Here is a 70,543-nt window from a genome sequence, read left to right on the forward strand (position 1 = left end):
ATATTTACAAGCAATTCCTGGAATGTTTCTGTTTGGTTTTCAAATAATAACCTTGAAAAAAATCAAATTTTGGGCTAACAAAATAAAAATTAAATTTATTAAAAATAATAAGAATCTGAAAAATATAAACATCACATTTAGTAAGCAGTTTTAGAATAAGAATAACAATTAATTAAATAGTATTAATACTAGATACAGTGAGCTCCAAATAAAAGGTTACTACACTCATAAATTCAATTAACTATAAAAATTAAGTCAATATGGCATAATTACAGAGCATAATTAGACTATGTGATCTCTTGAGTAAGGCAGGAGGAGCCTTTTTAGCAGATTGACAGCCTGGTCTAGGTGTAAATTTGATAGTTTCAAGATATTGTTGGCCCAGGTTAAATAACTTTTGCGCTAATTTCTAACAAATAAGTTTGGTAATGGGTCTAATGACTTTTCCAGAGTCTGTAACTAATTCTACCAAACAAACAAAGTTAGCATTGCCAACAATCAAAGAAATTACTCTTCCTAATTTTCAAAGCACATAAGAGTGATTGCCATGAATTTGTACAATATCTCCTATCTTATCAGTATTACTAGAAGTTACATTGCAAGACTGAGATCGTTGACAAAGTGAAGCCAGATAGTCCGAATGCCAGAATTTACAAAAACTTTGTTGATTGCAAGTTAAATAAATAAACAAATAAAAATAAGAGTTGATTGCAAGTTAAACATTTTGCAAGAATAGTCTTTTCATCAAAGGATGGGTCACAAATACTTTTAATGTCAATTGGGTCTGGAAATTGTTTGCTTCAACAACCATTAATCAATGATGATGGTGTTATTGGTTGAAAATTGCTGATATCTTCTAAAAGATAGTCAATGATCTGTAGTCTATTTTCACTTAATTTGAGCAATTATGGTTTCAAAATCTGTGCCCATTACATGAGCAATTATGGTTTCCGTGCTCGTCCCGCTCTTATTGTATGAGTGCACTGTCGCTGCTACCGGCCTGCTTATATTGGAGCATGCAGCCATCCCGCTCCTATTTTATTAGGCCACTGTGCTCCTCAATTACATCAAATGTACCGTAAAAGAGGGTTACTTTGACTCCCGGCGTAAGTTTGACCACTTTTAGTTTTTTTAACAATAACCCCCTAAACTCAAAAATTATTTGACATAGAAAAATAATGTTATTGGCATTAAAGGCCTAATACTGAGGCTACGTAACACAATAGAAAGATTAAAAAAGTTTGCAAATCTAATAGGTTAAAAAATGAAAAATGTGACCCACGAAAAAGAGCTATTATTTATTTAAAACCTGTCGTAGAACCCCCTCGAAAAATTTTTTTTAAATAACTCCAGGTTTTGGTGCATTGTAGTAGAACTCTTCTAGTTACATATGCAAATGACTAATTTGAGGGAAGTGTCATAGTTTGCAAATGGAGGTGCCACCCCCCAATAGGAAAACTCTGACCACCTAATGTCAGCCCTGACTGGGTAATATTGACCAGCTTAGAAATTAAGTTGAGGTACCATATATAACATATTTTATGTTTGATACACCTAAAAATGTTTTTTCTTCATGTTTCAGACTCTACAGAGTCTTATATATGGCAATTTTAACTTAATTTCCAAGCCAGTCAATATTACCCTGTCATGGCTGACATTAGGAGGTCACAGTTCCCCCATTGGGGGGCAGCACCCCCCATTTGCAAACTATGACACTTCCCTCATATTTTTCATTTGCATATGTAACTAGAAGAGTTCTACCAATGCACCAAAACCTGGAGTTATTTGGAGTTATTTTACCAAAAAATATAATTGATTTTACCACCCAGTCTAAGATACCCCTAGAGCTGGGGTAACAAAGACCATCACTTTTTTTGAAATTACATCAAAACTAAGAGAGGCAGGAGCCAGCAATTTATGGTGAGTGAACCTAGAGTATAGACCTGTATTTTGCATGTTTCAATTCAAGTTTAATTTAGCTAGTAAAAAAATGGCATTTAAAAAAAAAACAAATAGTCAAAGTAACCCCCTTTTACGGTACATTGAATGCCACCATGGTGGCAAGTGTCCCAAACAATGCAAGGATGTAGTTCAAAACATTAATCTAGAAGTAGGTTCCACAAAAAAAAATTCAACATGGCTATAATTAAATTACAAAGATCATTACTTGTAATTTAATAAACATAAAATCTCCCAATTAAAAAGTTATATCTCCTTACCAGTGTGGAATTCTAGAGGGATGTTAAATTAACCAGTACATACCATAAAATGGGGTAACTTAGACCACTTTTTTTTAAATGATGCCATTTTTTTACTAGCTAAATTAAACTTGAATTGAAACATGCAAAATGCAGGTCTATACTCTAGCTTCACTCACCATAAATTACTGGCTCCTGCCTCTCAGTATTTATGTAATTTAAAAAAAAGTGATGGTCTTTGTTACCCCAGCTCTTGGGGTATCTTAGACTGGGTGGTAAAATCAATTATATTTTTTGGTAAATAACTCCAAATAACTCCAGGTTTTGGTGCATTAGTAGAACTCTTCTAGTTACATATGCAAATGACAAACTTGAGGAAAGTGTCATAGTTTGCAAATGGGGGCACCGCCCCATAATGGTGGAAATTTGACTACCAAATGGCAGCCCTGACAGGGTAATATTGACTGGCTTGGAAATTAAGTTAAAATTACCATATATAAGACTCTGTAGAGTCTGAAACATAAAGAAAAAACATTAATAGGTTGTCAAACATAAATTATGGTATATACTATGGTAATTTTATATTAACTTCCAAGCCGGTCTAAGTTACCCCGTCAGGGCTGACATTAGGTTGTCTAAGTTCCCCCCTTTGGAGGCGGTGCCCCCCATTTGCAAACTATGACACTTTCCTACAATTTGTCATTTGCATATGTAACTAGAAGAGTTCTACTACAATGCATCAAAACCTGGAGTTATTTAACCAAAAAATAAAAAAAATTGGAGGGGGTACTCTGACAGGCTTTAAATAATAGCTTTTTTTCGTGGGTCACATTTTTAATTTTTTAACCTATTAGATATGCAAACTTTACAGCCCTGACTGGGTAATATTGACCAGCTTAGAAATTAAGTTGAGGTACCATATATAACATATTTTATGTTTGATACACCTAAAAATGTTTTTTCTTCATGTTTCAGACTCTACAGAGTCTTATATATGGCAATTTTAACTTAATTTCCAAGCCAGTCAATATTACCCTGTCATGGCTGACATTAGGAGGTCACAGTTCCCCCATTGGGGGGCAGCACCCCCCATTTGCAAACTATGACACTTCCCTCATATTTTTCATTTGCATATGTAACTAGAAGAGTTCTACCAATGCACCAAAACCTGGAGTTATTTGGAGTTATTTTACCAAAAAATATAATTGATTTTACCACCCAGTCTAAGATACCCCTAGAGCTGGGGTAACAAAGACCATCACTTTTTTTGAAATTACATCAAAACTAAGAGAGGCAGGAGCCAGCAATTTATGGTGAGTGAACCTAGAGTATAGACCTGTATTTTGCATGTTTCAATTCAAGTTTAATTTAGCTAGTAAAAAAATGGCATTTAAAAAAAAAACAAATAGTCAAAGTAACCCCCTTTTACGGTACATTGAATGCCACCATGGTGGCAAGTGTCCCAAACAATGCAAGGATGTAGTTCAAAACATTAATCTAGAAGTAGGTTCCACAAAAAAAAATTCAACATGGCTATAATTAAATTACAAAGATCATTACTTGTAATTTAATAAACATAAAATCTCCCAATTAAAAAGTTATATCTCCTTACCAGTGTGGAATTCTAGAGGGATGTTAAATTAACCAGTACATACCATAAAATGGGGTAACTTAGACCACTTTTTTTTAAATGATGCCATTTTTTTACTAGCTAAATTAAACTTGAATTGAAACATGCAAAATGCAGGTCTATACTCTAGCTTCACTCACCATAAATTACTGGCTCCTGCCTCTCAGTATTTATGTAATTTAAAAAAAAGTGATGGTCTTTGTTACCCCAGCTCTTGGGGTATCTTAGACTGGGTGGTAAAATCAATTATATTTTTTGGTAAATAACTCCAAATAACTCCAGGTTTTGGTGCATTAGTAGAACTCTTCTAGTTACATATGCAAATGACAAACTTGAGGAAAGTGTCATAGTTTGCAAATGGGGGCACCGCCCCATAATGGTGGAAATTTGACTACCAAATGGCAGCCCTGACAGGGTAATATTGACTGGCTTGGAAATTAAGTTAAAATTACCATATATAAGACTCTGTAGAGTCTGAAACATAAAGAAAAAACATTAATAGGTTGTCAAACATAAATTATGGTATATACTATGGTAATTTTATATTAACTTCCAAGCCGGTCTAAGTTACCCCGTCAGGGCTGACATTAGGTTGTCTAAGTTCCCCCCTTTGGAGGCGGTGCCCCCCATTTGCAAACTATGACACTTTCCTACAATTTGTCATTTGCATATGTAACTAGAAGAGTTCTACTACAATGCATCAAAACCTGGAGTTATTTAACCAAAAAATAAAAAAATTGGAGGGGGTACTCTGACAGGCTTTAAATAATAGCTTTTTTTCGTGGGTCACATTTTTAATTTTTTAACCTATTAGATATGCAAACTTTTTAATCCTTTCTATTGTGATATGTATTAGGCCTTTAATGCCCATTGACAAAATTTTTCTATATCAAATAGTTTTTGAGTTTTGGGGGTTTTTATTAAAAAAACGAAAAGTGGTTTAAGTTACCCTGGGAGTCTAAGTTACCAAATTTTACGGTATAGCATATTGGAAGGCGTGACCTGGAAGCTTGGAAAGGCCAGGAACTTTCTACTTTCAGTCCATAATATACATATCCTACCATCAAGGGTAATAAGGGATGGGCGGGGTAATAAGGGACAGTCCTCTGACATTTTGTAGAAATGTAGCAGCTAAACTAATTAAAATATTGCAAAAAAAATATTGGCATAAAGTTCAACATTTTTACTATCTATGCAGCATGAAGCAAGTTAAGAAATCATGCATTTACTACCTCTAAAAAATCCTCGAAAAAAAGTATGTGTAATAAGTGAGATTTTGGAAAAGTACCTCTGCTAAGGTCTGTAGCAAAAAAAAAAAATATTCACTGTATTAAAAAATTTTACTTACATAAAAGTTGCTCACAGGTGTTGGCTTAAAAATGTGATTGACAAAATTAGCTTATCTCATTACAGAAAAACATGGGGTCCATTTCTGCGCGATGGGGTAATAAGGGACACCCCCCGGGGTAATAAGGGACACCTATAAAAACGCATTTGCAGTAAAGCACTGGTTAGCAAAGGCTCCAGTTAATAAAAAAAATCAATAACAAAGAATTTTGATTAGATTTACCTTGCTCAGCCCAAAAATTTCACTAGGCAAAAAATTAGTGCATCATTGGTCATCGCCAAACTGTGGATAGAATGTCATGGATAGAACTGGTCACCAGGCAAAAGAGAATGAAAAGTAACTAACATAAACTATGTATTTTTTCTCAAAAAATATGATGGTTGTCACTAAAATATTACTTTGCATTTCAGGTATGTTTTTTACAAGTATAGTATAGTATTTATCGCAACTGCCATGGGGGAGGTATAACTGCTTACGTGGATGAAAAGTTCAGCGTGAGGGTTAATAATGATTTCTCTTGGGTGAAAAATGAGTATGAACTCTTGAGTTTATGTGTTCGCTTACCTGCGTTTGAGCTATCTATCTTTTGCGTCTATAGACCACCCTCCAACAGCATTCAAACATTCAATGAACTGTTCTCAGTCGAGGTTCTTTCGAAAATAAAGGGAACTAGTAAAACAATTCTTTGTGGGGACTTCAATATAAATCTGTACAACCCTCTTAATTTATGCTCGACCAATTTTTTTATACATGAAATTCTATGTAGCAATTTTTATCCAGTTATAACCAAACCAACCAGAATCTCTCCTCAAAACCCTATTACCCCGTTCTCGTTACTTGACCATATCTGGTGTAACTTTTCTTTTGGATCCAATTCCCATTCAGTCGTTGTTGACTGCGACTTGTCTGATCACTTGATGACGTTCTTTCACTTTGAAACAAGATTTCCGTTTGTTTCACTTCTGAAGAAAATTCGCATGATTAATGATGAAAATATTCATAAGTTCAAGGAAAACATGAGACTTTTTCCATCGGCACAGTTTGGTTTCCGTAAGGGTAGCAACACAACCATGGCTATATTTTATCTAGTTCAAGACCTTCTTAGGACGTACCATTCAAAAGATTACTGTGTCGCTCTTTTTCTGGACCTACAGAAGGCTTTTGATTGTGTGAATCACCGAATTCTTCTAGGGAAGCTATACCGTTATGGTATTAGAGGGACCTTCCTCTCACTTATTCAGTCTTACCTCTCGAATAGAGAACAGTTCGTCGCGTTAAAACGAGTTCAATTCACCCATAAAACCAATCAATATAGGTGTGCCACAAGGCTCTGTACTGGGACCTCTTTTCTTTACTATTTTTATTAATGACATTGCTTCATCTCTTAATGTGAACTGCAAACTTTTTGCTGACGACGCAGTGTTTTATGTCTCGAGAAGTTCCTTCGACGAAGTGTGTGATAACATATCGGAACTGACTGTGCATTTGTCGAGATGGCCTTTAGATAACAAGCTAGTAGCTCACACTGACAAAACTATGTTGATGCTTTTTACTCCTAGACCTGTTTCCGTCCTTCAGAATATAACCTTTAATGACACAATTTTACAATGGGTCGACAAATTTAGATATCTTGGTTTAATCCTCGACAACAAGATTTCCTTTAGTAAGCACATCAACTACGTCTGTCAGGGGCTGAGTAAAGCCCACGGAGTTTTGCGGGCATTGTCGAGCGTCCTACATTTTACTTCGTTAAAAACTCTTTTCTACGCATTGTCTGTTTCTAAACTAGCAAACACTTTGGTAATCTGGGGGGGTGTACCTTTTAATACAAAGAAGAGGGTTATTACGCTAGTTAATAAAACATTGCGTTCCATGCTTAGGGTTAAGTATGATGTCAATAATATTCCTTTGACTCGCACTAGCGTATTATATAAGCAGTCTAAAATCTTGAAACTCGACGATATGTATAAATTTGAGCTTTTAAAATTCATGCATAGGGCACTTCTCCATGATGATTGTCTTTTTGAGTCCGCCTTCGCCTCTCTCGTCCCTCAACATTCCCATAATACCAGGGGCGTACAATTTAACTTGCCAGCGGTTCGTCTGGAAGTAGAAAAAAGCGGTACTGTTTTTAACTGCGTCAAATATTTTAATGAATTGCATGAAGATTTTAAAAACGATTGTTCCAAATTACTTTTAAAAACGAAATTCCATAAATTTATTATTGACCAGTATTAATTTGACTTCGTTTGTCATGCAGGTTCTGAATATTTTTGACTCTATATTTCAAGTTTTTACCCATCTTTAATCACTGTTATATTGATATTGCTTTGTTACGCTTAATTTTAGTGACGTCCTGTTATCAGTTTTCTTGAGGTTTTTTTTCCTTGTATGTGTTTAATTTAGAAACTTTCTGTTGCTCTTAAATTCTTTGACTTATCATTGGAATAGAGTTTTAAATCACCTCTGTTGCCTGCGAAGCTTATCTGCTTATGGGCATTCACTTGGATGTCTCTATTATTTTATAAATGTTTTTCTTTTTCTCTTTTGAATTGTAACTAGAGCTCCTCTGTGAATAAAAATCAATCAATCAATAAATCAATCAATAATTAAAATGGTGTGAAATTACAAGCCATCCTGTAAGCTTGCCTACAGAATAAATGCTATGTGGCTGCTGATATGAAGCTTGCAGTGGACAAGGTTGTTGTCAAGGCTCAATGGCAAGTCCATGGATTAGGACATCAATATTAGGTCACATCAATAATACAGTAATGTATGGATAGGGTAATATCATATCAATAAAGGAAAAACAAGTAAAAATCCCAGAAAATGTCATTTATTGTACATTTACATCATCTACAAAGGAAGAGGACTTCAGAGTACTGTTAGTAATGGATGAGCAAACTCTGCATGCTTCAAATTTTTCAGATTTGAGTTTTATTTCAAGTGTCCCTTATTACCCCGTTCCCAGGGTTTCTTCAGGAGGCTATTATTTTGCGTCTGGCATCTTACAAATAGCATATAGAATTTTTTCAGAGATGCCATACAATAGCCCAAGCAAATACCTTTAAAATAAGCCCAAACTTGTTCATGAAATGTTTCATGGTAAGAAGTTATTAAGGAAAACCGCTCAAAACCGTCCCTTATTACCCCATTTGACGGTATCGCTTTCCAGCTGTGATAGGTTGATGGGATTGTGAGGTTATTCCCTTTCCAGCTGTGATTGGTTTATGGAATTCGAAAGTCATCCCTTTTCCAACTGTTATTGGTTGAGGGGATTGTGATGTCATCCTATCTAGCTGTGATTGGTTTTGCATAAAAGCCCTGCCCCCAAATATGGAATATGTACTACAGTACTGAATACTACTGATTAACTTGATACTTAAACAAACATGATTTAATACGTAACTTAACCCTTTACTGCCAAAATGGACTTTCAAATCACCTTTCAGAAAAACACCTTAATTGGGAATATATCTTTTTTTTTTAAATTTACATGAATAAAAGCGGTCTATTTTTCTGTTTTACATATGTGTACCAAGTTTCAAAGTGATCTGTCTGTAAATAACTGATGTAAAGTTGTACAAAAAAAATTGTAAATTTTTTTTTAATTTACAGACCGACCACTTTGAAACATGGTATGCATATGTAAAACAGAAAAATAGAAGGCTAATATTCATGTCAATTTTTAAAAAAAATGAAAGAAAACATGAAACTCCTTGAATTTTCAAGCTACAACATCAAGATGCAGATCATTCGATGCATAAAGACCATATCTATTGATCAGTCGTAGCATTTTTCAGAATTCTAATTTTTGTGGGTGGGGGAATTTTTTGTGAATTTTTTTATTCCCCCCCCCCTTTTCAAGATATTTTCTAAACTATAACAAAATTGAAAAAAAGCTAGAACCATCCTCCATACCCAGGATGGTGCCGTTTTCCGTGGATTAATCTGGCGTACATGAGGCTCCAAGCCCTTCTACTGGCGTACAGCGTGGCGTACAAGGAGCTAAAATAACGTTATTGGGCGCACACGCCTGGCGTACCGTCAAACAGGGTAAAAAGGGACGGGCCGGGTAAATAGGGACGCACGTCCCACATTTCGTACAAATGTTGTAGCAGCTAAACTAATCAAAATATTGCAAAACTAAAAATAGTGGCGTAAACTTCAACATTTTTACTACGTATATATTATGTATAAAGCCCATCAAAAAATAAAAAATTTACTATCTTGACAAAATCGCTGAAAAAAAGTGTGAAAAGTGCGATTTTGGAAAAGTACCTCTGCTAAGGTCTGGAGCAAAAGAAATATTTGCCATATTGAAAAATTTTACTTGCATAAAAGTTGCACCCTGTTGTTGGCTTGAAAACGTAATTGACAGAATTTGCCTATTTCATTAAAAAAAAAATGGCAGCCATTTCTGCGCGACGGGGTAACAAGGGACACACCCCGGGGTAATTAGGGACACCCTTAAAAATGCATTTACAGTAGAACCTCAGTTAGCAAAGGCTCCAGTTAGCAATAAAATTGATTAACAACAAAGAATTTTGATTACATTTACCTTGCTCAGCGAAAAAAATGCACTTATGGAAAAATTAGTGCATCATTGGTCATCACACAATTGTACATAGAATGCTATATATAGAATTGTGCAAAGGCATCATATAATGAAAAGTAATTGACCCAAACTATGATTTATTTCTTCAAAACATATGATGGTTGTCACTAAAACATTATTTTCTGTTTCAGGTATGTTTTTCTCGATTTTTTTTGTTATGGTGAAATCACTAGACTCGATTAAATTTGTGCGAAATTACAAATCATCCTGTAAGCTTACAGATACGGAAGAAATGCTACATAGCTGCTGATATGAAGCTTGCAGTGGACAAGGTTCTTGTTAATGCTCAATGGCATGTCCATGGATACAGTAATACATCACATTAATAATAGTACGGTAATTAATGAATATGGTAATATCAGATCAATAGAGGAAAAACGAGTAAAAATCACAGAAAATATCATTTATTTTACATCTCCATCATCTACAATGAAGGAGGAGGACTTCAGAGTACTGTTAGTAATAGATGAGTACACTCTGCATGCTTCAAATGTTTGAAATAGAGTTTTATTGCAAGTGGCCCTTTTTACCCATTTCAAGATTAATTCAGAAGCCTTTTATATTGCGTCTAGCACCTTACAAATAGCATATGGAATTTTTTTGAAGATGTCATTCAATAGCCCTCACAAAAAGCTATAAAATGAGCCTAAACTTGTTTCTGAAATGTATCATGGTAAGAAGTTATTAACAAAAAACGCTCAAAACCGTCCCTTTTTACCCCATTTGAAGGTACATCTGCATCTGGCTTGACTCGGCGTACATCCGCCTCTGGCTTGTCCTGGCGCACATCCGCATCTGGTTTTGAGCATTTTAGTGCATACTAATACCGTAATATGTTCTAAAGCAATTTAGTGCCTTCTAATGCAATCTAGTGCCTTCTAATGCGATCTAGTGTCTTCTAATGCGATCTAGTGTGTTCTAATGCAATCTTGTGCCTTCTAATGCGATCTTGTGCCTTCTAATGCAATCTAGTGCCTTCTAATGCGATCTAGTGTCTTCTAATGCGATCTAGTGCCTTCTAATGNGTTTTGAGCATTTTAGTGCATACTAATGCGATTTAGGACCTTCTAATGCGATCTAGTGCGTTCTAATGCGATCTTGTGCCTTCTAATGCGATCTAGTGTGTTCTAATGCAATCTTGTGCCTTCTAATGCGATCTTGTGCCTTCTAATGCAATCTAGTGCCTTCTAATGCGACCCAGTGCCTTCTAATGCAATCTAGTGCATTCTATTGCGATCCTGTGCCTTCTATTGCAATCCTATGCCTTCTATTGCGATTCTATGCCTTCTAATGCAATCTAGTGCCTTCTAGTCTGATCTAGTGCCTTCTAATGCGATCTAGTGCGTTCTATTACAATCTTGTGCCTTCTAATGCGATCTAGGGCGTTCTAATGCGATCTTGTGCCTTCTAATGTGATCTTGTGCCTTCTAATGCAATCTAGTGCCTTCTAATGCGACCTAGTGCCTTCTAATGTGATCTAGTGCCTTCTAATGCGATCTAGTGCCTTCTAATGTGATCTAATGCCTTCTAATGCAATCTAGTGCCTTCTAATGCGATCTAGTGCCTTCTAATGCGATCTTGGGCCTTCTAATGCAATCTAGTGCCTTCTAAAGCGATCTAGTGCATTATAATGTGTCATAATGCATTCTAATAGTTTTTGATGTGTCCTAATGCATTCTCATGGTTTCTGTTGCATTATACGTAATGCGGTGTATAGTGTGTTTTAACATGCTCTAATGTGTTCTAATGCATCCTACTGATCCTAGTGTGTTTTAATGAGTTCAAATCTGTTCAAAATCATTCAAATGCGTTTTAATGAATTATTATGTATTTTGTTGCATCATAATGTTGAGTTTATTGTGTGAGGTCTGGTTGTTATGTTGTATTACAATGTGTAATGTTATGTTGTACATTATATAACACATTATAACACAAATAACAGAACAAAATATTACATAACAATGTAACAGATCATAACACAACACATTGTATCCCATTATAACACCATATATGATAATATTACACAACACATAATAAAATAAAATAACACAGCACGTTGTAACACAATATAACAAAACCCAGTACATCATCACACTACATAACACAACAGAAAAATTATCAGCACCTCCTGGGCTCTGCAAGTCGCCCTCAATTCAGACCACCTGCCCATCCTGATCCATCTCCCTTCCTCTGCTGATTCCCCAACCCCCAGGGCCACCCGGGCCTACATGGCAGCCATTGAAGCGGCGCTCAGGACGGTCCCTCCCCCCACCTCGTGTGGTGGAGAGTCGACCTTAGGGAAGTCCTGATGACCGCTGCCAGACAGCATATCCCTGTTGGATTCAGGAAGGACTTCTCCCCATCAGTTGACCCTAGCACCCGGTTGCTCATGGAGCAATGGGATGACATTAGGGCGAGTAACCCAACCGACCCTCAGCTCCCAGATCTCTACCTGGAAATAGGCCTCTCTATACAGGCCCACGCCAGGAACACATGGCAGACACATCTTGCGTCGTGCAGCAGACGAACCAACCAATCCAAACATTGGAATCTCCTCCGCTCCCTAGCCGGAAAGAGGAACCGCCCGCCCCCCCAATCAGCCAATCCAATTTGGTCGGATTTCCCTCTCCTCCCAACGCAAGATCTCCTCCGCCTTCTGCAAGCTTTTCACTTCGGTCGCTCCACACTTTCAGAGCCCCTCCACCCGCCGCCTCATTCGTCGAATACAAGCCCAACATCCCCTTGACAGGGACTTCCCCCCTTTTACCCCAGACATGGTGAAGCTTGCCATCGCAGCCGCCAACAACTCTTCTGCTCGGGGCCCTGATGGCCTCACGGTGCTTCATCTAAAGCACCTCGGCCTGCGTGGCTTCCAGTTCCTCACCCACATTTTCAACATCTCTGTCTCCACAGCCTCAATTCCATCCATTTGGAAAAATTCTATAATTCCAATTCTCAAACCAGGCAAACCCGGAAACCAGGGCTCCTCATACCGCCCTATCTCCCTCCTCTGCCCAGCTGCCAAGATTCTTGAGCGCCTGGTTCTACCATAAATCTTGGGGTCTCTCACCACCGTTCCCTCGCAACATGGTTTCAAGCTTGAATATTTGACAGTATTAAAACCTGCATTGACTTATTGCTCAGCCGTTCTCAGGCAAAATACNGTACAAATATCGTCCCAGAAATCTGCAAGAACTAAAACATGCCATTAGGCAGGAAGTGGCAGCCATTCCAAGGGAAGTTACACGAAGAGCTATGGGCAACTTCAGGGAAAGACTTCGTGAATGTCTTAACAATGGGGGACATCATTTATCAAACATAATTTTCAAATTCAAGTAAAGTGTACTAAGTGATATAAAATGGCATCAAATAAGCTATTCACAAATGAAATTAATTGTTCTGTATGTGTCGTATGAATTTTGCAAAAGCCTATTGAAATCAGATACTTTTTTTTGAAGGACCCTGTATCTGTTGTCATGTGTTCTGTTGTGTTTTAATTTTTTTATGTTATGATGTATGCTATTATATTAGGTTGTGTTACAGTGTGATCTGATATAGTATCATGTGTTATGTTATGTTGTATTACAATGTGTTGTATCATGTTTGATTGTGTTATAATTTTTGATGCTATTTTATGATGTGCTATAATGTGCTGGGTTGAGTTATGATGTCTTATAATGTTTTATTAGGATATGTTGCAGTATAGTTTGTTGTGTTGTTCTATGTTATGTTATGATGTATAGTGTTATATCATGATTAGTTATGTTATAATGTATTGTGTCTTGTCATTACAATGTGTCATGTTATGTTATTTATGTTATGTTGTGTTACAGTGCATTGAGTTATGTAATGTTGTGACATTATGTTGTGTTGTAATATGTTGTGCTATGATATTGTTTGTTATAATATGTAATGTTATAATGTGATGTCATGTTAGGGTGTGTTATAATGTGTTGTATAGTGATATGTTATGATGAGTGCAGTGCTGTTGTGCAGTGATATTTTGTGTTGCAATGTGTTGTGTTGTTAGTACCATATTGTTAGTGTTACCATATTTTTTGTTATTTGCTTATGTCGATCATTAAGCATCGGCCACTTTGATTGCAGAGAGCGTGCATCAGTGTTGATCCCCCTCAGGGGGGACTTCTGACGCGTGTCTGTGCTCGTCAGACTCAGAAGTCCTATGGGATTTTGCGTTCCTAGGGGGATTGTTCCTGAGCGCTTCGCCGCTGAGCTCGCGGTGTCTGACCGTTGGTCTCATTTGTGGGGTTTAGTTATATAGGTAGGATTCCTTACATTTCCCTTCTCTGTCTCTCTCGTGCGGGCGGCCAACGTCCCGTGTAAGCGACCTCTTGTTCGAGTGTCTTCGTTTCTGTTGCTTTTCACCTGTCCCTCCTTGAGCAAAGAGCGCGCATCAGTGTTGATCATTGGGCATCGGCTATGTAGATCGTAAAGCATGTGTGTTTGTGATGATCGCCAGGCATCAATGGTAAAGTACATGTGCCTGTGTCGATCATGCAGCATTGGCGAGGGTTACACTTCCATTTTTAGCAAGCATATTGGCAACTTTCTTCCCTGGCGTACGGCGTACATCCCAAAACGAACCTCCGGCATACACGCTGCACCTTCCTGACAATGGCATTTGTTGTTGGTTTGGTTGAAATAGTGACGTCATACTCTTGCGCTCCATACTATTGGCATTGCCAAAACACTAGGTCTGGGCCGTCTGGTGGGAAAATGTTGAGATCCAAAGAGAGACAGTGTGCGTCACCCAGCAAGAACATCAAAAAATTTGTCAAAGTTGATAGTTGACCTTGCTCTACCAAATAGTGATAAACTGTTTGTGTAGAAAGAATAGGTATTATGGTTTGAGACTTTTAAACAAGTCCGTGAATATATTAGGAATCCTTTAAGTATACTTGTATTTGCTGATTTCAAGTCGTAAATAAATTGATGATTAAGTTAAGAGATGGTTTAACGGTTATAGACACATAAAAACTAATTTCGACACAGCTTGGAATTAGACACACACAGCTCATTCCAATCTGTGTGCAAAAATTAAAATTTTCTTAATTAAAAGCTTAATAGCTTAATTAAAAGCCTAAATAAGTAGGTAGTGTTCAATATTCAACAGTGTTCTAATTCCAAGCTGTGTTGTATTCCAATACAGCTCACACAGCGATCAGAATTCGAATACAAGAGAGTCGGAATTACAAATTAGTAGAGTTTGAAGCGCGGCTGGAATTAGTCTCACAAAATGCCAAATTTAGTCACACACAGTCATAGTGGCAATTTGGCAAACCAGTGATATTTTAGAATCAGTTCATTTTTAATTTTCCCATTTACTCAAGATTTAGACCAATATCTTATGTATGATATGCTGGAATCCACGATACTTGCTGGTCTACTTACAGGACTCAAAATTGATCTTTAACAAATGTCTAAAAAACTCTTGCTTTGCCACTATGCACACAGTGTCACACTGTCAGAATATATGGATTTGGTAGGATGGCATTCTAAAGGCTTTTAAATAAATATGGCAATATTTTGTGACGTTTCATTGTTGCTGGTGCGTAGTGCGGTGTTTGGAGAGTGATGTAAAGCAAACAGAACTTGAGTTGCGTGTACGGTTTTTTGTTTATAGTCATTCATTTTTTGCTATGTCCTTGAGGTGTCGGAATATACCGCATATACCCTAAATGGCTAATTGGCTATAAATAGATCACCGTATGTGCAACTCAAGTTCTGATTGGTTTACGTCACTCTCAAAACACCACACTGCATGCCAGCAATGATGGAACGTCACAAACTGTTGCCACATTTAGAAGCCTTTAGAATTCAAAGCCTTTAGAATTCAAACCTACAAAATCGTTGAATACTGACAACAGCGACACATGTGACTAAATGCAGTATATTGCGAGACTAATTCCAACAGCGCTTCAAAATCGTAATTTGTAATTCCGATACACTGTGTTGGAATTCCGACACCCTGTGTACTGTAGTGTAAGCTGTGTTGGAATACCACACAGCTCGGAATGAGCTGTGTGTGTCTAATACCGAGCTGTGTTGGAATTAGTTTTTATGTGTCTAAAACCCTCTCTTTAATTAATCGTCTATTAATTTATTTATCACTTAAAATCAGCAAATACACATATACTTATAGGATTTCTAAAATATTCACAGACTTATTTAAAAGTCTCAAACCATAATATTCTCTCTACACAAACAGTTTATCACTATTTGGTAGAGCAAGGTCAACTATCAACTTTCACACGTTTTTTGATGTTCTCACTGGGTGATGTGGACTTTTGCTCTGCGAATCTTAACATTTTCCCGCTAGACCTAGTGTTTTGCATAAATATTGCGTGCAATACTATGACGTCACTACTTCAACCATCTACACATGCGTGGAACTAAGACAAAGCAAGCGCTTTCCAATTTTCATCTTCGAAGGAAAAAGTGAAGTGTTGGAATTACCCACAGTGTCTGAATATGGTGCGTTTACCCTAGTCAATTCACTTGACTCAATTAAAATGGTGCGAAATTACAAGCCATCCTGTAAGTGTAAGCCTAACTACAGAAGAAATGCTACATGGCTGATGATACAAAGCTTGCAGTGGACAAGGTTATTACAGTGTTCAATGGCTTGACTTGACTAGACAAGTTAGATGCTTGAGGCCTTCATCAGAGGCCTGTTTGTCTCTCCAAGACTATATTAACTTTTGTACTATTAGCAAAATGCGGGGGCAGCTGGGTTGCAAAAAAAAAATTCCGTGTCCAGTTCTGGCATGATGGAGCATAGAGTGTAGGCAGATGAAGCCAATGTTTATCGAGACAACTCTTGAAAGTATCCGCGGATGGTGCTTTGACGATATTCTCTGGCAAGCTGTTTCAGTTTGTGATAATACGTTGAGAGAAAAAATTACCTCTAATGTTCAGTCTGAAGTAACTCTTTTGGAGTTTGAGAATTTCCTCAGAGGTCTCTCGCTTTAGCCATCACAAAACTTGGGTGTGAGACCAGATGGAATCAGGACCAGATGGAATCCCTCCTATCGTACTAGCGACTGCAGCAGATGAACTTGTGGAACCAGTGGCATGCCTATTCAGACTTTTGATAGAAAAAGGGCAGATTCCTGCAGATTGGAAGAAGGCAGCGGTAACTCCGGTGTTCAAGAAGGGAAGCAGAGCAGCAGCAGACTACTGCCCTGTAAGTTTAACATGCATCCTGTGCAAGGTAATGGAGAGGCTGGTTAGGGAGCAGGTCCTGAAACACTTGGAGCAGAATAACCTACTTAGCAAACATCAGCATGGTTTTGTACCTAGACATTCCTGCGTAACCCAACTACTTACTAGATGTCATGGACATTTGGTCAAGCACTGTTGATAAGGGTGGGACAGTGGATGTAATTTACATGGATTATCAAAAGGCGTTCAATGGTGTCCCTCTTCGAAGATTGCTTGCGAAAGTATTAGCATTGGGCATCAGAGGAAACATACTTGCTTGGATTCACAACTTTTTGTCAGACAGAAAGCAGACAGTGATCGTTAATGGAGCAAAATCACAGAAAGCAGATGTAACAAGCAGGATTCCCAGGGGTCTGTGTTTGACCAATTTTGTTCATAATGTTCATTAACTATCTACCAGATGGTGTCCGTAGCAATGTAGGAATGTTTGCAGACGACACGAAACTCTTCGCAATAACAGACACAGTAGATGGCATTGACAACACACAAAAAGACCTTGATCATCTGCAGGCATGGTCAAATAGGTGGCTACTGAAATTTCATCCTGAGAAGTGTAGTGTGATCAAACTAGTCAGGCAGAAGTCCCAAGGCACTTACTATATGAATAAACAAGATAAGAGACTGGAATTAGTGGTGGGTGATGTGGAGAGGGATCTGGGAGTGATAATAGATAAGCTATCCTTCAAGTAGCATTTTGCTCAGTGCTCAGCAAAGGCAAACAAAGTCGTCAGCATCATTCGCAGAACTTTTGATCACCTAACCGAAAAGACATTCATTCAACTGTTTAAGAGCTTGGTACACCCACTTCTTGAGTGCAGGCACTGTGTGTAGCAACCAGCACACAAGACTCTATGTAGTGATATAGAAGACGTCCAGAGGCAAGCAACAAAACTCTTGGCATCACTAAAAGACAAGCCCTACTCAGATAGGTTCAAGACGCTGAAGTTACCATGCTTGGAACACCGCCGACTAAGGGGACTCAGACATTGTCACAAACTGGAACAGCTTGCCAGAGAATGTCACCAAAGCACACCATCTGTGGATACTTTAGAGAGTTGCCTTGACAAACGTTGGCTTCATCTGCCTACTCTCTATGCTCCATCATGCCAGAACTAGTCTTTTTTTTTTGCAATTTTTTGGCATGTCCATGGATTAGGTTATATCACATCAATAATGTGGTAATGGATGGATATGGTAATATATCAATAAACAAAAAATGAGGAAAAATTACAGAAAATGTTATTTATTCTACATCTACATAGTCTTCAATGGAAGAGGAAGACTTCAGAGTACTGTTAGTAATAGACAAGTACACTCTGCATGCTTCAATTGTTTTAAAAGTAATTTTTTCAAGTGTCCCTTATTACCCTGTTCCCAGGGTTACTTCAGGAGGCTTTCATTTGCTTCTGGCACCTTACAAATAGCATATGGAATTTTTTCAGAGATGTCATACAAAAGCCCTTGCAAATACATTTAAAATGAACCCAATCTTGCTTATGAAATGGTTCATGGCAAGAAGTTATTTATGAAAAATGCTCAAAACCATCCCTTTTACCCCATTTCCCAGATCCAGGATGCTGAAAGTGGGTGAATATCAAAAGATCTTTGGCGATGCATCAGCAGCAAAATTTGCACCTTCAGAAGATCTTGCCAACACATTTTGATTGAAGTTATTGCATTTTAGAAATTACTTTGCAATTACTGCAAGTCTGAAAGACTGCAAGTGCACACAGTAAGGTTTCTGGTAAGTTGGATGGATCAGGATGCAGTGAAGCTTGTCCAGAAATTAGTTATGATGAGTGTAAGTGTTGCAGTGCGTGGATAGTAAAGGATATACAGGGTGAACTAGAATTAAGTAACCCTTTTAACTTGTTAATAAATAAAAAACTAAGAACGTTATGAAGTTGAAACTTGTTTTATTTAAAAGAAGAACATTTTTATGGTAATATTGTAGGTATCATAGTTACGTCATTATCCTGTATAGCTTGCTAAATTTGTGTTTAATTATCAAGCCTTAAATTTTCATCATGATTCACTACAGCAAAGAAGAAAGAACAAAAATTCTGCAAACCTACATCAGGACGATGTCAATAACAGAAGTTCAACGTGATTACAGGATCAATTTCAAAACAAGAATCAGTCCTTAAAAAAAAAAAAAAAAACAATTAAATCTCTTTATCAAAAAATTGCGGATACCGGGAAATTACTAATGAAGGTTATGAAAGCAACGAAGAGAAGAGCCCTATTTTGTCAAAACAATTGTGGTGGGCATTTAAAATATATTATATTTAAAAACTAGGATACAATAATACCATAAAAATGTTCTTCTTTTAAATAAAACAAGATTCAACTTCATAACGTTCTTAGTTTTTTATTTATTAACAAATTAAAAGGGTTACTTAATTCTGGTTCACCCTGTACTATCAAAGTTGCTTGCAGCACTTTCTTATTAAAAATTACCCAGCAATGCATCTTGAAAATGGCTGGTGATGCTTTAGGCTAAAAATACATATCATGGCAATGCTGCATGCTAAGTCTGCACTCTGCACCCTGGTCCCAGACTACCACTGCCAGCACTCGAGTTGACCAATGGGTGTTTCCCTATTTATACTGCAAAAAAATTAACAATTGCCTAGTTTTATCCATAATTTTTTACCAATCACTAGTGAAAAGATTGTTTTTATCCACGATTCTAGGAATTTCTGCCTTATATTCCAAATTGGCATACCGGGTGGTACTCAGGTCACTCAACAGGCTGCGACCTGTGCTGCCGCACACTCTGGCAGTGTAGAGTGCTCTCAAATCAGATACTTTTTTAGACTCTTCTTCAACATTATTTTCTGTGTTTTATAAGTATTAGTAGACCAGCAAAGTATCATGGATACCAGCATTATCCATACATAAGATATTGGCTTAAATTTTGAGTAGAAGAGAAAATTGAAGAAGAATTTATTCTAGAAAATCTGTGGGGGAACTTTATGCCAGCAATGGTGGCATAGTGTCAAACCACAGATTCCTAAAAAGATTCCAGCATTATCATAAATTAGATTCTAGCACAGATTCCAGCATTATCATACACAAATTGGTTCAAATTGTGAGTAAATGATGAAATTAAAAATGAACTGATACTGAAAAATCTGGTTTGCCACTAAGTAGTCTAATAAAGTATCATAGTTACCAGTATCATAATATATAGAAAATTGACTAAAATTTTGAGTAGAAGAAATGAAAGAATAGCTAATTCTAAAAATTCTGTGGTTTGACACCAATTCTATCATAGTAGGAATGGTGGTTCTTATATTGCATATTTTAGGTTCCAGGATGATCTGCTTGGGCATCTTGAAATTCAGAAGGGGAAAAAACAATTTTTGTTAAGATGTATGGCATAGGTATATAAGATGTTCCATGTCCTAATTGGAAAATTGGGCAGAAACCACCTGTGGATAGGACAAGAAATGCGCATGAATCTGGCCATTTTCTACTGTTTAGACATTCCTATAGCCTTTCCCTGATTCATTAAGAAAAATAAATAAATAAAAATTTACCCCTTCTCAATTTTGGAAATTACCTGTGAGATGATCATTTTTATCTGCAATTTTAGGAAGCTTTTTAGGAAACATTTCTAGGACATGGTCTTCTAGGTTCATATACATTCTTTATGCTGCTTGCAGTAATTATTGCTCACATATTAAAATGTATTCAAATTGCTAGCAGGCTATACTATGTGGTATATAATTGCTATAATTTATTGCCGGCCACTATTCCTTAATTACATTTATTTATATGCAAATTCAAGTTGTTGCAGCATTGTAATGTGATAAAGACAAAAGTGCCCTGTGAATTTAAGGCTTTCTCTACTTTATCTTACAAGGATGCTATTTATGCAAAGACTCCATAAATCTTGCCAGGCTATTGTAAATTTAGTGGATCAATTGCTAATATCATTGGCAACTAAAGTTTATAATGTATACCTCTACCATGACACTTCTCAACAATCTCAGAACTTCCATTTTATTATTATTAAGGGACAGGCTGGGTTTATAATACTGTGAAGGATGCGTCAAATAAAGTGCAATTACAAGATGATCTTGACAGTATAGTTAACTGGGCTGATACATGGCAGCTGCAGTTTAATGCTGACAAGTGTAAAGTACTTCACCGTGGGAAGAACAATGAACAGCAAGATTACAGTATGAGAAGACATGGTTGCAACGAGAGAGTAATGATTGAAAAGTCTAGTGTGGAAAAAGATCTTGGAGTTTATGTCGAAGAGTGGATTGCTTGTAAATATACAATTCACTATTTCTGAAATTTTACCCTGTTTAGATGTGATGGGCATTACATGGTGGGTAAACAAAATTTGATTATTTGTGTTTTTCTGAAAGTGCTTGAAAAGACATTTTTCATTATGCCAGGGAAAATTTAAAAATGATTGTTATTGAAAATTATTTGCTCATTAAAATTAATTATAATTTGAATTTTTTCCCAACTGTTTCAATACTATTTGAAGAATAACTTCAGTGCACTGTCAAATATGCCTGGGAAGAGATGTTGCATAATCTTGGAATGTTGGAAGTCAGTTCATATATGTTTGTAGTTAGATAAATGTTCATGCCTTTACTTTAGTCCTTTCTACTCATGAATTTGTTCATACCTAGACAGCTAAGTTTTTCTTTCATCTGTTCCATAAATCTATTTATGCACATCTTCTTATATTGGTAATTTAAAAATTCTCATCACCATGTTTTATTGCAGGTGCCTTAACAGTAAGCTAATTGTAGTTGATCATTTGTATCTTTCTTAAGCATATTCATTTTCAAGATGAGTGGTCACGCAGTCAAAGATGTCAACCTTAACAATAACTCACGAGGAATTTGGCTTGTTAAGGTGAGTAGCCCTGATTCACAACACTATTGATATGTGGGAAAATTATCAAATTTCAAGTTCATTCCTTGAATGCTTGTTACCAGATGCCACAGTGAGTACTAGGTATATTTTGAACCTAAAGGCGGACCTTTTTTGTTTTTTTTTAATTATTTCTGGAAAGCTTGCTAAACCACAACTAGCAGCATATATATATATATAATATAAATAAACTTAAGCTTACAACTGTTTGGAGCTACAAATTATCTTAAGGAAATGTGAGTTAGTAAATTTAGAACTAGAGTCATTTCCAATTTCCATTCCTACATATATTTCATCATTGTTCAAAATAAAATTTTTGAGTTAATCTACTAGTAGATTTCTGTCTCATCGCTATGCTCAGAATAAACTTCAGAATAGTGTATAAAACTAAGTGCTTGACTACTTGCTAAGGTCAATATTTATCAAATTTTGACCAAGACTATCTCAAAATACATCAAGCTCTTCTGAATGCCCAATATGCCAGCAATATGATGGAGTAGTTAGAAAAATATCAGTAAGATGTATGGGTTTTGTTAGGAGCAATTGAGCTCCTCTAACAATTTTTTATTTCCTCATCAGTTGTGCTGCTCTGAGCTGTCAGTAGCAAAATGAAGCATGGTAGTATTAAGAATCAGTGGGGGCCTCATCAAGAGGCCTAGATTCTGTAACCCTCTGTTGAAATATCTGTGTGAAGTATTTACATTTTTTATACTGTACACTTTCTGCCAAAAGTGTGAAAGCTGAAATCAATCCACCAATTTCTGCTACTTCTAGTCATGATATCTTTTGCACTACTCCAGGTTATTTTATTTATTCTATTATTATTCTCTCAGGTTCCCAAGTTCCTTCAACGGGAATGGAGCCAATATAAAGAAAGCACAGAAGTTGGACGCCTGACCATTACAAAGTGAGTGACAGTCGTTACCCTTATTTGATTATTTGAACTAAGTTATAAATAATCAGCTAGCTGCATTTATAACTGAAGTATGAAGTTAAAAATCTCTACAAGTGTTGCAAGTTAAAGTTGAACATCTCTACAAGTTGCATTCTTTATTAGTTAGAGTTGAACATCTCTACAAGTTGCATTTTTTATTGGGAAGTCCAACACTGTGCACTCTGAAAATTTGAATTATGGTGAACAAAAATTTTGTTCTTCAGCAGTGAAGTCAGACAAAATCTTGCTCACATCTTAACAAATCAGCATAGTAGTATTTTGTCTTGCTCAATTTCTTGATTTCAATTAGGATTAATATTTTTCTTTAAATAATATTTTGCATACATACATATCAGCCTAACTTATTTTGTACCTGAAGAATCTGCTCTTGCTCATAGATAGTACATTTTGAGTCAATTTTATTTGAGATTTGCTAATATATGTATTAATCTTGAAAAATGTACACAATTTAAAATCAATTATAACTTCTTGTCTATAAGTATTGATTACTTGAAAACAATATGATCCCCATGCCAGTCATTTTCATTTCTACAAATCTCATTTAACTACTTCATTGAAATGTAGGAACTTCCAAGATTCTTGCATTGCAAGCACATATTACAAGTTCTACCAATTGGGACCAATTCTAACCAATTTTCATGCAAGTGTTGATGTCTATACAGGCATCCTCAGAAGAGATCATCAAATATTGCATTTTCCTTAAATGAAACTTTGGAAAGCGTTAAAAAAATGCCCAGACAACACAAATTTATTCAACACGACCTTAAACAGTGTCTGGGAGTTATTTCTGAAACTGTTGGTAAGTATTGCTGTAGTCTTTGCTTTTCTTTTGTAAGTAATACCATAGTTACCAAAATATTTGGTCATGTAAATGATCTGTCCCATTGCCATCAAAATATTTGTACAACCACAATGATCTGTCCCATTGCCATCAAAACATTTTCTACAACCACAATGATCTGTCCTATTGCCATCAAAATATTTGTACAACCACAATGATCTATCCCATTATGTGCTTATACACAGGGTAGGTAGTCGCATCAATTAGTAGAGTCGACTACAGTTTTGCCGGCTGAGAGCCTATTCAAGAGGAGAGTGTTTTTTTTTTTTGTACAGTCTGCCAGTGATGGCAGTTGTTGAGTAAGGTGTACATGGTGGGAGCAAATGAGAGTGTGCAGTTGTGCACACTACAGCTGCCATGGCAGTACTAAGCTTACTTGACTGGCTCAGAACAACTTGAAGTGCTTTGCGTGCAATGCACCAGATAGTTGCCTCTGAAGACGTCAATCATCACAAATATTTGTGGAGTTGACTAGTCAACTCAACTACTCGCCCCGTGTAGAAGCACCCATTGCCATCAAAATATTTGTAAAACCACAATGATTTATCCCATTGCCAAAGTAGTTTTTTACTTTCCTCTCAGTATTATGATTTACAACACATTCCTACAACATATGTATTTTTTCTGCCAGCCAGTATTGAGGTATGTGAAACAAATATATGTGAAAATAAGGAAAAGACATCCTAATTGTAACTTGCTGCTACTTAGAGTGTTGCATGCACAGGCCCTGATTTGTCTTGAAATGTCCATGGTGATAAAAAATTACATAAATTCAACGTTTTTCTGAAATCATACATCATGAATGGTAGAAACATTTCCTTTGTTTAAAGGCATGTGTCTGGATTGAGTGCAACGTGCGTGCTGAGATCTTCTCTATTGAATGTGCAACAATACAATATTTGTATTAAACACAATGAAGAATCGTCTCAATTCATCTATGAACATTTAACCTTTTTCTTCATGCCTTATGAACATTTGGTAATAAGGGAATTGTTTTCATTTAGCTCATGTTATATTTGTTCAATGTTCATATATGACCATTGATCACATTAATATTTATTTTTAAAGTTCTTTTCAATTTGTAGAATTTTCTGTGGCTTAGGTGGCATGTTTAGTTGGTGCCAATGCATGTCTATCAATCTCTACTTGCATTGCTGCAACCCTTTGACTTCACAAGAAAGATATATCGATTTGTCTTTATTTCAGATACCACGCCGGGATGCGAGCCTGGCTCAACCAAAGTCTCTTTGGAGGGAAAAATAATTCAGAAGTTTGAGTGCCAACCTGTCAGTAAGTGGAAAATATTCTTAAATTTTGGATTTCTTGGTACTTTTTCTATGTTGTCTTTAACTCTACAGTTCACTGAAACACCATTATAGCTATTCAACAACTTTAATTAAAGTAAATACAAATTTATAACAAGCTAATTTCTTCTTCATATCATATCTGTTTTCATTTGTAATACAACCTGAATTAATTGATGATCAAGTCTAATTAAGCTGTAAGCTGATTTCAAAGCTCCCTAAAAACTATAATATCAAGTTACTACTTGTGTTGACGTCTTGATTATAACCAAAAACATAATCTGCCAGATGAAATGAATAATCAAACTAAATTATTATTCTCAACAGTGGACGCCGACTACGTTCGTCTGAAGCAAGAAGTGATGAGAGCGGCCGCTACTCCTTTACGAACATCCATTGCCATTGATAGACCCATCAATGTCTTCAAGCCTATCTCACGTCACCAGCACACGCTCGAAGACAGAGATCGCAGCAGTAACGTCAACAAGAACTTCAGAGCTGATCGAGACAAGGTCCTTGAGATGATTTTTGCTGCTTTTGAGAAGCATCAGTATTACAACATCAAAGACTTGCAGAAAATCACCAAACAACCGATTGTAAGTATCCATCGTCATTACGGTGTCAGATGCACAATGATCCCATTAAAATGATTACTTTTGGCAATGATTATGTTAATTGAATTTCCTTTTATCTTTAGTTTACCGTAAGTACAGACAGTGTTTGTAAAGCAAATTGTTCTACTGGGGAATGGAAATGAATGTATCCTGATAATTTAATAAAGCTTCAATGTCAAATAACTTCCTAACTCTTGATATTCAATAAAGACCTATTGTGCTCGAAAATCTGTTTGTATTTTATGCATTATTGTTTACAAAGGTTCATTATTATTCACAGACGTTCCTGAAGGAGATCCTGACTGAGGTTTGCAGTTACAACATGAAAGCTCCACACCGCAACACATGGGAGCTCAAGCCCGAGTACCGACATTACACAAAGCAAGAAGAACAAGCGCTAGACTGAAACTTTCCCACACTGTTAGTGTCGCCAAAATGTGGTATCTGCTTATGGATACTGTAGTTGGATAGACTTATATGATTCTAAGGCATGATTTTTGTAAAATTGTGATTATTTTACGGCAAGGATTGTTGAACTTTGTTAGTGTTGAGAACACGAACTCACGGGCGATTTTTTTTTTTCAGTACAATGTAGTACAATGAGACTTATTAAAATAATCAATTTAGATTTCGAAGTTTTCAGTTGTGAAGAATGTGTCAAAAAACTGGTGTTCACTAGTTGGAATTTTTAATCCCGGATATTTCAGCCTGATAATTCAGTGAAACGGTTAAATGGTCTTTGATAGAGGCACCCACTTATCATTTCAGAGATTGATTGGGCAGTAGAATGCAATGTAATTCTAAGACACCTGTCCCAAAAATATGTCTCTAGGATATTTGATTAACTAGATGATTGCTTGTCAAATTTTTTCTGCCGTTGATCTACTAAATGACTGCTTGTCGAATTTCTTCTGTCGTTGATCAACTAAATAATTGCTTGTCAAATTTCTCGCTGCTATTTTAGATATTCTTTTGGAAAGTTATTTCCAATTGGTTTTTTGTTACACTTATTTACATGATGATCATCTTTGTGGAATTCCAATATTCCTGTTCATCATGATTGCAGTTTAAGATTGTTCTGTGAATACAACGTACAATATTACGGAGGAACTTTGGAATGCCTCTGTCTAGCCCATCTTCTGCTAGGCGATATCAAACTTGTAGAGCCATGATAAATTCAAATGTAATGCTCCCGTAGGGTTGCTTTGTGTTATCTTGATTCACTCATTCTGTAACTGTTGTCTTTATTCTTATTTCACTCAATTTATTATCTTCACTACAAGAATGATTATTAAAAAATGCTTTCTTCATTTAATATTGGAAATATTTTTTCAAACAGTATTTGTGAGAAGCCCTATTTGCACGCTTCAGTACAGCGCTCTAATGTAGCTTTAGAGGCTCTATTACATCCCCTGTATCACTAATCGCTCTCAGCAAAAAAGTAAAATGTTTCTTCCTCTCGAAACGACATTCATGACGTAATTTTGAAAGTTGTTAATTTTTTTTTGCTAGCGGAACATCGTGCTTGACATTTCCAGTCTGAGTTCGAATAAATGTTGAGTTCACGATGATAGTTTTATTTACTTCATTTTGTGACGGTAATTAATTAATTTGGTGCAGAGTGATAAGTTGCGAAATTGTGCATTGAAATTCATTATATTTTTGTGATCCAGTTTTCTTTAGATTATAACTAAGACAACTCGAACATTTACTGATTTCTATTGCTGATAACACGAAATGGCGATGGACAATTTTCTAGTTATCAATGTGTTAATTTTCTAATCAGTAACCCTCCAATATTTCTTGTATTGATAATATGCGTGAAGGAGATATGCTCGGAAATACATAATGCCAAATAACTACTCGCCGATGTGTGTGCTGTGCACGCTGCTCGTGCTGTAGGTAAGAAAAGTGGGTCATTATTTTGGACAATGTGACACATTCTTTTGAGTGTGATGTCATTCCCCCCAGGGAGGCGTTCAGTTGAGCGCTGAAGGGAACTGGCGAGCCCTGGGGTCCCAGCCTCTTATGATAGGTAGCTCGGGAATTTTGTGTTGACATAGGTTCCAAAAGTTCCTGTCAAAGTCCTATCGGACTATGACAGGAACTTTGTCCGATAGAAGATAGGATAGGACAAAGTTGTCGGATAGGATAGGTCCAAGTCCGATAGGACTTTGGCAGGATTATCCTGTCAAAGTGATCTAATAATCCTGTAAAAGTATCAATTTACAGGCAGATTTTCACATCAACTGATTTTAGAAGATCGAAGCTGTATAGTTTTTCTTTAAGTTTCGCGCATTTTTCGTGCCCTGATTGTCATCTTGGTTTACTTGTTGATTTGGTTGGTGAAGGTGCTTAATACCTGATGAGTTGCTTGATTCAAGTATTTTTTTCATGTTCATGGTTTTAAACTGGCTGAGTAGTAGTCATATTTTAGTGTGCTTGGACCATTGAGTGAAATTGACCCAAAGTGAAACCGATCATGAAGTTATTTGAAACCTGAGATAAACCTGAACCGAGTCATCCTCAACGCAGATTTTTTATATATTCCCTAGTCAATCCAGATTTTAAATTTAATATATTCGGTACTTATATTCAATTTTAAACCTATGTCGAAAACAAGTGGTCATGGTGAACGCACCCTTGATGTCTCGAACGTCGGCCAAGAAGTATGGCTCGTCAAGGTGAGTGTGATTGACTAATTTGCTTGTGAGATCCCGAAATAAAGTGAATGACATTTACACCCTTCAGCTGCTATAAAGATCAAGAAAAGGCTTGTCAATTTCTAAATCTTTGTTGTAAATAAACGTCTTGTGATTCTTGCTTCACTCCCGCAGGTTCCAAAATTCATCCGCGAGAGCTGGTCAGCGAACAGCGGAGACCACGAGGTCGGTCGTCTGAGGGTCGTCAAGTGAGTCCTTGAGCGTATCTCCAGCTGAATACTTCTTTGGATCAATAAATATTTTTCAAAAGGTAAAAATAGAAATTTCGCATTACTGGCAGTTTTACACGAATTTTTCCTCGTGGAATGGTAGTCATGCATTGAGTAATTGATATTATATTTTGACAATTGTGGGCTTGGCGTTTCCCAGTCCGTGTGTTGATGCAACTAACTTGCTCTTGTAACACGAGCGAAGCTCTTCATATTTTATTAGGGAAGCGTTTACGTTAAGTTGGTGAACTACCACTCTTAGTTATCAGTTACCACTTACGATCACATAGAAATTTTCAATGATAGCTTCTGATATTATATTGTGCTATAATTTTCTCAACTTTCAATTGTAATATATGCCAATTTGTAGTACGAAGATCACTAAGTTTTCATACCCCGGCATTTTGTAATTGATGCCAAGTATACATTATACCTCTGCACGCGTCTAAGGCACCCAGGCCAGAGGGCGCCCACCATCACGTTCTCCATGAACGAGGCGCTCGTGGCGGCCAACAAACTGCCCCGGGAACACAAGTTCATCTCGCACGACATCAAGCAGTGCTTGGGGGTCTTCTCCTTACCTAAATGTTAGCATTATATACATCATTTTATCTATCTATATCAGTGGCGACAGGCCACATCAGGCCTACCTATTCTTCCGCGCCGGTATCACTATGACTATAACATGATAAATTGACATCACTATGACTATAACATGAAACGGAGAGTAGAAAGATTTTTTTAGTTGATTTCTTATCATGCATGCTTGTTTTGCGGTTGAAAGCAACTGGCTTTACTGTCGCAATTTGAAGATTTTTTGGCTAATATTGTGTAATATAATAATATTACTATTTGTAATTTAAATTAATACAGTATTGAGCCTACGAACGCCGTTTATTATGGTACGTTGTTGAATGTTATTCTCCTATAACAGCGGCTACAGAAGGTGCGCAGAAGCTGGAGGGCGGTCCTGCTGATGGGGCAGCAGGCCAGTACAACATATCCTTCGAGGGACAGGTCGTCAGGAAGTACGAGTGTCAGCCTGTCAGTGAGTACCCGCATTATAGAGGACCACTAACAGCAGATTAGTGATGTGATCAGTTCGAAATAACCTTTTCGTAGTTTCAGGTTTGTTCACTTGCTGTCAGCCAATAATTTCCTTCAACTCTACCCTCACACGCTGTTAATGAAGTCGCAGGTTTCCGTTTGAAAATAGTTTAGCAATATTAATAGTGCTTGTAAATTGTGTTGCAAATTAAGTTAGTGGGCACAGTGCAAACGCCCTGCAGTGGTGGGCACAGTCCGCTGATCCGCTAATTAGCGAAGCTGACCTACGTCAACATATGTACGTCAGGCAATCACGTCTTGTGTAATCCATCACGTCTTTTGTTACACAAGACGCGATTGGTTGACGTAGTCAGCCATCACTGTGGCACACCAGCTAAGGAAAACGTCAGCTTCGCTAATTAGCGGTTAGCAGATTAGCGGACTGTGCCCACCACTAACGCACTGTATACAGTAATATTTCAATAAATTATGATGGAACTCGGCTAAGCAAAAGATTTCGATTATTTAGCATTTGTACCCGGAAGTATAGCACCTACTTCCTGACCATAAATTTGTGCAAGATATATTGCTGATCCATCTTAATGAGAATATATTACGTGTCATTTCAGTGGACGATAATTATTTGAAGTTGAAGCTCGAGACGAAACGAGCGGCTGCGACTCCCGCGCGACAAGCCATTGCGATTGAACGGCCTGCCAACGTCTACAAACCAAAGTCCTTCCATCCCCACAAGGTGGCACAGGAAAGGCAGAAGGAGTCAGAGGGCAAGAAAGCTCGAGAAGATAAGGATAAAGTTCTGGAAGTTCTTTTCAACGCTTTCGAAAAACATCAGTATTATAACATCAAAGATTTGCAAAAGATCACTCGGCAACCTATCGTGAGTTGGCGTTGTGTTCCCATATTGACTAGGCTTCTGAATATTCGTAAAAAACATTCGGTAGTGCTGCTAGTGCATCTTAATTTCAACTTCAAAGTTAGCTACTGGCTGTAAAGTTATTTTGGCATTTCATGCCTATGTCAAGGAAACATTACATATGTACTTTCTTATTAGCGCATTTTATCATCATATGCAAAAAAGGCGCTATTATGTTCGTCATGTCCTTCCGTCCGACTGTCTGTCCGTGACTTCACGGACGGACGGACGAGAAAATGCGCTCTCTGTCACTCACCGCAGTAGCATTTTATCATCATATGCAAAAAAGGCGCTATTATGTTCGTCATGTCCTTCCGTCCGACTGTCTGTCCGTGACTTCACGGACGGACGGACGAGAAANTGGCTTGGTCGCCTGTGTCAGATGACTGTGGCTGGCTTGGTCGCCTGTGTCAGAGGACTCTGACTGGCTTGATCGTCTGTGTCAGATGACTGTGGTTGGCTTGGTCGCCTGTATCAGATGACTCTGACTGGCTTGGTCGTCTGTGTCAGATGACTGTGGCTGGCTTGGTCGCCTGTGTCAGAGGACTGTGGTTGGATTGGTCGCCTGTGTCAGATGACTGGCTAGCTTGGTCGCCTGTGTCAGATGACTCTGGCTAGCTTGGTCGCCTGTGTCGGATGACTGGCTAGCTTGGTCGCCTGTGTCTGATGACTCTGGCTAGCTTGGTCGCCTGTGTCAGATGACTGACCAACTGGGTTTTTGTGAAGGCATATGGCTAGTGGAGGCAACGATTAGCTTAGGGCTGGTTATAACCTTTTTTATTTTAAATCGTTAGTTGGTAAGGTGGAATTCTGCTATTTTCTCTATCAACTTCGGGAAATAAATATTTATAAACGGTTAAAGTTTTTAGGCTTTTGGAAATTCTAGGCCGATGATTTTAGTCTAAAAAAATTTTTTAACGACTTACCGGGGATGCAGCGGTTTTTTAACTCAGTCTGAAAAAGATCTTCATTTATTTAAATATGGAAGTACATTTTTTGTTACAAACGTGCTCGCAGTCCGTTATGCACTAAGTAAATAAACGACTACTAAATTATCTAAGATAATGAATATGAATGTACGGACAAGCTTTTCCTCGATGAATAAATTTCAAGCTAATAACTAATTGAATGAGCCGAAGAGATGATGCTCCTCGTTAAGAACGCGGTAATCATTTTCTGACAAGGAATCAATGCGCTGTTGAAGTGATCATAGAAAACGCCTGTCATTGATCGTGTGAGGGAATTTAACGGTTGAAAAGTGTGGCAAATGTTAGACTTTAGTCTTAGTGCAATATTTTTTTCCATTGCAATGTGTTACCGATTAGTAGCGAGTCAAAAGAATTGACTCAAAATTTGTACAAAAAAAAATAACCATCAATTAGCCGCACCAATATGACCAGTCGCGAGAAGTATACAGAATGAAATAATTATTTTCAGTTGTACAAATATTTTTTGAAAGTTTCTTAATTTTGTATTAAAACGATAGATGCATAGAAGGTTTTATTTTCCTTGCTCGTGATAATGTGAACTTCTAATGATGTTTTAATACATTTTGTGTTGATGGGAAATATATCGTGTTGGATGATTTTTTCTAGAAATATTTCCGATTCTCGGTCATTGGGCTGGGACATGTGTGGCAGATCTAATTTTGGACTACATTCAAAAAATTTTCATAAATCGACCATATTATCTGGCTAAAACGAAAATTATATTGATGTTCGGATCGCTGAATAGCGTACAGTTGGCATCTTATTTTCACCGGAAAGCTGGCGCGCTAATCCGCGCAGCAGGCCTCTGTAGGGCGGTGATTCGCTCAGCGCGTTTGTCGTCCAGGACGGTGGCGCTGTGCCATATTTCCGGGGTTAGCTCCAGCTCGCCGCAGCTCTTGCAGAGCAGCCTGTATTGTAGAGGTTATATAGCTATTTGTTTCGAGGTTTCAAGTTAATTGGGTAACGACTTTTGCGTAATGGACTATAAATCGTAGGCCGTAGACATTCTGTTTAATGAAATATTCACTTGGAATTCAACAGGTCATTCAGTTACAAGATTGCAAATTTGCTGAAAATGGTTAAGTCACAATTGCAATAAGCGAGCGGGTCTGACCTTGATAAAACCTGCAGACTGTGGAACCTTTCTGGAGACATGGCCTCTTTGTTCCGTTCTCTGGCCTTCACGAACTCGTCTTGAAGAAACTGAAATCGGAATTGCATCAATCAACTAAGTTGACATTTACCGAAAATTTAATCCGCTAATTCTAACGTTGCTAATGGTCGTTCACAAATTTATTCTGCTTATCCAAGTTCATATCATAAAAAATGCACGTAGCAACGATGATTTCCTAATTAATTTCAAGATTATTGAACAACACTAATTAGGATGAGAAAACCACTCAACATATTCAACAAGCCAGACCTCTTGGATGTGCGAAGGCATTCGGTAGTCGGCCAGTCTCGCTAGAGTAATGTACTTTCTCAGACTTTCCAAGACTTCTTCTGTAAGCTTGGACTCGACTGAAGTGAACGCTTTATCCACGTCGTCATGAGCTGGTCTCAGAACAACTTCGCTCTCACTGCATCAAAACATGAACAAATGACCTTCAGTATATTTTGTAAGCTAATTTCTGTTGATGAATGAATATACGTAAGAAGGGCTTTTATCAAACAAATTTCAACGGAATGTCAATCCAATAAAGTTCCTAAATCTGGGGAACGGGAAATCGTCTTTATATTATCTTTAATTATATTCAAATCTCACAGTAATTCTAGATCTTAGTAGTTAGTACTAGTACTATAAAAATCGATCAAATTAGTGTAATCTGGACAGTTTTTGTTATTAATAATTAGCAGATTTTTGCGTTCAACGAAGCCAACATGGAGGCAGCACTTCATCGCTTACCTTGGTAGCAGCGATTTTCCTTCAGAGAGAACCAGCACGTTGATGTTCGTTGGCATCTCAATGTGATGAAACTGGAAGTCATACTTGCATTGTTGGTTGCTGATCACGTTACCAATCTGGGATCCAAAGTAAAATATTATTTCTATGAAACTACCAACTTTGGATTAAGACAAAACAATTACTCTTTATCGATTAAATTTTATTAGATTGCAATCTTTACACATAAAACATAAATACAGGCAATAAATACCTGACAATATAACGATGCAAAGACAGGAAATTCTAGAACACAATAAAACCGCTCTACTCGTTCATTTACCGCCTCTGAAGCATGTAATTGAAATGTAAACGCAATACAATCAGCCCTTTTGTGTCAGCATTACTTTAGCCATTTAAAGATGAGCGGTAGAAGAGACGAGGGGGGTATAATTCTACTCTGCACAGCGCGGGAGTTCTACATACATGCGTGTGAGATTACAGAAAAGCTCTTCTGTAGAAACGTATCAATTAGATTCTCTGCATACGGTATTACTCAAGCTCCGCTCGGCAAAATCTGGCTTACCCCACATGGAGATAGTATAGTATAAATGTATATACCTCCTCGAGTAGTATGAAGTATAATATAAATGATTATAGAATAGCATAAATCTATGTACCTGCTCGAGTAGTATGAAGTATAGTATAAATGATTACAGTATAGTATGAATGTATATACCTGCTCCAGTAGTATGAAGTATAGTATAAATGTATGTACCAGCTCGAGTAGTATGATGTATAAATGATTATAGTATAGTATAAATGTACATACCTGCTCGAGATTCCTGACGCCCGTAGCGTCGAGTTGGCCGGCCTGCATGACGGTCTCGTCGACGCAGAGGAGCGTGTGGCGTGGCAACTGCAGCAGTCCGCTGCGCAGCTCGTTGCTGCTGTAGTCCTGGGAGCAGGTATTCTAATGTTATTGTAAATCTCAAGCAACCAATAGTCAACTGGTTTCTTGTAGGTTTAGACACAAACAGCAAGTAACTATAAACGGTTACTTTTTATCTTAATTGAAAAACAAATATTGTAAAAAAAATAATTACAGCACATTTAGTACAACAGAGGCATTTAAACTCTTCCCAGTACAATTGAGAGAGTTTGGCACCCCAAACAATAAGAGAGAAAAAAAAAGGTTTGTGCAAATGACCAGAGGGATTTTATGGTTATTTAATAGTGTTGTTTTTTCGAACGGATATCACAAGCATGGATATTATAAGTAATCATCACCTTTTTAGGCACAACAGGCATCTTGTTGAGGTTATCAATGGTGAGAGGCAGCATGACTGCGTGAGTTGACAGTCGCTGCAGCAACGAGTAAAGTCGGCGTGTGAAGCCGGCGCTGGCGAGCTCAGGTGTGATGCCGGAGATGTTCAGAGGAAATTGGCCGTGAACATTCATGTCCTGAAAGAGATGACGATGAGAAAATTATCTAGTCATCACAAGGTGGTGAAACGGTTCACTAACGTTTCTTTGCAATTAAGTGCTGGGCATAATGCATGCTTAGCTGCGTACTATCTACCTTCATAGGTCAGTAGGCAAATTTTACAATTTTTTTATATACAGGGTCCGTACTAATATTTAAATAAAATACTAAAAAAAAATTCTTAAAAAACCATGTTCTTCTTGTGGACTGAAAAGTAGAAAATAAATTGTGGCTCGCCCCAAGCATCAGCGGACCAGCTGGGCAGAGGGTCGATGACAGGCAGCAGGGGGTTGGTGTGAGCCAGGGGGCGGTGCTGCAAACAGTGCACTCTGCCCAACAACAGTGACATCAACAACACGAATTTAGAAGCATGGAAAATTTGTACCAATTTTATTTTTTTTTTAATTTATGAACTTATGATGGAGCTTGTACCTGGAACAATTCAATGAAAATATGGTGCGTTTAATTAGCATTTTATTTGTTTTTAAATTCTTGGTGAATTGCGATTTAAACAGACTTATAAGTACTGATATGAACAAAATACACGCAGCGGATATAGCTCATATTTGACAATATCAGCCGAGATGCAGTATGGTGAACACCCTATAATAATGTCCAGAGCCTAATTCTCTGGTCTCTTCGTCCACATAACCACCATCCACTGGTGAGAACGCCAGATATTCAAATTGATTTGCAAGTGACAAGTTATTACTTAGTTTCCAACATAAATCCAGTTGTGCTAAGGCTAGAATCTAGATGTTATTTCCTCATACACGAAGTCTTAAAAAGAATTTTTAAAAATTATATCAACTCATTATTAACTGCTTGGTCGTTAAATGGGATGAACTCACATCAAGAAAATTATGATTGAATTCAGTGGATAAATGTGGATGATTGAAGACCAATTCAGGTTGCGTGCATAGAATTGACTTAGGTTTTTCAGAGAGTCATCATTTAGAAGGAGTTCAAAAGATACCGTACAATTTATTGCAACCATAATAATGGCTACATCTGTTAGCGCCCTCTCTTTTCCAGTCACTCAATCTTAAGTTGCAAGGAATGAAGTTGAAGTTACGTTTGAGTCAAATGTATCAAATTATCATTGAACATTGATTTCACAATCCATGGCACTTTAGAATAGAAGTTTGCTCGCACTCATCATCATAACTCTTCCCAAAACGTACAATTTTTTTCGGTGTGAACGCAGTATTTCTTAGTATGGAACATAATAATTCGGTAAGGAGTGTAGACAGCGTTGTAAAATAGTATAAAATGATCCTAGGTGCTTTTCGAGGGTATTCCAACCCAAGACCCAAAAGATTAGATCGGCTCAAAAAGTTGCTTGACATGGCATCAGAAAGTGATAACCACTATACAGGAGATTTTGCTAGTCTGATGTGCAAGGGAAGGTAATAGCAGCCGAGAAAGATGCCTTCCCTACCTGGGTACCAACGAAGGAGGAAGTTTAGCAGCAGGTTCCCTCGTGTCTTCCATGGGGCAGGAGTCTTCTTCATTCAGGTCGGTTGCCGAGAGGCTGGGGTCTAGACAGATTACACCNAGAATGAGAACGAACATGCCTGTCTCTTATACACATCTAGATGTGTATAAGAGACAGATTGAGTTATATCAAGAATAAAAAAAATTGAAATAACTACAAGCTCTATTAGGATAAACACGTGACTTACTGATCTGTTTCCATCTGATCTGTTTCATCGTCCAAAGTTCTCTTGCATGAGCCGCTGCTCGAACAACTCACGTCCAGCGCTCCATTGAATGCACGATTTCTCGTCTGACTCAGCAGCGTCTGCAGGGATCATGCACAACATTCAGACGTCACGAAATATGGATATATCCAGTAAGAGAAATTATTCTGAAGGAGAGTTTGATTTTGGCATTTTTTGTGATTAGATCTGACGGTTCTTTCATGTCAGTTGGAACCCCTGTCATCCCTGGATTTTGGTATTTTAATGTTATATTATAGCTACTAATGTCAGTGGCTCGTGGCTTTAGTATAAAAGAGCGCGCATAACATGAGAACGCGCCGTCTTGATGGGGCCAAGGCTCCATGCATATAATAGGGGCTAGTAGCGTTATTGAGACAGTACCAGTGTGCAGAAGGCGCATGGGCATAGAGATGTAGTACTCATTGCCGTAGTAATATGTTGGCATGACAGTCAAAGAAGTAGTATCTTTAATGAAAACTTGTTACCTGTATAACCCTCGCATGTCAATGAAACTTGTGGAAAAACAGTGCTATACCCTTAAGCCTCACAATACTTAAACCTGTTTTCAGCAGGATGCAGCCCATTATATATAACAGGGTGACACTAATCAACACTCTCACATGTGGTGCCCAAATAGTGTTCAATCCACAACCTGACATGACCATCAAGGCGTGAGCGTACCTGAGACACCCAGGGCTGCTGGCCGGGCAGGCTGATGCAGTAGCACACGCTGCGCTGTGCAAGGTTCTCAGAAGATGCTGCGTCAAATTCAGCCTCAACCTGGTGCATTTTGAGACATGAATCAAACTCAGCCTCCACCTGATGCATTTAGAGACATGAGTCAAACTCAGCCTCAACCTGATGCATTTAGAGACATGAGTCAAACTCAGCCTCAACCTGATGCATTTAGAGACATGAGTCAAACTCAGCCTCAACCTGATGCATTTAGAGACATGAATCAAACTCAGCCTCAACCTGATGCATTTAGAGACATGGGTCAAACTCAGCCTCCACCTGGTGCATTTAGAGACATAACAAGAAAAAATATATACTGAAATTTTCTTTTTGAATTTGAACATTGCAAGATTGTCATCAGAATCAATTGCATTATTGGCAACATATAGTTCTACAATTTTTAAAAATCAAGTTACTAAAGTTTTCACAAATGAAGCTAAATTCACTATAATAACCTATAGCACTCAAAGGTCTACAAGGTATTGTATGCCTCCAGTTCAAAATTAAACAAAATCTGATGCACGTCACTGACTTGCATACCAGTAATGCAAAGTTTCAACTAAATCAATAAAAAAAACATGCTGATTCCTAACCCAAGCACAAAACAAAGGCAGGAGCGAGGAAAATTCAAAACAATACGCACGGTTTGATCAATGGTCTCTCGGTAGAAACTGGTGTGCTTCTCAAGCTCTCCATTCTTGTTTCTTGCTGCATAGTTGCCAATAAAATACTCGGGCTCATACTGATCCTGCACTTGGCATCTGAGGAACACAGAATCATAAGATTAACCGTATAATAACCTTTGCAATCATGCCTACAATTGCAGAATTTAATATCCTAAAAATTCTCATATTACAATTTTCTCAAATTTTTATAAACAGAATTGTGTAGAAGTTTGGTGAATACATACGAGGTGAGCCCACTGATAAATATTAGATGTGTCAAACCTTGCCCAGCTTGGCAAGTTCAAGATTTTTTCAGACCCTAAAGTTTCAAATATGATGTAGAGTGAGCCTCAAGACAAGAAACTACTCCCATGACTAACTTGACATGCAAGACAGAAAAATATGGCGCTGCTCACACATTTACTCCACTCAGTTTTGCACAAAAGGATGTTCTGGTAAGAGTCAAGAGCAATTACATCTCAGAATGAGATGAAATAAAAAGCTATAAATTTCCTACATTTAATGAAAGTACAAACCTGAACCGCACAAGTTGTCCATCTTGTAGTTCATGAAGAGGAGTTTCTGGGATGCAGGGCACCTGGAAAAATGTCCAGATTTTATATTTTACACAAAACAATACCTACATAAATATACAATGAAAGAATAATCTACCTGGTGATAATGCTCAAGTGTGTTCTTAGGACTCTTGCCTATCCCTTTTTATTATTAAAATATAATAGCTCTTTTTCATGGGTCACATTTTTAATTTTTTAACCTATTAGATATGCAAACTTTTTAAATCTCTCTATTGTGTTACATAGCCTCAGTATTAGGCCTTTAATGGCCACTGACAAAATTTTTCAATGTCAAATAGTAGTTTTTGAGTTTTATGGGTTTTTGTTAAAAAAACATAAAGTGGTCAAAGTTACCCCGGGAGTCAAAGTAACCCCATTTTACAGTATATATATATAATTGGCAGTGATATTATCATATGATATCATAATATTATCATGTGAGTCTTGGCGCACCATGAGTAACAACTTGTTCCTTCTTCTAGCAAATGTAAATTTAAAGTTTTAAAGCTCTAAGGTTTTACATTTTTATTGGAAACAATATCAAATGAACAAGGTCTGCCATACATTTACCAAATAATTGAGAACTGAGGTTGGCATCAAAGATTATATTTGAATAAAATACGCATTTAAAAATTACCTTTCAAAGACAACACTTCTAAAGAATCCAATGTCTCCGGTGTTACATATGTACAATGAATTTCTAATTTTATTTTTAAAATTAAAATTTTTTTAAAATTTTCAAAATTCTTCATTCTGTCAATCGATATATGCATTGTCTCCAACTTTATGAAAGTGTGCAAAATTTCAGATTGATTGGACAGGTAGAAGTGTGTTAAATATCAAGAAGTGAAGTTAAAGAGAAGTCTTTCAAAAGCACTAACAAAGAGAGAGCACAGACCAGGTTAAGGTGAACTTAACATTACTGAGACAGCTGATAAAATACATAACAGGCAGATAACAATGAGGCAGATAACAAAAAAAATAAGCACAGATAGAGTGTGTTACACACGCCACTAGTCTAACTCTGAAGCCCCCCAGCAAAAACATTCATATTAGAAAGCAGTTACAACAGGAAAAAGGAATGAAAAAACTTACTTGCTCTAAAAGGGTATCACTGTGGAAACATTCATTAACTTTTTCCAGAATTTTAGTAGTCCAGCCTTTTTGTCCTTGAAGTTCACCTGCAAATGAGAATAACAATTAGCAGTATGTCAGCAACTCTGTTAGATAAATTTATCTTGTGCAGCATTTACATAGAAATAATACTGCATAAGTCACCTACTATATAGAAAAAATGCAACTATGAATTATGATTGAATCCATAATTCACACTCAATGATTTAGAAATGATTTTATGATAATGTAAATGATCAACTGTTCAATACCATTTCTAGATGATAGATCTAGTTTGAGTTTTAGCTAGTGGGACCAAATGCAAATTTAAAAAGTGATATTGAAATTCAATTCATATGACAAACAACATAGCAGTCAAACCTAATTTGTTTCAAAACTTTACTGATATCAACTTATCAAGGCTTTTAATCCAGAAAGGTTTGAAAATTTATTGAGACAGAATTGAATAAGAATATGTTAAGCATTGTTGCTGAAATCAGCATTGTAGCTGGGATATGATATTTTAGCTAGTACATAGAATACATGCAATGCAATGCAACCAATGTTTTTCTCTTGCAAAAGAAGTCATATCACTGCTATCAGCAATTTTTAGGCAATTGCAATTTAGAAAATTTCAATAAATTATACAATATAGAAAATTATATTACAAACCAAAAAGGATATCAATGGCCTCCAGTGGTTTCTTAATCCACTGTTCAAGTTGTTGGGACATTGTAGAATCTGAAGTAGGAATCTTCTTGTCAAATTCAAATTGGGCCAGAGAATGAAGATCAACCAAAATAAATCCAGGCTCACAAGCAGCTGAGCAAACCAATCAGAAAACCTGAAGATGGAAGGAGAGTTCTGAAAAAAAGTAAGAATTTTACTTCTTAGATGTGGCAAACCTCAAACCTGAAAGAAACAAACAAATGAACATTAAAAATTCTAAAAAATAAAAAAGAATCAAGACAATTGAAGCTTGAAGGCAACCTAATGTATTAATATGTCTAAAAAATTCCTGAATGCCTTGGAAATATCATACCTTAGCATATAGTATCAATATACTAAAAGTTCTTTCATAGTTGAAATGGCAGTTAGCGTTAGGTACGCTTACGGCACCAATCGGCAATCGGTACAATCCCGAGTCTTGAGCGAGTAGTCAAGCATTGCAACAGAGTGAACAGAAACGTCATAATTCCAAATGCAAGAATGTATTTTCTGTGAGAATAGCCAGGAATATTTATTGCTATACAAGTGTAAGGTTTCATACTTACGAGATGTATTTTATAGTTGAGCAATACTGAAATATTCACAAAATGTTGAGTTGTCACAAAATATTGCACCACACGCACCCATCAGCTGAGATAAGTTTTCCCGCCTTTTTACTTTCATTTTGAGATGAAAAAAGCAACACTTCGAAGCAAATTAACATGATAAAGTATTCAATTCAGCTGTTTAGCAGGATGGCTGCTTTTTTGGAAGATAACTGAGCATATTCATTATAATATAAGGACAGATTTTTTCCCTTTGCTCCTGGTTCCAATTTTTTCTTACATCTTTTTTTAGCGCATTTTCTCATTTATGGAAAAAATGCATTATTGTGCTCGCCATGTCCGTCCGTCCGTCTGTCTGTCTGCCCGTCCGTCTGTCCGTGACTTCACGTTTTCGTCGACGAGAAAATGCGCCCTCTGTCACTCACTGCTGTGAGTACTGAGTTATATTTTTTATGCATATAACTTCGTGCTGATAAAGGATTATGAAAAAGTATAAAACTGTATTAGTTATGGCGCCAATAGTCCTAATCAGGCAACTTCAGCCCATATCCTGTGCATCTCCCAGGCCCCCTCTTGCTATTAAAACTCAGTTAAAATTCTCAAATTCAACTTTTGAAAGACATTACCTTCCATTTTTACCTAATTTCAGAAACTTAAATTTACCCCCTTACCTATTTCTTGTTCATCACCCTCATACTTTCATTTGTGAAATGAAAGCTGACCGGTTTGACTCTTGAAAATCAGTCCGTTACCTCAATCTCAACTTAATTTCAATAACTTAAATATACCCCGATCTATTTATTACTTATCATCCTCATATTTTCATTTGTGAAATAATAGCTGAACGGTTTGACTCTTGCAAATCAGTCCCCAAATAATTTCTACTGATGCTACACACATACTTTTTAGGGTTAATTATGCCATGTCCTCAAACGTTAACAAAAATTGTGTTTCGTATACTCTCTGCCCACAAATCCCCATAAACACAACCAACTATAGAAAGATCGGGTTCCAAAGGCCGGATCCCTTGTGAATCAAGTCACGAAAAGTTCAAGAATCGGCAACAAGCCATGGGCCTATTTCTTCAACGCCGACACTTCTATTCTATAACTGATGAAAATTAATGGTAAACCGCTACCAAGAGCCCTTACGAGTTTTACAGTTACACACAATCACGCTCAAACCCCAGTCGACCATAACCAACAGCGATTTTCCATGAAGTCGCTTCGGTCAGGGGCCAAGTTTTTTATTTATTGTGCGATCTAAAGCTGGCACATCTCTAGTTATAAATTCAGGCTCCGCATCTCAGAACGGTACAGAACCTATATTTTCATATAGTTTATTTCAACGCGTCGAATAATAATTAAGAATGCAAATGATAAATGTCGGCAAACTCGCTAAACAAATAACTCGTGCCTTCAGCTCGCGTTCTAACTCGACAATGAGTCAATCATCAATGTAATGTTATTTTAATTATTGGATTGTTTTTCAACAACAGTGTAACTTGATCAAAGCATGCCAGTATCCTCAGAAGTTAACTTGCATTAGTGAAACACGGATAATAGAAAATCTCTGTCAAAAATTTGACCTCTATGGTGATGACATTTTTTTGAGAGATGTGCATTTTCTAACTAATTATAATTATTCATAAAATACGCTTGCAGTATTTGATTCTGGACCTGCGAGTAGAATCATAGATGTTCGCAATTCATAGAATCTCACTTCTGTATAACAATTGGCGATAGATTTGGCATGTAATCTCAGCTCAAATATTATTATTTCTGGTTACGAACATGTTTAAACACCCACGTCAGGGTCAAGAACAAAATTAGTTTAGAGGAAATGTTTAGTAAAAAAGCAAGTGTTTCATTTATTTATTATCATCAAGAAAAAAAGGATTTTTTATCGATCCAGCTGAGATTTTCTCCGCCGGCACGAAGAAATCGTCCCAAGCTCAGCAGACCCCTCGTGTCAGGATGACGTTGGCATACGGTGTGGTATCTCTGCAAATTCAAACAATTTGAAATTACTCACAAAAAAATTTCTTATGAATATCATCAAATGCGCTCAATAAATATTACTCTTTTTATATCAAGAGAGAATTATAATAATGTAAATTGTACATTTTGGAAGTTAGTTTTATTTTACGCACCCGGTTTGTATGATGGCGAAGGTTGATTTGCAGTATTCATAGAAGGCGAAGCGCTCGATGGGCTGGATTATGACGGACTTGTCGGTAACACCTTCACACTTGTTGGCCACATCGCGGTAGATCTCAACCACGGGCGCTAAATTGGACCCGCTTTTCTTTTGGTCCTCGGGCGTCATCTCCATCACGGCCATCTGACGATGAATACTAGTCACTAACAAATCAACATTTATTAACTTATTGACTTGAGTTGAACGAATTTATCTTCTAATAAAAACTTTCATATCTCAACATATTGTGAGGAAAACAAAAGCAAGTTTTATATATTGTCAAGCGTTAATATACGAACATTTCGCAATGAAATGAGACGTTTCCTTTTTAAAATCGTGTTTGTTTTTGATATAGCGCGTCATATCAATTAGTATAGTAGTAGTCAATTTCCATCAGTGCATTTTAGCTATTATCAAAACACGTTTTCTTCACCTGCCACTTATGGTACCAGTCCAGCGGCATGAGTTGCAGGATGGCAGGCAGTAGTGTTGAGATAGACACCCCATCAGCTCGGTACTCCTTAGGCCGTCCCTCTCCCATGCACAAGCTGTGCGTTGGGAAGTTCATGTCAGCAAGCACTGGAAGGAAACATGACAAGTGCATTAGGTAATGTAGTAGTTAATTGATGGACGATTATATCGCTAAAGTATGGGTTATTTTATAGATGGATGAAACAGCAGCCAGGACAGACTGAATCGATCTAATTTATCAATAAATACGATATTACGAAGACTATCATAAAAATATTCAGCCACAAGAAACATCAGTTCACATTTATACAAAGTTTTTCATCCATCAAGTTTAAAACGATTCTAAAAGTAACATTTTACGGCAATACTTCCACAAAATTCCCGAAATTTTGGCTTATGTGTTCTTCGTTTTTATCAATAACTCAAATCGAGAAGCGATCTTTCACACAAAATTAGTTGCTGTACTAGTTCATAAATCTTTCATAAATATACAGTATATAGAGGTCATATAGCTAAAATATTGCAATTGAATGTTAGTCAAATAAAATCCGTGGCTGTGGCCGTTATAGGCCAAATGAAGCGATGGAGGAATAATTTCTTGACGGATTGCGTACGCAGAGAAAGTAAATATCAATTAAATGCATCCGGTGATTCAAGCTTAACTGGGAAAAGCTCATTCCTCTAAAATATTTTACCCATGACGACGGTCAAGATCTTTCAATATATGATCCCAGCACAGGATGGAAACTCCCTTCCGACACCGAACTCCGGGTTCTTACGATTGCACAACAGGCAAAGACTCGCGTCACGACCACGAATTGTGTCTGACTAAATCTAAGTCAGAGAAAAAACTTATTATAAATTGATACCACGCAGGCTATCTCAATGGCTAATATAATTTATTTATTGGCAACAATCGATCAAGGGGTTAGCTACAAGACTGCCAGTAACATACATAGCCAATCTTGCAACGAGTTCACTGTAATGCGAGTCATTACGATTATTGGCAAATACATTTATGAATATCAAGAAAATTTAGCATATTTTCAAAAAAGATAATACCATATTCATAATTAGTTACGTGAAATATGCACTAATCTCCTATATACGTAGCAAGGACATGTACAACCTATATTGACAAAGCATGAAACGTTAAGAAGCAAAAAAGTTGAAAATTGCAGACAAATTAATAAAATAACCAATTAAAGTTTGTATGAATTGCGTTTCTGTCATAGAATATTTAATTTTTAAATTTTTAGAAAATTTGCACGAGAAGGAGCCAAAACTGAAGACTCAATAGATCACGGGGACATTGCATTGCTGAATATGAATGAGGTAGATGAGGGAGTAGATTGTCATGACGGTAACTTCAGCCACAATGCTCAGCTAATTTGTTATTAAAGTTTCGTGAAGTTTATCCGCGTGTGTGCAGTGCACTCAATAGGTACTGCTAAAGTATTGAAAATTGCACGTGGAAGAAAAGATACTAATTGCACGTTTACATTAGAGAATTATCTCATGAATAAAACTTGCTATTTCTTCGACATTATCTTAGATGTAAGTTACAGTTTCGATTACGGATATGAGAATTAATTTCTAAGTTCATAATTTTGATAAAAATTCAAAAATTCCACAATTTTGAAAAAATTTTATCATAATGTAAGAATAAGAAAGCATCTGGTACGATAAGAAAATAAACGAGCTTAATTTCAACCTTATTAAGCAATTGCAGGGAACGATGCCAAATGGGTACTCAAACCGGCAGGGTAGAAATAGATAGTCTAAAAACTTATACCTGGGGAAAACTGTGAATACTTAATCGTGTTATGACAGCAGCTCAGCTATCAACGTAAATCTTACAAATTCACAATGGAGATAGAAGCCAATTGTAAAGAGTTGGGCTTATTGTTACTCGAGTCAACGGTTAATATGACTTATGTACAATGTTTAGGGAATTGAAACATTGCAAAAAGGATGTAAATTTATGAAAATCGTTTTAGAAAGAATTTGAACCTAATTACTGTGTCGGGTCGTGAGGGCCGGAGATAACTATGGTATTGGACAGGAGAGAAGACAGACCCTTAGAATATCACGCTCAACTACCTAAAATTTTAAAATTTTGTAGAAAATTAAATGTCAAAAATCAAAGATACCTAAGGGTTTTGTGTGATGCAATGTGAGTGGCTTGCTCATGTGTTATAGTTTCTATGTGTCACTATTATATTCGGACTTCAGAAGACTTTCATTCTTACAAAAAGTTAAAAAGTTCATGCGAACTTTTTGGACCACAACACAATTATTAAATTTCTTGACTACATCGATTACATTTCGCCAACTCGAGAGAAGGCGACGTGACAGGCGGAGTGATGATAAAAATGTGTACAGGTATAATCTTCAGCCGAAATACATGCTAAAGTGCTGAAGTAGAGGAACTGCACCATACGAAATTTCTTGTGCCCATACATGGAGTCTAATAACGATGTCACATCAAATTTTTAGAATACGCCAGTTTCTCAACACAGACAGGTCCATGAGTGATAAACAATCAATAGCTAAAAACAAAGTTTTCACACGCCATTTGAATTTTACGAAAGTGAAGTTCAGTAAAGCAATACGGTTCAGGCGCGGGATAATCTGTATAAATGAAGTCTTGGATAGTGGGCCAGCGCGCACGCGCAGAATGCGCTCCGTCATTAAGGTTGACATCGGAAAGGAAATTGCGCCATTCCAAGCCACTAGTCTCGTGCATTACAAAGCAGAGAATGCGTGTGTCCATATTGTGTCTAGACATCTTGCCCTGAAATGCAAGCAATGGGAGATCCCGGGGAAAATGTGGGAAAGCGAACAATGTTATGAATTATTTCGAGGTTTCACACATCGCAGCATTTGAGCTAAGGCACCATGGCAATGCTGGAAGATATTCAAATCCTGATGAAATCTTACAAGTTCGTTTCTAATTCTTCTCTCGTGCAATTAGGTACCTGCGATTCGTTCGAGATTAGAGCGACATACTCAAGTGTCATACGTCCCGTGTTTTTTTTTCAGCTACATACAGCACAGGAAATTAAACATTTTGAAGTGGCAATAATTCTTTCTCACAAGGAACATTTGGTGAGGAAATTCCCCGAAACCTTCAAGAAAATAAATTTGACGCGCGAGGAAAGACAGCAAGCGTGGCGAATGTCTCGAAATGTGTGAAAGAACTGACCCTAATTTTTATATCTAATGCAACAGAGAAACTAGAGACAGGAAGAGCACCTGACAGCGAGGAATGCACCAAGATTGAGAGATCATAACTTGGGACAATTTTCAGAACGGATGTATTTCTGATTTTTTTTGAGATTCTTCAAAGTCTTCTGTAATATTAAACTTGTGTGCAATTATGGTAGGAGTTTTAGTAAAATTAACGTTTCAACTAGTCAAATTTTCCAATATGGGCGAGGCGTTGACAGTGGTGGTGATGGATAATCACAAAAAAAGATGTCCATAAGTAATAGGTATGCACCGCTGGTGTAGTGGTATCATGCAAGATTCCCATTCTTGTGAGCCGGGTTCGATTCCCGGGCGGCGCAAAACGTTTTTAATTAATATGAAACAAAAGAGTAATAATGCAAATAAGCAGGCACTCAAAGACTTAGCAATCGTCGGGATAAATTCTAAACACAATCAAATTCACGTAGTTATACCTCGAAATATTGATGGATAGAAAACGAAAAGAAAATTGTTGACATGGGTGACAATATTTGGAACTTTGGAGTAGTTCCAAATATTGTTCTAAAACCTCTAACGATTGTAGATCTAATCACAAAGTCATGTTCTTATAACTAATAATCGCAGAGAGCATGTAAACTGTTATTTGTCTCGAAAAATACAAGCAGGCAGGTGCTTATAATGTTGGCTATTTATTCATGCATGAACAAAATTCAACTGAAAAGTAGCACTTCATTAAAGCATTTAAATAGTTTGGATTTCTTAAAGACAGCAAAAAATAACCGATATTGTTTATTGAAATGCTTTTTGGGACACAATGAAAAACAATGCCTCGTAATCCGCGAAATGAACACTCTCCACTGAGAGATGTCAAAACTCAACATGTGACAGTCATTATTAGCTTTAATTAAGTATATTTATACTACACAATATTCCGATAAATCTAGATTTAATCGGAGTAATTCATATAAAGTTAACGTAAATCGGTTTAAATAATGAGGGCTAAGGCTTGAAGTCTGTTCAACTTGTGGTCATAGAAGACTATATTTCCATAAGCGGCGAGACTAAAGAAGAGGCGGATTCCCAGTTTTTGTGTTTTACCTAACAAGGCGTCGGTGATCGCGGCGAACGCAACGGTAGCGGCCTCGCTTCATCTGGCAACACAAAGCAGCAAGTATATAAGATAATGGTCTCAACATGTCTGAATAATCGCCGTCCAACACCTCGTTCTCACTCAGAAAGTCCGACACTCGATCCAGGTGATCAAAGTGGCACCGCCAGTGTCACGTTTAGCTCACTTTAAATTAGAGTTCCAGAGTCGCGATTGTTTCCCCGACCGAGATTTTCTGGCATCTCAAGGAGTCTTAACAACTTGCGCTCCCCAAAGGCCCAAACTCTTTGATGCAAGCGCCCGACAGGCCGCGCGGTAAGAAGAGAGACGAAACTAATTTCGTAATATATTGACTGGTACGCATATATATATATATATATTCATGAGCTTGCAGTTCATCACTGGAATACTACGAAACAGAGCTCGGTTTCAAAGAAATTGCCTGGAAAGCGAAGTCAAATGATTGGAACGAATCTATTCCACGTGATGAAATTGAAAAAAAAAATTAATATCGCAACGATGCTTAAACATGTCGGTAAAGTTAAGGAAAACATACACGAGCTTTAATACTACATTGTTGAGCCTAGCAAGCTCTTGCATCATGCAGGTCACGACCCGGAAGCCAAGGAGCGGCGCCTAAGGGATAGCTCTAAACTTCATTCAAACTTCACACTGAAGGAAAACCGCAAATTTATTCTTCTACATAGAGTAACGTTCACGAAAATATATCTAAGTGGCAGATGCATCAGTAAAAATTGATTACCCTTAATTTTTCTTACATTTTTACGTAAATTTTGAAGATTTTACCGTAAATTTCACCTTCAGTCTGAGTCATCCATCATAGAAACACTGGGACGAGTTCAGGAGTGTCTGCTTATGCCCGCAGCGTAGTTTCATCGTCTGTTTAGCATACAATCGAGGCAAGAGGGTCCATCGCATGCCTGTCATCGCCGTTCAAAACTCAAGGAGCGTCTGACTAACATGGAGTTTGAGAGAAGGAAAACTGGCCAGATAATAAAAAAAAAGACATCACAATCCCATCACTACTTGTCATAACTGAACGTTACATCGCAATCCCATCACTACTTGTCATAACTGAACGTTCCATCGCAGTCCCATCACTACTTGTCACAACTAAACGTTACATCGCAATCCCATCACTACTTGTCATAACTAAACGTTACATCGCAATCCCATCACTACTTGTCATAACTAAACGTTACATCGCTATCCCATCGCATCACTACTTGTCATAACCGAACGTTGCAGTGCGTGTGGCATTATTGGACTACTTTGATGTAAGAATGTTAAGGGGAATATATGATCAGCTGAACATGACAATAAAACCTTACTGTCACCGATCAAATCATCATTTTCGTTTATTTAAACAATGAATGCACCCAAATTTATCATTATCAGGCGAAGTAAACTGTCTGAAATGTTAGATAAACAAATGTGTGATTAACTAGAGAATAGAACTCGATCACAATAAAAGCAATCGTCATATACCTACATTTTATTTTTATCCTTGGTCAAGGTTAATATTTTCGGCTGAAATTTCCTTATGTTCCAGTAATATGATACAGAATCAGGTTTCCGATGTATGTGATGGGCTTTCTATTACAATAACTACCGTATATCATTTAACTGGCGTATAATTGACTTGCCTTATTTTGATATGTTAACATTATTTTGAACTATTTGATTACATTACCTACTAATGCAGACAGGGTGGTTCGTGATATCTGTTAGTGTTGCAGGTACAAAGCTGTTTGTACCTGTAGCCTTTAATACCCAGTATCGGTAGTGCTCAAAATCTAGACACGCACAGTGCTTATAATAATGGTCCTCAATTAATAATAACATGACTTTATTTTGCAATAATAACGTCTGAAATGATAGAAACTTATTTTCAAATTATCATTTATCATTAGTCGGCGACCTTCAATGACATATCAAGACCAACGGAAATGTGCCAGACTCAGCTGAACGAATGTCTTGAAGTTAACACTACCAGCTTAATTCACACAATTATATTCGTGCAACCGAACCCTTGAATGTTCCTACCCCCCAACGCCCCTCGCCGGCGACAGCACTAACCGATTTGGTCTCCATGCCCAGTGACTGCTAGCAGATGAAGGATGTCGGGTGACAGTGCGTCTGGAATGCCCTTCAGACGACCCATTTTGAGTACTTTTCTACCCTGCAATTATACTATATTTTCCAAAAATTACACTTCAAGCAACGGACACCTGTACTATCAACCAAATCATGGACAACTGGCCACGCAGGCAGTTTGTGGAGTGTGTAGATAAGTTTAGATGCCAGACGCACGATGCGCCTGCCATTTGTTCTTCAACAAATTTGCGCTCGTTGAACTTGAATGCAGTGCAACTCCCCGTTAGAATTACGTCTCTTAACCGTCAAAGATTGGCTTGTCAATGAGCCATTATGCTATCTGTCAGTTTCTGAAGCTTCTTCTATTCACGATGATTTTCAACAATACTTTCGATTCATGAATGTTTGACAGCTATTGAATACAAATATTTATCCAATTGTTTTACTTCCTCAATAGGTCGTTTGTAATTATTTAAAAATCAGTTTGGGCAGAGGATCGAGCATCTCATATAAGTTAAGAACGCGAAGCTTAATAAGTGCGTCTTAAAGAATCGAAAGTGCGTTTGGGAATTGAATTTTCTTGATATAAGTTTCACGGCAGAGAATAAACCAAAAAGATTTTCGGCTCTGGCCAGTAATAGTGCCTCTCGATAATATTTAGTTCAAAATCAAAACTCGCTTTAAAATCGAACCGCGGGTCGCACTCTACAGGAAATGTATGACAAATAAGTTTATACCTGTACGTACATATATTATATATTTCCTCACCCATATAATTGGATGACCTGAACGTATATATCATACCAGTGAACTGGCACATTTTGACCGCTGCCCACTTCAACGGATAAATAAAACTAAGGATGGAAGGAGTTTAAAGGTGAACGAAATCTCCTTTTTATGGAGGACTAATGGAAAGACGAATTGAAACAACGATAATTGCGTCTTCAAGTGTTCATGAAATTGAAAACCAGACACACTAGCATACTTAAAGAGATAAGAACTGCATGACTGAAAAAAGTTACAGACCTACGGATTAGTCTCCAACCGATTTCCCATGGATGACGCCCCAGAATGAATTATTTCTCTGATCATTTTGGGGTGTCGAGCAAGCAACTGACCAGGAGGAAACACATGGTGCTCACAAATAGCAATTGAGTAGCTGCAGGACCTCAGCCAAGCAGTCATTCAACTTGGACTGTGATGCTCGAAATTGTGACACCAAGATTGAGCTGGAAAAATATATTTAGGGGCTATCACTTCCTTCGTCGTTTCAATGCATTCGAATTTTACACACCGTTTTTTAACTCCAGGCTGGAGTTGTCTTATTTACTTTTCTAAATATATTTATTTACTTTTCCTAAATTTCTAATGATTAGCTAAAATTGTATCAGACACTTATCACTTGTGATACATTCCCCTACCCTGATGTTGGTTACTTAATAGTTTCACACTGATCCTAAAGTAATTCTTCACATAAGCCTAACAAACAGCAGGCATATTTTGAATTAACAGGCTTATTTCAGTGTGTCTTAATAATTTTCGCGTAGTTAGCCTCTCGCAGCCGTAGAACCCAGCAAGACAAAATAGGACACCAAACATATTGCCACTGTTCATGCATCAAATTCAAAACCTAGACCGCGAGGTATGTCGGAGGGATGCTGAGTTCTCTCCTTCACAAATTGGCAGGGATTTTCAGCCCAGCAACTTTGACCGCCTACTTTGAGGTGCTCAGTGAAATCTATGACTTTCCTCTGCACATTTAAGTGCTTGAATAGAAGTGCGAATGATCACGATTAATATTGGTATAGTTAAACCGTTTTTATTGCTTAGCGGTAGCATTGTAGACAAATTCATGCGTTAGTTACATTGGATTTATTCATAATTCATCGCTTCGGACACAAACTTTCTTGGGGCAATTCGACCTCTTATTTTTCAATGCCGGTTGTGTAGGATTTGAAATTAATGATGATTCAAATTTTATTGTATGCATATTTGTCTAATTTGTGTGTTAGAATGTGAAGCCTTTTATCGCAAATATATTTAGGCTATTTAAATACGTATCCAGGCTACTTATCGTGTCGGGATAATACCTTGACCAGATAATTTATTCTATTGGGAGAATAGCAAGGCATTGCATAACTGCGAGGAAGTGACTGGGTGAAAAATTTAAAATTTGATTTCCAAGTTTTCATGTATGAATTTAATTTACGAGACGCATAATTGTTTAGGATATATTTGACAGGAGTCCAATGGGATATCTATATATTTTTTATTCAAAATGTAAGTTTTAACAGGTTAACAGGTCTTCTTTTAATTATCATGTGTCCATTTTATTGTTAATAACGAATTCGGGAATGCGAGATTCTGAAATTGCAGCGATTATTGAACCCGCCAAATATGCGAAGCTAAACTGCTAGTATAAAATAAAAATTGAGTCCAAATAATTAGTTGGATATTAATTGCGATGAATTGATAAAAAGGATTTCTCAAATCACGCGCATTACCTATCCCAAATGACGCACGGATCACGAAATTATTATATGCATTTCCTGTTAATTTTTCATGTTTAAAAAGAGAACATTTTTTAATTGGATCTGTACCTATTTTTCTTCCTGATGAACCTGTCACGTGATGAGAAAAATACCATGTCTCAAAAACACTAACAATTACTATAAAAAAACCGCTCTTACTATAATAACTATGTCGCTTTTCTTTTCATTGAATATTCATGCATTTGGTAATTAAATGCCAAGAAATCTGAGCAGTAAGAAATGCGAACTCACGACCTCCGAAACAAATAAAAAATTAAACAAGTCACCCTTCACCCGACATCCCACATGGGCAGTCTGAAACGGAAACAGGATGTGGCATTGGAATTCCAGTCGAGTAGGCATAAAAGTTTGATAAATATAGCTATTTATAGCAGCCTAAATGTATAAAGAAAATTTTTAATTTTTGTTTTATATTGACTCATAATAATAATGCTCAAATTGGACAATTTAAACTGTAATATTCGAAGGCATGACATTAAATCACCTTAGGTAAGGTGCATGGAACACTGAAAAAATATCATATACAGGCAATGACCAGCTATACTGGATCTCCATTTATTGAAAGCAGCAGACAGGCCGCATTATTCTTAACCGGACACAATTATTTCTATGCATTGGACTAATTCTACCATAAACATGTCAGTGATAACAAACATGTCAGTGATAACAAACATGTCAGTAATAACAAACATGTCAGTGATAACAAACATGCCAGTGATAACAAACATGTCAGTGATAACAAACATGTCAGTGATAACAAACATATCCGTGATAAACATGTCAATGATAACAAAGTTCACGAGATGATCAATGAAGTCGAGAAGGCTCGCGCCGCGTTTCCTGCACGCGCGCGATGGGAAGGAAATGCCGCATGTGGCCCCAGGAGGGGAACGAGGCTGCGTTAATTACGTTGCGACATGACCGCGGCGATCAGGGCCCAAGGATCGTACTATCAAAACTCGCATAATTGAGTACATGTAGCCGGCCTAAGAACACGAAGCGGCCTTAGTAAATGCAGCGGCGTAGGTACTCGTAGCGGCTTAGTATGCGTATAGCAGGCTAAGTACACGAAGATGCCTTCGTTAATGTAGCAGCCTAAGTACACGAAGATGCCTTAGTAAATGTAGCAGCCTAAGGACACGCAGATGCCTTAGTAAATGCAGCAGCCTAAGTACACGCAGATGCCTTAGTTAATTAATGCAGCGGCCTAAGTTCACGCGGATGCCTTAGTAAATGCAGCGGCCTAAGAGGACGTAGCGGCCTTAGTAAATGCAGTGACCTAAGTTCACGTAGTGGCCGATTTCTCGTCTGTGATTGGTAGGTTTAGATTGAGAAGCCGTCAGAGATTTGCTGGCGGAGTTATATGGACTCTTAATTGTTTTTGACATTATAGCGCCAGGCCTTGTGGTAAGGTACCACTCCTTTCTGTGAGATATCCGAGAATTGTAGGGACCTCCTATAATAATAGCGACCTCCTACATGCAAGAGAGCAAGGACATTATATACATGTGCTTTTCTGCGCTTTATGATCATACGTACAGAGTTTGGCACCTATCATGCACACGCATGGCTTTCAATGGTTACTTTTTTCGTATTCGTTAAATGCCGTGTATGAATATCGTGCATTTCTGTAAATCATACGACGCTCCGTTTACTAATGATGAGTGCAGTTCCATAAGGATTTTATTTTGCGAATAAAATGTAAACATGTGGCTGATATGTAAATGCTTACGAATTCATTTGCAATTCCATGATTTCATATACGGTTCCTGTTCAGAAACTCAAGCTCAAACTTGGGCGTAAACGAAAACTTAGGCGTAAACATCAGTTGAAATTGCTTAGGTAATTAGGCAAAATAATTTCATTAATAATGTCTTTCTTTCAGTATACATAGTTCAGTGTTACCTCCCAGCAAAGTTCAATGTTACCTCAGATTGTTCAGTGTTACCTCCCACTGAACAATCACGGACATGAAGCTGGTGGAAGAACGTGAGCGGTACAATCGTTGACGCAGAATGTTGACAGCATCGTTGACGCAGAATGTTGACAGCATCGTTGACGCAGAATGTTGATAGCATCGTTGACACATAATGCTGACAGCATCGTTAACGCAGAATGTTGATAGCATCGTCAACGCAGAATGTTGACAGCATCGTTGACAAGAAATGTTGACAAAATCGTTCACACGGAAATGTTGACAGCATCGTTGATATGACAACTGAAACAATATACATTTTGAATTATCCATTTTCATTTTTTTAATGATCTAAATTTTGTTTAACTTTAATAACCGTTAACTTATAACTTTTTTTGCTTAAAAAAGAATTGGGTTCTTCAATCCAATTTAACGGTCCTAGTTAATTTAAACAACATCGTTTGAAGCAGAGCATTAATCGTGATGTATATCATTCAAATTATCATTCATTTGTTGTAGATTATAACAATTTTCATGCAGTGGATGTACATTACTCGAATTGGCAAAAATTCAGTATAAAAATATTAGAATTTCAAAAATTATATTTAATATGTGAATTATAAGAAAAACGTCGCAATTGAAGACGTGGAATACGAGTGGCAACAAGCGCTGTGGCCTAACGAGGGGCCACAGCCCTCGTGAGGGGCGCCTCTTTTGAGGCCGTCACGTAGGCCTCCCGATGACCTCAGCGGTCAGCTTTTCAAATCTCTGCTTCAAAGCAAACAAGAAATAAACAAGCCTGGAATTATCACGCTTATATATGCCCGGAAATAAAAAAATATAACTCAGTACCCACTGCAGTGAGTGACAGAGAGCGCATTTTCTCGTCGACGAAAACTTGAGGTCACGGACATACAGACAGACAGACAGACGGACGGACATGGCGAGCACAATAGTGCATTTTTCCATAAATGAGAAAATGTGCTAAAAATGAATAGGCCTTCAGGCATTTTTGGGTATTTTGTTTTTTTAGGTTTTTAACATTTGTATTGGTAAGTTTAAGCTTCTTCTACTCACGTTGGGTTTTTGTGCTTATGTGCAATGATTGTTGTAATGTTAGATCTAAGATATAAACAGTTGCTATTCATAAGCCTCGAATTATTGATGTGCACTTTTTAGTATTTTTATATTGTGGAGTTGTTTATCATAGCGAAATCGTTCCTAACACAATTAAGATGACTTAGTTAATTATATCAGTCAATCATAGATCAGTATATTTGATAACCACGATATAATTTTCATCCTTGAAATTTATTATCATCATGAATGTGTGCAGGATTATATTGACGGTTCTGTAAAGATATTTATCGAATATATAGATTTGAAATTTATTCATCATTCTAAGTTCAGGAATAGAAGTTAGGTTCATATAAGTATGATATAACATTGGAATATATAACGCTCATGTCCTGCAGGTTAATGCAGCATTTGTTCACACAGATTTTTCGTCGTCTAATTTTGCTCTCTAAATTAAAATTGTCTCAGTAATTCTGGCATAGAACATTGTAATTAATTCGAATTTTCCCGATTATAGGTTTAAGATGGAAAATTAAAGGCATATTAGCCTACACGAATTACTTTAGAATCTACCCCATAACTTATGTTTATCCTCTCCTGAGAACAAAGTTCATGTTTTAAAGTCACCACTCCAATCTCTCATGTCATCACTTTCTCTCTACCTGCTAAGCATGAGAGAGGAAGAATTCGTTCAACTTGTTTTAGAAAACATTCTCGCCCCCGGGTGGGCTCGAACCACCAACCTTTCGGTTAACAGCCGAACGCGCTTACCAATTGCGCCACGGAGGCGATGGTGCTTACTCTCTGTTTTCCATAAGTTGTACGACAATTCATACATATGAGTGCAAGCTTATTTGGATGTATTAGGATTCAATCACTGATGTCACTGCCAAATGTGTTTCAAACATTGCTAATCAACACGCAGTTAATCGAAAGAATTTGCCGTTTTGTATTGGATCAAAAATTCTGAGGTAATATTTCTAGTATTCTGAGGTAAGATTTCGAACTTTTGAACGACATCTTAAACTGCGTAAACTCTCACCATTTTATATGTGTAACAATATATATGATCGAGTAACAACCATTTGACCACATGTTTGACAACGCTATACGTATATCGGTTGCAAATGAAAACATATTTAATGAGGACATATTTAACTATGTGGTAACTGTGAGAACATATTGACAAGTGGCTTTAAAAATCTATCGCACATAAAACTATCGTTGATCTATATTGATATTTTATAGTTTGTATGTATGGGTGAACATTGAGCTGAGAACGCGCCTCGATCGAGAGGACATAGCAAGAGTAATGAACAGTCAGGCCGGACTTCACGCAATGGAGACTACAATAAATAATTGAATTATATACATAATTTTATTAATATGAACATTAATATAAAAAAGTATTAATATTTATTTAGGTTTATACTAAATTAAATAGATTATTATTTGAATAATTTTGATATTCCCGCCCCCGGGAAAAATTCATGCGGGTACATGAAGCATCAGGCCTATATAACTGATGTGCAGTCTTTCTGAAATGTCATGGAACCTTGCGGTAGAATAGAACCTCGCAAAATAATTATATTACAGGCTTCTACATGACCTGATAGTTTACTTAATATTTAGTTAACTAAACTTAACTAAAATGGGCGAGAATTTTATGCGAATTAAAAAAATATCATAAACTCTACCTTCACTACATGCTTTTCTCTCAGTGTCAAACCAATCTTGTGAAATTCATGCATTGTTTGTTATCATTTGACTTACATGGAAATATTCAGTAATTATATTTATTATCCTGCGATGGGACAGCATTAAATTGAATTACTTTTATTCATTACACCTCAAGAGACTGAATTATTTAGTACGACGATGCAGGTAAGCTGCATGCACGCACGCAAGTATAAACAGCCATATATATAGGCACGCAAGTATAAACAGCCGACATGGGCATGGTTGGCCGCAGAAAGCAGGCAGCTCATATACAGCTAACCACTGCGTCGCAGTCTCAGGAATGTGATTCAGTAGCGCAGATCAACCGCAGGCAGCAATATTTTTTTGCTCACTTGATCTAGCTAGTAGTTCGTTGCTTATTTATTTCACCCAGATACAACGCTCCGCCAAATGTGGCGGTATCCGTGCATGTCATTGCGTCGTCGCATTCTTGAGAAATTTCCATGCACTCGGCGAACAGGTTTGGCGTTCATCGTCTAGCAAATACAATGCGGCTGTGATCGATTTGTCGAAGACAGCAAACATGACAGGTGAGAAGTAAATTGCTTTCTCGGTGCGTTATGGTGACAAGGGTTCGTTGTGAGACGGCAGCGACAGCACCAGCGCGTATATGTGATCTCCTGTAATTGGATGCATTGCGCTATATAGGGCGCTTGCCGCTGCCAGCCTTCATTACGAGATAAGAATTTCAAGCGAGCTTTACACGAACGCCATTCGTCTCTCCGGTAGCAGTTTAATGTTCAGGTATGCTTCGTATGAGTACAAGATTCGAGAAACACACGTTTAGATGACTGGGTGCAAGCACCTATCATCTTCTCATCGATAAATTCTAGACTGTTGATAAAAAATCTATAACCGTCAAGTTATCCCTTCGATACAGCTGGTGCCTAAAAAATTCGAGCGCATTGAAGACAAGAAGCTGCAAATGTCCATACTACTCGAATATATCCGAGGATTTTATTCTTTGAAAATCACAAGTCTACACAATGTAGTAAGCAAACAATTTCATAAAGGAGTTCACAGAGTGGAAAACCTCGTAAATTCAGATCTATTTACATATTTATTTAGTTTTACACCCTAATTACACGAATTCAATTTACTATGCCGAATTTACTGAATTCAATCGAACTCTAGTATGTGTATTATCATTCCTTGTTAAATGCATAAAATTCCGTGCATAATGAATGAAAGCTCATGCATTAGCACGCAGCTTAAGAAAAAACCTATTATAACGATCGGTAACCACCAAAACCAGCTAACAGAGACAACTTAGACATCCTCTTTATTTAAAAATGTATCCAACGTCATTTGTGCTTGTCAGTTGTCCCACCTCCACGTATAGGATTAAAAATTTTTTCATTATTATTTTTCATGTAAGATACTTCGATCTTAGCCACATTGAATTACGAGATGTTATAGAGAAACTAATAATGGATTATTTATTTAACATTGCCTGCTTGTAGCCAGTGCTGGATATTATGGCATCAAAAATTGCCTATAGGTGTAACTATTTATGGGTATTGCCTTGATGTAACTATTTATGGTGATGATCTCATTTATAATTGCCCTTATGTAACTATTTATGGGAATGCTCTTATTTGTAATTGCCTTGATGTAACTATTTATGGGGATGCTCATATTTATAATTGCCTTGATGTAACTGTTTATGGGGATGCTCTTATTTGTAATTGCCTTGATGTAACTATTTATGGGGATGCTCATATTTATAATTGCATTCATGTAGTATTGATGGGATTACCTAATTAAAAATGATCTATTTTAATATGAAAAGTAACCAATGCAACTTATTATCTCATCAAGAATGGCCTAGATGTAATGAGTGATATGGATATTAAAATCTTAGTCTTTTCAATAATTATCAAGATGTAAATACATTGCGTATAATGAAAGATCACACTTCATAGATTAATTGTTAGTCAATGCAGAGTTCTCGAAAATTGCGTGCAATAATCCTAATCATAATCATAATCCACAAATCCTAAATAGAGCTATCCTGATTATCATGTAACGATTTATTTATAATGGAGACCTTAAATCCTATTAGTCATAATATTTGAACTATGATATTAACTAATATGTTATAAAAGTAAAACGAAATTTATACTTATACACGATCTGGTATCAATATTCACAGCAATTGTGCGTCGCTTTCTAATATTTTATGTGAGGTTTGTGTTGCTGTTAGTAGATTTGAGTACAAAATATTTTACATTTTCTTGCCGTTAAATGAAATATTTTTCATTTTACGTAGATCAGAAAATCAGCAGATGAGGAAGGATTGGTCACAAAAACTTGCATATCAGAACATGACAGGTATTCAATTTGATCGATATTTTAAATCTGAACAGGTTTTGAATATCTACTGAACAGTTTTTTTTATTTTACAAGATTTTGGCTCACCCGAATCAGGTGTCTTTCCGATACGAATTATTTTAATTTTCGATAGTGGATGAACAATTAACAATTTATTTCTATTTTCCTGCTTATAAAATACTCCTTGGTACCATAGTCGGTATGCAAATTTTCTAGCGAAGGATTTATTGACAGCGTTGTATTGGAATTTGTACCCATGCTGAATGTCGTTCTCATTTAACATTATAGTAATAAGTGAAGGGGTATTAGTTGAAGTGAGTATCGGTGCGATCAATTGCATGGATGAGAAACGCATTTGAAGCGAACACCTCCCGAACCTGCAATAACTCGAGTAATTGTGGCCGATCCTTCTTGTCATCATTGCTGGAAGATGTTATCGGCGTCGCACATGGCCACAGAAAAAGCCTTGCACATTGACATCAGTGTTTTCAAGGGTCCCGCAACACGAAATTTATGCTCATTTGACTGAAGCCGAAACTAGAACTTCTGCATGCAAAGGAAGTGACTTATTAAATGACCGCTCAGGCAGGCCATACCAGAGTGCATTCTTCTCGCTTGTTTAGCTTGCATGTTACATGTGGACTCCTGGCCGTTAACAATGCCTGTTACATTTGAACTTATTGCCGTTAACGCTGCCTGTTGCTGAGGACTTATTGCCGTTAACGCTGCCTGTTGCTGAGGACTTCTTGCCGTTAACAATGCCTGTTACATGTGGATTCATGTCGTTTGCCTTCATGTCGTTTGCCTGTTACATGTGGATGTATTGCCGTTAACACTGTCTGTTACATGCGGATGTATTGCCGTTAACACTGCCTGTTACATGCGGATATATTGGCGTTAACACTGCTTGTTATATGCGGTTGTATTGGCGTTAACACTGCTTGTTATATGCGGTTGTATTGACGTTAACACTGCCTGTTACTGTGGATATATTGCCGTTAACACATGCAGCCTGTTACTGAGTACATATTGCCGTTAGCACTGCCTGTTTCTGTGGATTTCTTGCCGTTAATACTGCCTGTTTTACTGACGATAGATTGCCGTTAAAACTACCTGCATGTTACTGAGTTTTCTTGCCGTTAACACTGCCTTTTACTGTGTATATATTGCCATCAACAATGCCTGGTACTGGGGATTTCTTGCCATAAACACTGTCTGTTACTGTGGATATATTGCAGTTAACACTGCCTGTTACTTTGGACGTTAACACTGTCTGTTACAGCAGACTTCTTGCCGTTGACGCTGTCTGTTATACTGCAGGCCCTTCCCTGTCAAATACTTCCGAAATTGTACTGCTTCCCCTTCCAGTTGCTGCGAAGTTCTTCCGTATGTAATGCCTGCAAATAACTGTAGGCTCACTTCTATTTTTCAGGACAATTACTGTTAACTATTTACTACGGCATCTAAATTCAAATTTAAATTCTAATTTATGAAAGTGAAATATTTGTATAAATTAGACCAACATAATTCAATATTATTATAATTCGAAAAATTATCTTCTACCTGTATATAAGTGATAAACGCGCTAATCGCAAATCCTTAAATGAGATAAAAAAAACTCCTTCCTGTGCAAAATAATCACGCAAAACTGGAAATAATATTCGAGACCATGAATGCTGATAATCCATATAATTCAATGATAAAAATCAAGACTCATCATCGATCATATGAGGATCACGATTCATGTGTTGTGCGAGTGTGATCGTTGAAGGCGGCGCCCCAAGCACTTAACATGTCGGACCTTTCCATCGTTTGTGCGGTGGCATTCAGTGTACAGACTATGTATATATATGGCTGCCTTGGGAAGATGACGGTCACAAACTGATTATGTTTGAGACAAGTGCCGGCAAAACGTCGCTCTGTAATTTCAAGAATTAAAAAAAACTCTTGCACGCAAATGTCACCGACTCCTATACCGCCGAGAGCTGAGCGCCAACGTATAGCTCTGAGCAGACAGCTAGGCTGAGCAGACATGTGGGTAGACATACGGAGGAAAAATCTAAGAGATATTTTCTATGGCCTCCAATCCTCAAAATATAGCGGGCAATGAAAATATCATTTTATAACATCAATCTATCAGCTGACATCTGAGAGCTGGTAATTCTATATCCTGAGAACGTCAGGAAGAATTTGTCATTTTTAAGTAGAGTTGAAAACTTAACATTTTCGTACTGCTTATGGATAATGATTTTAGTAAATCATTTATTGTCAGGGCAACACGTCGTTTCTCTTCCGTTAATTAATTTACACATAGGAATTAAAATTTTTGATTTAAAAATATTATGAAATGTTATTCGTAATACATTCGAACCTCCGCGTACGAATGTAACCAAGTTCGCCGATATAGGCGTGTTCAAATGTCCATCTGTAAATTACAAATGATAAATAAAGTAGATAAGAAAATCAAGTAAGTGTTTCAAATTATATCATCACTTCGTACCATGTCTTACAAATGAAAAGTACATAATATACGATACATGAGATGCAGGTTTTTAACGTGCGTATGCAAGATGCAGTGGCCGGCTTGCAGCCCCAGGAGTCTGTGCCTTAAGTAGGTGGTCTGGAAAATGTTACGCAGACACAGACGTCTCATGATCACAGACATGCATGCGTGTCCCTCTTACTTCTGTCTTCACTTATTCTCAACTTAAAAATGCCCTCAAATTCTTTGACTAACACGCAGGAAACTTTCCCCCCATTAATACAAAAATGTTTGCATGTACGTAGAGCAAAATCTCTTTATCGCATATATTCGTTACCAAAACTTTTACTTCGTTAATATAAAAATGTTCGCATGTACAACACAAAATCTCTTAATCGCATATATTCATAACCAAACCGTTACGAATTTGCGTGAAACATAATTTTCTTCGCAAGACCGTTCGTGATTTTGATCTGGATAATTTTACGCATGGGGTGAACGAGCGTTTCCGGACACCAAAATTCTTCATTTGAATCTTCCTCAATATGGAGTTGAAAACAAACGAATGCGAATGTCGTTAATGGGATTTTAATTAGTCATAAACAACTTTACTTTAGCCGCGACGATCTAAAATAAAATCAGCACCGTATTTATGAATTCTCTAATTCTCTGCTAAGACAAAAGCTATTTTAATTTATCACGCGTTTCAACAAGACATTGTGAATATAGACGAGGTTTCAAATAATAAATCCTGGCTCGTGATATTTCACTGAAACGTTGACAAGAGAATTTACAGTAGAATGATTAATCGTATTTATATATCCTACCTTCATAGCTGGTATTAAAGTGGGCACGAAAAGAGTCGTGCACACGTACGAAGACTAATTGAATCATTTGACTTATTGCAGGTGTGAAATACTAAGTGTTTGTCGAAGTGGTATAGCTGGTCGCGCGCGCTTAATTTACTCGATTTAGGAGCTCTAAGAATAGCCATTCTTCTCCAAAAGAAGACGCGAGCCGACTCCATTTCCGCCGAATTTGTCGAAATTTGAACTTTTCATTGCTCAACGGAGAAAATCTTGGTCATTTAGGCCTTTTCTTAATCTTCGGTGACTAAAAGTCAGCTTGGAATTAGACACAAGTTTTTATGAATTAGACACAAGGTTTCAGTGCATGCAGATGAATTTCAGAAACTCGCCGTACACTATATATATTTTATCTTACTTTTACCATACCATAAAAATCTATTGGTGGCTAAAAAAAAGAGTTAAATTAAGTAAATTTTTGAATAATTTTGATGCCAAAAATTCTTATTTGTGAAATTCTCTGGCATTTTTGGAGTCATTTCATTTTATTCCTCCCCTACAGTTCGCATCAATTGCATAACCCAACATCTACGAAGATCTTTGTAGCTGAAAATATGAAGTTCTTTATATGAAGTTCTTTGAAGAAAGAAATATGAAGAAATATGAAGTTCTTTCTATAGGACTTCGCAAGCAAGATAAATGTAATTGTTGTTGTTCCTAAAGTGAAAAGTTCTTTCGTGTAACTTTTTCGCAAGTGAAATGAATCAAGTTTTTGTTATATATTCTTGAAATAAAAAGTTCCTTTGTACAACTTATTGGTAAGACGCCTATAATAATTAAGTCCCCCAACAAAAAGACGTATCTAAGTAACGTCCGCTAATCTGCTCGAGCTGAGAGTGAGAAAATGTGTGTCACTGTTTAGACAATATAACTCATTCATTTTTCTAATTGTCTAGAGATCCCCCATCCTATAGCGTAGATGGTTTAATTTTATTACGACGAGCAAAGAATTAAGGAGAGACTGATAAAATTGGTGGCTCACAGCTCGGCAAGTCGCCAGCCGCTACGAAGAATTCCGTCACCCACCGTACGCTCATCCATGTACCTTTCTCAGGAACTCTGCTCTAATTCCAAGAGAACAGTTCAAAGATCACACAATGACTGATACTACAGTTAAGACATAAAAGGGCGTATTAAAATGAAAAAATATAAGTCAGTACTCACTGCAGTGAGTGACAGAGAGGCATTTTCTCGTCAAAGAAAACGTGGTCACGGACGGACGGACGGACAGACAGATGGACGGACATGACGAGCAAAATAGCTAGCTGAAATTCCCTCCGAATGCATGGTAGTTACCATAATATCAACTGAATCTTCATTAAATGACAGTGAATTTTCCTGTGATTCTCCTAATTTTGTAAAGAATGCAATCTTCTCGAATTCATCTAACATTTTAAAGAACAAATAGTAATATGCTCAAGATTCAGTCTACAATTTCGTAAAAAAAACAAATATAAGAACATTGCCAATAAAGCGAATTCTCTGGTTTTCAACAAAACCTGCTTAATAAAATTATAAGAAGCTATTCAAATTGGATTTGTTCACGACAACTTTTTAGTGATTTAGTTCACTTTATATCGAAAAATGGCATATTTATATCCATTTAATCACCCTTGTAACGACAATTAATGTTTTCAAGATTTATTCATTTTTCTATTGAATGTCATTGAACTTTGTCTTATTTGTGTGTTAGAATGTGAAGCCTGGAACCACAAATATATATAGGCTGTTTAAATACGTATCCAGGCTACTTAATTATCGTGTCGGGATAATACCTTGACCAGATAATTTATTCTATTGGGAGAATAGCAAGGCATTGCGTAACTGAGAGGAAGTGATTGCGTCAAAATTTAAAATTAAAAAATCCTAGTTTCGTGTCAAAATTCGAGCAACCACCTTAGACGATATCGAATAATGGAAATAAAATCATCAGACGCTTACCACCAACAATGATGTATTGATTTCGTTGTTTTAATTTTCTTCTTAATCTATGACTTCTCCACCACCTGCGTAATATTAAAAGATATTATAATATATTGTACCTGCATGTTATACCTCAGAATCTCTTCGCAATGAAATTATAGTTTGTAATTTGTGTATCAAATATTCAATTTTGCTCTAACTTTCACTCGTATCGAGATTTTTAAAAAATTCCGAACCCTTGACCCTGGGCTGACGTAAGCGGCGCAATTATGGCACTTAAGAGCACCTCAAAATATTGCCGGGTCCTCCCTGAGCCGCACATTTACGCCCCCACACCAACTAAGCTCATCTAAAAAAGCTGTTCGTTAAGCGAGCATTTGCCATAAGGATCGGTCGGTGCAGTCCGTATCCACCCACTCGTCGCCTCCGTTTCCTTCCGTTTTCCCCGAAGCTCATGTTATTTTTACCGGCCATTACTGAATGAATATGATGCGTATATAGCGTGCTGGACAGTGAATAATGCCTGTACGCCACCCCTTGGGCTATAGCCTGGGTATATTTATAAGCATGCGGAGCTTCTATAATACTGCTATATAACCACTGCTATATAGCCATGGATGTGTATGGGATATTCTATTGGTTGTTGAGTTCAGGCCATCATGATGACGTCACCAAGCCCCATTATGATCATTCCCTCAATAGAAATGGGTTAATTCTATTAAGCATGAGAGCTCTTGAATATGCGTTCTCAAATCCCATACAATATGCCACTGCATCCTGCTTTTTTTCTCGATTCTGAGCCCTAAAGTTCAAAAGATTAAATCTTTCATTCAAAAGAACTTCGGGAGCGTTTTGCAGCCGATGGTGAATTACTTTCCATTCAAATTTTTATAGAAAATCGTTATATAGAAGGTAAATAAAGAAAACTGTAATTTGAGAAGCCTTTGTTATCATTAAAATCATTCCCAGCTTGGTGAAAAGTTCTTTATTTACTATTATTAATTTTGCTGACAAAATATATTTGCCGCATTGAACTTATGGTGCGAGGACATCATTTTCATGAGACATTAATTGGGGAAATTTAGGGAAAAGTTGCCACTGTTGATACTGTCAACATTATTTTTCTGTTATTTTGTGTAATAATTGAAAGTGGGAAAGTGGGTGCGAGCTGAATAAATAGTGCAAAAAATTATGGATTGCTAACACTTAGAATATTTCACTACATGGTAAATTTAGTTAATACATCGAATTTGTTCACTCAAACACATACCAAATACTGCCTGATACTGACCCAGTTTGAAGGCGTATATGTATATCTACGGTTGCTATATGTGAGCACTCTGCTCTTGCGTTGCTGAGGGCAAGAAAGTGTTTCACGAGTTGGGCAGTATGAACCACTCATTTTTCTGACTGCATGCATCACCTCATCGGTGTGGTGCACACCATCGCGGCATGAAAGAAAATTTGAATGAAATTGCCAAATATCTTCCGTTTTTTAATGCTTCATAGTTGATTCGTAGCATACAAGTTATAAAAGAAAAATGGCTTCATTTGAATACTTACGGATTACTATATATATGTAACCTCTAGGTAAATATCAATGTGTAGTCAGCTTGTTAAGTACCGTAATGTCCTATTTAACTTATTTTCATCGCTGAGCGATAATCTGAAGCGGTAAGTCAGATGATTGTTGCTCGAGCAACACGATTTTAATCTCAAACGATTCTGCAGCCCAGGCTCTTATTTTTGGAGACTTTTTTCTCGGATGTTGGAAATCGTACGATGGTTTTTACCGCCTCAAGTTTGGCTGGAAATAAAGAATGAAATCTGATGACTGGCCCACTCCTTCATATCGGTGTACTTTGGCCTGCAATTATAGGAAGCCCGCGCATAGTCGGGCACTCCCTGGCTGGCTATGTTCTCGCTGTGATCTCTAAACTGGTATCCGAAAATGCGTATGATGAGATGTAGGAAGCCTTGTGGAATGTAAGCCACGTGTACGGGCATAGGATGGCTAGACAGCGTGGTGCCTCCGATCGATGTGTATGCTTGCTTCAGTTGCAGTCAGTGTCGGTGAGCGAGTTGAAAAAAAAAACTGGCTACCTTTTTAAAAATCTTAGATTGGTTTTCCGATAGCTGCGAGAAAAGCCCTGAATGGCCACTTTGGAATTGCAATTTTTTACTAATTATTAATAATGTTCAGGAATGATGCTACTTCTTAATATTATTAAGAAGCAGAATATTTTGTTATTTGTATCCGGTCATTTTTTAATCATCCTATACCATTCAGTGATACTCCAAGTTGTTGGAAAATAACTTCTGTTATTACAAATTAAAACTCTAAGTTAACTCAACATGAGTTTAATAACACAATGCGAAATTGAAACCGCGTCTCGCATGACAATCCATCATTGAATCCTTAATCGAGCTAGAAAAATGCCCTTCGTTTTCGAATGCCTCATAAATACTGAAGCTCGGCTAATTACAGACAAGCTTTTCTCAGGCTGCAGGCAGCATCGACCTAAAGCCTGGGGGCGATCGCTTTGGACCGCGATGAGTTTTTTCAACGTCTGCTGTACGAGCGGTAATAATTTTCGACCTATAGCGTCCCTCCTTCTGCCTTACCCAAATTTTCCCGCCGCGCGTGGAATCCGAAGAGCTTCCGACCGACGAAGAAGTGAAGGATATTTTGGGTTGGGAATAGAACGATGAGCACAACGCTCGGTATCGCCCTGGATGTGGACTGCTAGCGATCAGTAAAGTTAAAATTTATACAGAAAACGATGCTTGTTGAGAAATGCTTGAAGCAGTTTATATGAGCTTATATAATTCAGTTGTTAATCATACCTAAAATTGTGATTTTAATGCAACATGTCGATCATGGCTTGTGGATAAGTGACCAAATATAGGAATTTTATACAAGTCGCACGCTTACAAATTCCCACTAAATGATGATCGATGGTCGAGGAAATATACTGTGCATGGTTCCGATCAGACGGACTTAATTGAGTAAATTAGAATAGAATAGAAACAAATTTACTAATAGCGTACTTAGGGAAAATGTGTGACGTCGCAACGTATAATCTTACTATATAATTAGATGTAAACTGGCTGTGAAGAGTCCTGCTTCATATGAGCTGTTTTTGTGATTTATTCCTACATGGTTTCCGTCAAATATTTTATATGTTTTCAGAAAAATGGACATTATATAAACAAAATATGTCAGAAGTTTTTGTTCCTAGAATGTTCTTTATACAATGATTTTTTTAATCATGCTGATGATGAATACTGTTTTGATGCTTGCGGAAAATTGAAAAAATAATGTTTGAACTAAAAAAAAATCCATCCAAATAAAATTCCAGTTTTTCAAAGTGCTCAGACCCTTCACTTAAATAAAACTTAAAAGTTTTTAAGAGTTGAATTTCCAACTTGTGTTCATCTGCGAGATGCCTAGAATTAACAATTAGAAATGCATTGATCATTTTTTTCCATCATATTATGCATGCAGGAACATTATAATGAATGGAAATCAAATGTCACTATATTGTCATGATGCGTAAATAGATGCCGCCACATCATTTAAAATACGAAGTGATTTAAGATTTTGACGTATGTAATAGAAATTAATACTAACTCAAGATATATTATTTTAGACCATTTTGGTTAGGTCAAAGATTTTAGATTGCATGATTTGATCTTTTGTAATGTGTTATATTTTAGTGCGGTTCTTCTGCACGTCAGCTCTAACTAATATCCGTAGGCGTATAAATATCACTCTCGTTCAATAAATTTTTATTGAAGTAAACATTATTAATTTAGTACACATGATAAATACATAGATCAGAAGGAGCTTCTGAAGAGGTAGACAATTCAGATGAGAACGGGAGTTCAGCATCAACAAGCAAGACAAAAAATACTTCAGTTTGTGGTAAGATCCGGTCCACATTGTCCTATATACTTCCTTAATCATTGTCTGTAAATACACTATTCATTAACAACAAATTCTTCACAGAATGTTAAGAGTAAAGGTAACGATGGTCACCCTGGTGGAATACAACAGAGCTGGTACCCGCTAGGGGCAGCGCCCCTATACGCCATTGGTAGACCACTCCTGAGGTAAAGAATGGAGGCGGAGTTATAAGACCAGTCGCGATGCTAAAAACTCTTCACCATGACCATGATATGTGTGGAGAAATCTCAAGTTGTTTTCAACGTAATTCTGGAAAAACACTTATCTAGATTTATGCAGCAAGAGAATCAATGAAACTGTAATTGACTCGAGTGACAAGCTCGAATATTTTGACCGTTGTAATCATATCCATAATTGGCATCAGCCATGCATCACCCAAAGGCTAATCTTTAATTTATCTTTAATTTAAACATTTCATCATATTTGTTGCCGTAGAAATAGTCATTATGAAAACTAGGGATTACTCATTGAATCTCCAAGCTATTTTACGCGATCAAAAATGTCAAGGCAATCATGAATTATGTTTTCCAGCCTGAATGGAGAATTGAAGAGCATTATAACCCTCACCACATATGCATATAATTTGTATATATTGGCAATTAAATTAAGCATGTTTTAACTATGCATGCGTCATTTATAACGAAGTACGGCTATCATCAGCATCATTGGGAGCATCATTTATATTATTAGATTTAATTCACTTGTGCCTTCATCTTTTATTCACTTGAAGTCTTCCAATACAATGCCATTATAAAAATCTGGAGTTTGAGCTGCAATTGAGGAAGAGTTCAGTAATTAGTACCGCTATATTGACGTATTTTCTAAACGGAGCCAGCTAAACGATGGTCTTTGATACGCAAAGCATCCACAAGTCACGCTGGTTCCGGGAAGCTCGTTTCATTTTAGCGAGGATCTTCCTTTTTGCGGCGATCAAGCGAAGCGTTCGTTCGTCGAGCCTCTTTGGAGGCACAGACCAGCTTGTTGTGTGTTGGATAATATTTTTTTTCTATAAAATCTACTCATGACTATAATTTTGCTCCTTGTATGAAACCTCACCTTTCAAGGGATATAATTCATATTTATTTCTCATGTCATAGCTCATTATGTTTATAGTTCTTAACTTCTGGCTGATTTAAATTGATGAACTCTGATAATTTAAATTTATTCAAAGTAATGATAAAGTGATGCTTATGATTATAATTTTGTTATTTTTCACCCCTCTCCTCTCTAATGGTATAATTCACATTTTTCCTCATCACACATCGATCCCGTTATGTTCTTCGCTTTTAATTGATTGTTCACTAGCGGCGTTCAAAGCCAGTGAACACTTACTCAAAGTTTACGTTAATTAAAATGATCATTTCCGCCTGTATAATTTTTTGAGAATTAAAACTTCAATCATTATGGAATCTTCTTCAGAATTAATTTTGATGCGCCTTAATTCTTAACATATCAGTAATTTTTCAGTTTGTGGTCGTTCCGGGCATTATTGGGCAATATTACATCTTTTCTTTTTCTATTTTAATTTTTCTTCATCTTTTCTTATGTTCTCACTAAAATT

At 37.1% G+C, this 70,543-nt stretch overlaps 5 protein-coding genes and 2 non-coding genes across 7 annotated transcripts in view; 3 read left to right on the forward strand and 4 right to left on the reverse strand.

The window, feature by feature from the left end:
- Nucleotides 1-85, reverse strand: part of LOC108680519 (transmembrane emp24 domain-containing protein 1-like) — a 6,142-nt gene extending 6,057 nt beyond the window's left edge. The window contains exon 1 of the mRNA XM_018169350.1: nucleotides 1-85. This exon is cut by the window's left edge and continues 160 nt beyond it. The gene's annotated coding sequence lies outside the window, so the exon portion shown is untranslated.
- Nucleotides 86-21,794: 21,709 nt separating this feature from the next.
- Nucleotides 21,795-27,224, forward strand: LOC108680510 (general transcription factor IIF subunit 2). Its single transcript, XM_018169340.2, has 6 exons — nucleotides 21,795-21,926; nucleotides 22,778-22,851; nucleotides 23,562-23,698; nucleotides 24,947-25,030; nucleotides 25,372-25,640; nucleotides 25,939-27,224. Exons 1-6 carry the CDS (start codon nucleotides 21,861-21,863, stop codon nucleotides 26,062-26,064), a joined length of 756 nt encoding a protein of 251 aa, XP_018024829.1. The 5' UTR covers nucleotides 21,795-21,860; the 3' UTR covers nucleotides 26,065-27,224.
- An 816-nt stretch (nucleotides 27,225-28,040) lies between these two features.
- Nucleotides 28,041-31,189, forward strand: LOC108680511 (general transcription factor IIF subunit 2). The gene is made up of 6 exons (XM_018169341.2): nucleotides 28,041-28,342; nucleotides 28,496-28,569; nucleotides 29,041-29,177; nucleotides 29,525-29,638; nucleotides 30,267-30,535; nucleotides 31,082-31,189. Exons 1-6 carry the CDS (start codon nucleotides 28,268-28,270, stop codon nucleotides 31,187-31,189), a joined length of 777 nt encoding a protein of 258 aa, XP_018024830.1. The 5' UTR covers nucleotides 28,041-28,267.
- An 869-nt stretch (nucleotides 31,190-32,058) lies between these two features.
- On the reverse strand, nucleotides 32,059-41,109 carry LOC108680520 (mini-chromosome maintenance complex-binding protein). Its single transcript, XM_018169351.2, has 15 exons — nucleotides 41,015-41,109; nucleotides 40,413-40,604; nucleotides 39,723-39,808; nucleotides 38,589-38,650; nucleotides 38,031-38,148; nucleotides 37,334-37,432; nucleotides 36,614-36,732; nucleotides 36,370-36,462; nucleotides 35,119-35,257; nucleotides 34,733-34,906; nucleotides 34,275-34,400; nucleotides 33,467-33,582; nucleotides 32,984-33,140; nucleotides 32,675-32,763; nucleotides 32,059-32,468 (listed from the first exon to the last, which is right to left on the reverse strand). Exons 2-15 carry the CDS (start codon nucleotides 40,471-40,473, stop codon nucleotides 32,327-32,329), a joined length of 1,581 nt encoding a protein of 526 aa, XP_018024840.2. The 5' UTR covers nucleotides 40,474-40,604; nucleotides 41,015-41,109; the 3' UTR covers nucleotides 32,059-32,326.
- Nucleotides 41,110-42,873: 1,764 nt separating this feature from the next.
- On the reverse strand, nucleotides 42,874-50,307 carry LOC108680515 (fucose mutarotase). The gene is made up of 4 exons (XM_018169345.2): nucleotides 50,106-50,307; nucleotides 43,647-43,792; nucleotides 43,167-43,357; nucleotides 42,874-43,017 (listed from the first exon to the last, which is right to left on the reverse strand). Exons 1-4 carry the CDS (start codon nucleotides 50,188-50,190, stop codon nucleotides 42,969-42,971), a joined length of 471 nt encoding a protein of 156 aa, XP_018024834.1. The 5' UTR covers nucleotides 50,191-50,307; the 3' UTR covers nucleotides 42,874-42,968.
- Trnag-ccc lies at nucleotides 47,186-47,256 on the forward strand. Its single transcript has one exon. It is a non-coding gene; the product is annotated as a tRNA-Gly (tRNA).
- A 6,075-nt stretch (nucleotides 50,308-56,382) lies between the features above and the next one.
- Nucleotides 56,383-56,456, reverse strand: Trnan-guu. The gene has a single exon. It is a non-coding gene; the product is annotated as a tRNA-Asn (tRNA).
- Between the last annotated feature and the right edge of the window lie 14,087 nt (nucleotides 56,457-70,543).

The sequence above is a fragment of the Hyalella azteca genome, unplaced genomic scaffold, assembly GCF_000764305.2.
Source record: "Hyalella azteca isolate HAZT.00-mixed unplaced genomic scaffold, Hazt_2.0.2 contig9798, whole genome shotgun sequence".
NCBI classification, from domain to species: domain Eukaryota; kingdom Metazoa; phylum Arthropoda; class Malacostraca; order Amphipoda; family Hyalellidae; genus Hyalella; species Hyalella azteca.

What these genes read in the sequence shown, in the direction of transcription:
- LOC108680510 (XM_018169340.2), top strand. Translation starts at nt 21,861, where the DNA reads ATGAGTGGTCACGCAGTCAAAGATGTCAACCTTAACAATAACTCACGA. An exon ending in GGACGCCTGACCATTACAAA is followed by an intron (nt 22,852 to 23,561) that starts GTGAGTGACAGT and finishes ATGTCTATACAG; the next exon opens with GCATCCTCAGAAGAGATCAT. An exon ending in AGTTATTTCTGAAACTGTTG is followed by an intron (nt 23,699 to 24,946) that starts GTAAGTATTGCT and finishes TCTTTATTTCAG; the next exon opens with ATACCACGCCGGGATGCGAG.
- LOC108680511 (XM_018169341.2), top strand. Translation starts at nt 28,268, where the DNA reads ATGTCGAAAACAAGTGGTCATGGTGAACGCACCCTTGATGTCTCGAAC. An exon ending in AAGAAGTATGGCTCGTCAAG is followed by an intron (nt 28,343 to 28,495) that starts GTGAGTGTGATT and finishes TCACTCCCGCAG; the next exon opens with GTTCCAAAATTCATCCGCGA. An exon ending in AGATCACTCGGCAACCTATC is followed by an intron (nt 30,536 to 31,081) that starts GTGAGTTGGCGT and finishes CGTCTGTGTCAG; the next exon opens with ATGACTGTGGCTGGCTTGGT.
- LOC108680520 (XM_018169351.2), bottom strand. Translation starts at nt 40,473, where the DNA reads ATGTCCCAACAACTTGAACAGTGGATTAAGAAACCACTGGAGGCCATT. An exon ending in GTGATACCCTTTTAGAGCAA is followed by an intron (nt 38,651 to 39,722) that starts GTAAGTTTTTTC and finishes ACATTTTTCCAG; the next exon opens with GTGCCCTGCATCCCAGAAAC. An exon ending in CAGTCCACAAGAAGAACATG is followed by an intron (nt 34,907 to 35,118) that starts GTTTTTTAAGAA and finishes CATCTCTTTCAG; the next exon opens with GACATGAATGTTCACGGCCA.
- LOC108680515 (XM_018169345.2), bottom strand. Translation starts at nt 50,190, where the DNA reads ATGGGTCGTCTGAAGGGCATTCCAGACGCACTGTCACCCGACATCCTT. An exon ending in TGGGCATGGAGACCAAATCG is followed by an intron (nt 43,793 to 50,105) that starts GTTAGTGCTGTC and finishes GTTTCCTTCCAG; the next exon opens with TGCTTGCTGACATGAACTTC. An exon ending in TTCGCCATCATACAAACCGG is followed by an intron (nt 43,018 to 43,166) that starts GTGCGTAAAATA and finishes TTGAATTTGCAG; the next exon opens with AGATACCACACCGTATGCCA.